We start from the raw sequence: 65,730 nt of genomic DNA on the forward strand, positions 1-65,730 counted from the left end.
CGATTAATGATATATGTAGTAACAAAATATGATTGCTTAATTTTTTATTAAGCCACAAAAATTAATCATATATCGTTACTATTTTTTATTGTGGTGATTCGAAAACCTTTGCTGTGATTTCTGCATGTTTTGAAGCTATTATTCTGATTTTTAAAAATTGCTGTTTTTATTCCGTTGCGGAACCTGTAAACTAAACTCCACTTTCGAAATTAGAAGTGGATCACAATTTCGTAACCTTTACACTTTTACTGTAAAATAGTGGAGTTTGCCTTCCGTTCAACAAAAGAAATGAGCTGAACTTTAAAAAAACTCAAAAGTCAAACGGCAAGAAATCAAATTGAGCGTGAGCAGATTTTCCTGAAAAACTTTTTCTTGAAAAAAAAAAACAAATCGCCAAGACCTACATAAGAGTATTCACTAATTCCATGACTCTTAAACATTCTCAATCCTCATACAAGATAGTGCAGAGAAAGAGATAAAGACAATTACTTGAAAAAATCAAAATTCCACACCTTTGTCTCAGAAAATATTCAAAAACAACAGTCGAAAAACAGAGGTGAAGCAAATCTTTGTGCCATTCGCGATACCGCATAAATACAGCACTGCAAACTCCCAGACAGAAAATGAACGGAAAGCAAAAGCCCGAAAAAAAGAATTGAAAAAATCCAAAAAAAAACAATGAAACCGAGAAAAAACGGATGGAAAAATTTTGAACATTTTTCAACTTTCGAAGCAAAAAAAAAGATCAGGTCGAAATATTTTGATTTTTAAGAACAGCTCGAAAGCCACGAATACGGAAAATGTTTTCTTTTTTTTCAATAACTTCATTTGAAAAAACTATTGAAGATCTACAATGAACTACAGGATAGCTTTATTTGAATTTTCAAGAAATTGAGCATGTCAGCGCAGCCTGCACTTGAAAGTAACTGTCAACGCAGCCTGCACTTGAAAGTAACTGTCAGCGCAGCCTGAAATTGGAAGTAACTGCAGCACCTTGTAAAAAAAATTATTTACAGGAAAAAAAATCTAGTTCCCGATTACAAGTAAACTTATGACAAAAATCGGAAAAAAATCGATTACAAGTGAAAAAAGTCAAAAAAAAACACCTACAAAAGTTTCATGTTTGTATTGGATGATATTATTAAATATCCTTTAAAAGCTTTTTGATTAATTTACCAAAAGTAAAAACTGTTTAAGATCAAAATAAAACCGAAGCTTTGCAAAGTGAGCCAAAAGCATCAAACCATATAAGGGGCACTTTAAAGAAACGGAAATGAACTGCAGAAAATTAGAGCGAAAAACACGAATCCACAAAAAATATTTAGCGAAGACATTAAATTGAAAAAATAAGTACGGCCTGAAACCAACTCTACCTCCTGATTACTACCTAAATATAAAGCTGTTAGTTTTTTGAAATTTCAAGAAAAAGCATGGTAGCAGTCTACATGTGAAACTTACCTTTCGTACACAATTGACCATTTTGTGAAAACAAAACTGTAAAGGGGTGAGGAAAATGTAGCACCCGGGTGCAACACCTTTGCTGATCGCAAAGGTATTGACGTTAAATTAATTTCAAGATTCTTTTATATAACCATTTTTTAATTACCGAATTTGAGGAAATAGGTAATTTTTCATTCAGCCTTTTAAAAAATCACTTTCGACACTTAGGACCCATTTTTACCGCCAGCTCCAGTTTTTTTAGTGGACAGCTTAACTTGCCTTACTTTTAGCAAATGAATTGGATTTGACTTTAAACAGAAATCAGTCGTTACACTTTAAAAAAACATTTGAGTGTGAAAAAATTTTAAGAATTTTCCCGATACAAACCAAATAGCTATAAAAGTAATTTCACTCCGTTCGTTTTTAGATCATTAAGTAGTTTTTCAATGCCACTGAGACCTCTTATATCCTTTTTTAAACAAAAACTCGCTTAGATTTTTTGCACATTTGCTTTTTTATTATTGGACAGCGTAATGTGCCTTCCTTTTAGCAAAAAAAAATTAAAATGAACTTAGAAAAAAGTCAAACTTCGAAAAATCAAATTTCAGCGTGAATAAATTTTCCGGTGAAAAACCAATATAATCTATATAGTCTTCACTACGTTCAATGACACTTACAAAATGGGTCATTTGGTATTTTTAAAACTGCTGGGAATTCTTCAAGATTACTTTTCAGTCACCGATCTCTAAAAGAGCTTATTGACTTGCAACGCATTTATTAAAGCCACCAGCTTCCTTTATTCTCATCGTAGATCAAATTTGCCTTTGTAAGAGGGAGTTTGTAACAACAACGCCCTTCGCCACCAAAGCAAAGATACAAAACAGCGTTGCAACTAGTTACTTGTGTTTATAAGTGAAAACCAGCTCGACCATTATACTTGTAAAAAAAGTTAAACAGACAAAGCTGCAAATTCGCAAACACAAAAGAGAAAGCTGCAAAGATTCGGGAGCTTTAAAATGCACAAAAATTCTCATTGATAATTTGTAATGTAATAAACTAAAGGCAACCAAAATAACATTGCAGTTGATAAACTAGAATGTATTAAACCAAATTGCAATTAAATTATGCATTTCAAACACCTCGCAAAGTATATGGAGTTGGAAAACTACTGAGGAGGGATTTTAATTATTATATTGTTGTAAGAATCAAATAAAGAATTTTTTTCGGTTCATTTAATAAACATCAACTGTGATAACTTATAACTAATCAAATGTCAAAGCACATGTGCCTATATTGCTAATGCAGCCTACCAATACAAATTGCTACCAAAGTAGCACTTATCGAAACTAAGATCTACATTACCCGAGCTGAGGTTTTGTGATTAGCAATGCGACAAAATTTTTGTGTTTCCTGACTGCCACCAAATTTGAAAAATTCCTGACCTTCGCGACCAAAATTCGGTTTTTCCAAATTTTGCAGATTCGGAGATCTATCAGCGACCGGTGCGACCTATGAAAAATTATACGCGACCAGCACGACAAAAACGTAACCGCTCAACCGAAGAAAAGTTGAACGCGACTAATTTTTAGACTATAGCGACTAATTTTCAGAATAACGCGACTACTTTCAGACTATAGCGACTAATTTTCAGAATAACGCGACTACTTTCAGACTATAGCGACTAATTTTCAGAATAAGATACTTTCACACTATGTCTTCGCAACCATTAAAAAGCTAAGAAAATTGCTTGGATTGCGCATTCTAGACTCTCGAACTCTATCTTGCTTGCCTTTTGTAGTTTTGGCAGTGTTTGGTTTTGAATAGCTGCTGCTGTTATCTCCACTTGCACTGCTGTTATCTGTGTTGAAGTGAGCAAGTTATACAATAGGTGGTGATTTCGACACAAAAAGGTAATAATTATGAGGAAAACTTCAACGAAAAAAAATATCAGATTGAGCTTTTTCTTTCATATACTGTGACAGAAAACCACTTCTTTGCCACATAGCTGTAAAGGATCTTTCGTTTTTCAATTTCAAACTATTTTCAACTGCTTCGTGAGATCATTCAAATAGTTTAAACTCAGAATACATGCAATAAAAACAAGTTGTCCTTTCTTGGTGATTTGCCTAATCGATTTTAATCAAAACACCAACCTAACGCGGTGACTAGCGCAAATTTTAGCATACAAATTTTAAAATTGAAAATCGTATCGACTAGCATTAAAATCGAAACAGGTACTGCTATGATAGAGTGGTCCCTCGAAAATACCCAGGTCCCTTGAGAATAAGACATCTAGAGCTCTGAAGTCGTTTAATAGTTATAACTTCGCCATTCAGAAAGATAACGCAGAATATTTTCAAACAAATTTTAAGTTTCTTTAATTCGTAAAAACTACCCTCTCACCATTTTAATTGAACTTCAAGTTGAAAGATGCATTTCTAGAAAAAAAACAATAATCCGTTGACTAGATTATTTTTTATTTCTGAGAAACAATTCTATGAAAATTGTGCTAGTCGATGCATTTTCATGTTTTCAAACTTCTATGCTAGTCGAGCGGTCATCCAAAATAAACATGAACTAACTTTAATTTTCAGCCTATAATATGACGAGTGCGCCCAAAAATTTTTGTCCGAATAAGAAAAAACATGTTTCTCTAAATTGTATGACTTCGCCTGTCTACTCGACATTACCTATAAATATGACAAAAAATTTAGTTTTCACATTATATAAAAAGTGTGCCACCTATTGTATCACTTCACCGATGTTGAACTTGGGGGCGAATGAGTCATTCTCGAGGAGGATAATCTGGTCTGAAGTGGTGGTCAAGTGGGTGCAACAGAGGAGACTGTTGTAACACTGCATCGGGTTCTCGCCCACAGACAGAGGAGCCACTACCACTGACACTATGTACCTAAAAACATTTCTAAATTAAGTTTCTAAATAGAGGTGGAGCTGCACTTCTCAACCTTCAGCTGAAAAAAAGTGTTAGCTGCTGATTGAGTGTCTTGAACAAACACCTGATATCAACTTAGGCACCAGAACAACAATAATAAAACGATACTTTGTTCTAAAATTTATTGTTCTTCGTGAAAATGATTGGATGCCAATTGAATTTCGGTCATTAAGTTAATCAGTTTCAATCGCTGTTCAAATTTTTTTCTCTTAAATCCAAATATTGATTTATTTTTTCCGCAGGAAAATCTACCTTTTACACTTAACTAAACACGTTTGTCTCAAATAAATTTCATTTTGAGGAAACATTTCGAGAATCACAAACAAAAGCGTTTATTCATCACAGAGGCGAAGCGGACCACTTGCGATACAAAAGAAAGTAAGAAATAACGTTACAAAAGTTAGGCAAACCTTAATTTTCGTATGTCTCAATAGAAGACAACTAGAGGCCCAGCTAAAGCTGAAGGCACGTATTTATTATTTTTTGAAACCAAAATCTCTGATTTGGCAGGACAGTTTTTGCGAAAACCTAAAATGAAGGCTTTTTCGAAAGCTGTAGACAGAGGGGGAAAATAAAAAAAGACTAAGAGAGTATGCAGGCACACCGGAAGGTGAGCGGTCTTTCCATTGGTACCTTTTTAAAAAAACCAGTTCAATAGTTTTGAGAAAAACTAAAAATTTCGCAAAAATTAAAAGAAAAATCCAAAACGACTAAAAAACTATCCCATACATTTTCAAAAAACCTGTTTCTATCAAACAGGAATTCCAGGTAAACATGCCGAGCAAAACACTTGAAATTTAAATAATTGCAAGCGTAATTACCAACGGGAAAAAATTACGAAGCGGAAATAAATCCGGAAAACTTTGAGCAGACACCAGTTGAGGCAGAAAAAAAAAGATTTCATGAAAAACTTTAAAAAGTTTCAAGTCCCTACAATGAAAGTACAAGGTCCCTGCATTGAAGCTTCAATGAACAACACTTGCATCTACCAAGATACTATGCTTGTAGCACAAAAAACAATCAGTGATTTGCCAACTAAGCCGACAAAATTTGAGCAGATAAACGATTATCCGACAAATCGATTTTTACCGAAAAATTTCAATTGCATACATGCTGAAAAAAAAAAGATCCGGCCAACATTCGAAGGCCAGAGATTAGGGTGCGAAGGCGACGGCGTTACTTCTAGGCCAAGGGTGAAGCAACCTGCAAGTTCATAAGATTGAATAATAAAGCATGTTGAAAATGTGCAAGAAAAGTTGTTTAAGGAAAAACAGTCTAGTTCCCGATTACACGACAGTTGCTCTCGCAAAAGTCATAAGGCAATTTCATCGAGCGCTACCTATGCAGACAAAGCTAGACGATTGTTAAACCGCAAACAAATTATCACAAAACATTTTCAGCTATGAAGTTTTAGAAATCGAAGTTTCCCCCTTCTGAAATACCCAAGAAGCCTTAAGTCTATTTTTGGCCTTAAAAAGACACAAGGAAGGCAAATCAGCCAATATTTTACAAAAAATAATTTAGCGAAAACATTTTGTTCGAAGAAACTCGCTGAACAGAAAAAAGTAAAACGGGAAAAATTATACAAACTTCCTAAAAAAACAGGAACGAACCAAACATAGCAAACGCACACATATCCAACAGACAGTAGGAAAAAAGTCATGAACTTTAGGAAACAGAAAATAAACATACTGACTTGTTTTTTGAAAAAAACTTCAACTTCCGAGTTTTAGAAAAAACATGGCCTTGAAGCTCTTTGAATTTCAAGAACAATTTGTGATCAACACTTTTGATAAAATTATCCAAATTTGAAAAAAAAATAGATAAATAGACAAAAATTTTATTCCGTTGGAAAATCTGATTTTTATCTTCCAATTTGCAATGTAGAAGACGATCATGTCTTTCGTGACATTTACTTTTTAGCAGTTCGATGGTAGACTTTGCCCTTATTTTCAACAAAGAAAATGAAGTGAAGCTAAAAAGAAATGAAAAGTCAAACCGCAAAAAAATCAAATTTTAGAGTGAATAAATAAACGGTCTTGAAGCTCATAGAAAATGATAAAAAATTTGTGATTGACATTTGTTTGATAAAATTAACCCAATTGGAGAAAACTGAATCAATAGGTATAATTTTTATTCTGTTGGGAAATCTAAAAATTAAATTCCATTTTCGAAGCTTGAAGTCAATCACGTTTTTCGTGACCTTTACACTTTTGCTGTTTGATAACACGGCTTGCCTTCCTTTGAACAAAGGGAATCAAGTAAAACTAAAATTAAATCCAAAGTCAAACCGCAAAAAAAAATAAAATAAATTTTAGCGCGATGAAATTTTAGACTTTTTCCTGAAAAAAAAACACAAAACAAAATCAACAAGACCTATATAAGAGAATTTACTAAGTTCATGACTTGATATAAAACTTAGATATTAAACCATGAGAACCTATAAAAACTTAATTGTATAATTATTGATGCTTTAAATTCGTTTTCAGAAACTCTATGGCTATCCTGCAACCAAAAGGTTCAGTTAGTGTCCCCATTGTCTCAATGCTGTTTTGTATATATGTTAAAATTAGATGCACCGTTTAAATCGGATCAAAGAAAATAGTTTTCGTTCTTTCTGTTTTTCTATGACACCATACTAGATTTGTTCTGCTCTACACAAAGATCAAAACAGTAAAGTGACAGACGAGCAAATAAGTAAATTTTTGCATTGCCAATTCTTTAGACAACACCCACGAGTGAAGGTCGTCTAAAACTTCAAAACTGCATGGAAATTTAGGCACGATTGGCCTTTTACGTTAAATTTCTCAGACCCCATCTGCGAACCCGACACGAAGTCAGAAGATACGAAATCTGAGTACAAAATTCATGATAGAATGACAAGAAGGCTCATAGGTAAGACTGTCTAGCTACGTACAACTTGGCTGTCGGTTGTATTGAAACCACTGAGTAATAAATCGAGTACCTGTTGGGAAACATGTCTCTTAATTCACGGCTCAGCCTAGATCCCACTCCACTTCCAGTGCCTCCGGCCATACTATGAACCATGGCAGTGGCCATGAAACAGTCACACCTTTCCGCCTCCAAACGAATCTGAAAAACGACGGACGATATAAGACAAAAAAAATAATGGCGTTGTCCTCATGGGGGCAGATGAAGTTTAAGCAGAATATACACGCCGTTCTCGAATAAATACTTTTTCAGAGATATTTCTTGACTACAATTCAACTACGCTTAACACCCTGCTAGTTCATGATATTAGATTGGTCGTTACCGTACCTTGTCCATACACTGATCCATGAAACTGTCCTCGCCCCTGAACCCGTATCGTTCTTCTAAATTGTACCCCATAGCCCAATTGGAACCCCTTCCAAAATGACCATTGATCACATTCCCTTGGCGGTATCTAGCCTGAAAATAAATAAAAGCTCTGTAAGTTAACCAACCAATTCACGCTTTTCGACACATTGCCAAATTGGAAGCGTTTTCTTGAAATTTGTTAGATGCCTGAATGTCTCCAGTATATAACAGTCAAAATATAAACCAGCTACAATATAAAGCGTCCAAAAGTACACAATTGTTATCTAACAATGATATAACAATTATGTAACAGTTTCAAAAAAAACTTTCGCTTGGTCTATATAGTGTGACGTGACTTTCAACATGTTTATATACCCTGCTCAATTTCGGCTGGCGCATACTTCGGCTGGTTCATTCACACTGATGCAAACTGAAAATTATTTGTTCGCTCAAAAAAAACGAGTACTCTGTCTGTTTTCTCGGAACGGAATAGCACTGTTAACTTGCTCAAAAAATCAAAACTGCGCCGAACTGATCAAAAAGCTAACGTTAACACAGAGCCGAATTTCGCTTCGCGTTGTTGTAAGTTGTCTGCAAAGCTGGAGCGTGGCCGAAGTCTTAAAATATTTTTTGACTTTGGCGGGCTATAACTACAGGTATTTTGGGTTAAGTTTGGTCCAGTTTATGAGGCGGTCATTAAAAAATGAAAGATAGTAGGGAGGGAAGTGCAGTTCGGGTTGGACATTTCTTTAAGATAGATAATTAAAAACGAGCTGTAACCCAATTTGAGCTGCGCTTGACTCAAATTTGAGCAACACTGACCTTAGTGAGACATCTGTTGAGTGTGGTGGCATTGGCTACTTTATCCTCGGTGTCCACGCAGACTGCACGACATACACCACTTCTATCTACCATTCCAGTCACACACTCCTCTGCCAGTCTGAAAATAACAAGTGTAGCTGGTGGATGGGAAGCTAATCAATTAAAGAGAGTGGGGCTAACCAATAACACGCCGCTTTTTTCAATTCCTCTCACGTTTTCCTCAATCATTTTCAAATTTCTCCAGGGACGGGCTAGGAATGTCTAATTTGCTTGTTGTCTAATTTCCTAAACCCCCATATGTAGTTATTGCAGCATTTACTTTATCCTGAATAAAAAATCAAAAAAATCACCAAGACCTATATAAGAGTCTTCAGTACGTTCACTACTCTTAAAACAAAGTTTGTTAACGAATCGACGTTTATCCAACTAATTAATTATTTTTTGATACATTGTTACAGAATTTGATGATACACTTCCCTTGTAACTGACCTGAATAACTGGGGTCCAATCTGGTTGCCACACTGTCCCACTTGAACCACAATTGAACCAGAGTTCACGCTATTAGACGATTTGGACATGGTGAAGAGAAGAGACAGTTTAAACTCCACGGAGATACTTTCTACATTAACATCAGCATCCGCTAAACCACATCACATCGCTGAAAAAAAACCAATTGTACTTTGGCTATCTCAGACAATCTTGTGGAAAAGTATCCAAAATAATTAAGCGTCCAAAATCAATTATTGAGCGGCATCTAAGCCGACAATACGTGGGTAGAGGAAAACAAAATAGTGAAGTTCAAAGGTTTTATGCCCCATGCCTTCCGAAACACACAAAATCAGAGCAACTCATTTTGTCCCTTCAAGATCAGGTAAATACGTCGATATAGTATGAGCAGAATCATTACAAGCAAAAAAAAAGGTTTTTGAGCAAAATCAGACTTGATCGATTTACAAATGTCAGAAAGACTCAATTATAGTTGAAATTGGTTGAAATCTGAAGAAAAAATACTCTTTAAAAAGTCCAAGCTTTGGAAAAAGCCAACAACAAATAAATGGACAGACGATAGTAGAAAAATTCAAGTTTTCTCAAAATAAAATAAATTTCCAAACACATCGAAGAAAAATAAGGTCCGACAGGGACTCGAAACCTACACCTTATCTTCAGAACGCACGAGCTTTCAACCTCTTAAACAAGTGCGACGGGTCTCATAGATATTCATGTTGCATAACAAAGCAAGAAAAAAATCGTACAGTTTTAAAGTCGTTTACAGGAAAAAAGTCTAACTCCCGATCACAAGTAATTACGCACAAGCCAAAAGAACATAAAAGAACAAGCTTTGAAAACAAATCTACTTTAAAATTACTAGAAAAATCCAAGTCCAAATAGACTATCGAATTTGAGGTCAGTAGCCTCCAGCAAAGAGTTACATGCTTTAAGCACTGTTTTGATCATTGTGGATCCATCCATACATGATCACTTATTTTAATAATTTTTTTGGTTTAAGTAACGCACAGTATTTGCTCTGATTTTGAAATTACATGTGCGAACTACGTTGTCAAAAAATTGAATTATCACATACAACGCTTGAAAGCTCGCTTGAGTAAGATCGATCAACTACGAGCCACCATGCTCGATCAACTACCAGCCACCTTTGAGGTTCTTGAAAAAACAGGTAGAACCCACCCTATTGTATAGTTCCCGCCCAAACCGCGAAACGCTTTGAAAAAATTTTTTCTCTATCATTCATGTAGAAAAGGTATGCAAGCATTCATACAATATTTTATCTGTTTCTTAAACAGACGCGAAGCAGAGCTTCGCACCACTTGCGATACAACACAAAACATTAAAAAAACAGTTGGAAAAATTGAAAAATGTTGAAAAAAACTAGGCGACCCTTAACTTTCGTTCAGACAATTAGTGGCCCAGCAAAAGCTGGAAGTACGTGTTACTATTTCTAAATTTTGTTATACTGATGCGGGATGAAAAACATAACTTCAAAAACTGGACTTTGCCCAATTTGTTTCTCCACTCAAATAAGTAGGAGTACCAATTTCTGAGAAATTAGAATTATCTCAAGGAGACAACATTTTTCTTGCAAAAAATTACCGAGTCGCAGCTTTTGCAAGAAAAACTCTCCCAACCCATTCTTTCGATTAAACCCTTCAACTCGGATTTGTTAGGGTAGTTTTTTTTAGAAAAGTCAAAAAGTGTATAGCAAAACGGTCGAAAGTTCGTGGCCACTTCAGCAGAGAAGATTCCAAAAACCTGGTTTCTTGGTTGTGAAAATTGGGAGGGTAGTTTCTAGAAAAAAAGTAAATATCCAAAATCGGCAAAAAATTTTAAATTGTGGCATTTTTGAAGAACATTACTTTTTTCTAAGCAAAGTTGGAGTAACTGCTTATACAGATAGGCTTTCAACAAGCTGTTGTTTCGATTGAAACCGTGATATCAGAAATGGCTAGATAGTTATTTAGAAAAATCAAAAAATTCAAAAAACGGTCAATAAATCAAAATCGACTTTCTTTGAATCATTTTCTGAAAAAAAATGTGTGTGACCGCATATGCAGAACATTTTAACGCAACCTGTAATTTCGATTAAACCCAAAAACTCAGATTTGGGAAGGTAGTTCTCGAGAAGTCAACACAAACATTTGCAAGAACACGACCAAGAAGCAGCTCTATTAAGTGAAATAAGAAAAAGTAGAAATAAGACTCGAATTAGCAAAAACTCGGCTATGTGTAGAATTCAAGTCTGCGACCTACTCCAATCAAAAGATTTTGAGTCTCACGCACAATCCACTCAGCCATGCAAGTTTAACAACCGACAAACACTAGTCACGTAATAATTTGAAATATAAGAAACTGGAGGCGTCCACACAAATTTTGCATGTAACAAATTGCAAGGCAGAAAATATTTGCGAAGGAGTTTGGAAAAAAAAGAAGGTTCGTACTAATACACTCGCTTCGCAAGTGTAAAAAGATTTTTTTTTAAAGTTAAAAGAATCAAAAACTTGACTATTTCCAAGGCTAAAACTTTGTGTATTAAAAAACTGGGCGTCGCGCTAATGCAAGGGAGCTTTCTAAATTTATTCTTATCATTTAAACCAAAACCACAGCTTTGAGAAGGTAGTTTTTGACGCAGAGGCGAAGCAGAGCTTCGCAACTCTCACGATACAACACAATCATAAAAAGCATGAGTCAATAAAAATGTAGAAAAAATTAAATGAACCAAAATTTTTGCATGTCTCGTTGAAGAACACTTAGGGCCCTGCTAAAGCTGGAGGCACGTGTTTGATTTTCTTTGAAATTTTTAAACCGATGCTGGACGAAATGCGTAATTTCAAAATTTGGATTTTGCCCAAAACCTTACGTATTTCTCTACTAAATTAAGTGAGAAGAGTGAAAACTTCTAAAATTTTTCGAAATTTCCCAAATAAAAACCTTTCTCTTACAAAAATAAATAAGCAGCTTCTGCAGGAAAAATTCGCGCAACGATAGTAGTTTGCTATAAAAACCAAAAATTCTAAATAAGTCAAACGTTCGAAGATCCAAAAGAATTTTCTGCAAGAGAAGAGCTACGCAGCTTCAGCGGAGAATATTTCCAAAATCGGTTTCACGATTGAACACTTAAGCTATAAGTTTCAAAAAACGGTACCAAAACCATGTATTAACTTTTTCGAGGCAAAAATCTTTTGTTGGAAAATTTTTCAAGGAAGAGCCTTTTATTCAGAAGATAAACACAGAAATTGTTGTTTCGATTGAAAGGAAGAACTTAACATATGTGAGGATAGTTTTCGAGAAAAGTCAACTAGTTTCAAAAAACGGTACAAAAACCAAGTATTAACTTTTTTGAGGGCTTAAACTTTTGTGTTTGAAAATTGGGCTTAGTCGATTATTTACGGCAGCTTCAAACAACCCATTGATTCGATAAAACCCAAAAATTAAGGCTTGGGTCGGTAGTTTTTGAGAAAAGACAAAAAAAATCAAATATACCCCACGAAGACTTTTTCGAAGGATGTAGAGAGTAGGGTCAAGTAAAAAAGAGACTAGAAGATTATGCAGGCACACATATGAGCAGGAGTTCTTTAAATTGATACCTTTTTTGGAAATCGAAACAGTAGTTTTCTTTTGAACAAAAAATTTTAAAAAGCGAAAGCGCCTGAAAAAAAACCAACCTGATTTTGTCGAACAGGAATTTCCCAGTATCCTCTGCCTCCTCAAGGTTGTTCCGGCCGCGAAAAAATGTACGACCCACCGTCTGCCCCACAGTTGACCTTGCATTGTTGACCGGGGGTTGAAAAAACTCAAATCTTAATTCTTGCTATTCAAACTTTTCTCTACTCTGCTCATTGTATTTATGGTTATATTTCAAAGAGCCGTTATACTTGTTCGAACACAGACGACTGTATTTTGGTGACAAATCTTTATGTCTGTATTCGTCTAATTTTGATTATATTATGTGCCAAACTATTTAAATGGGATTATCACATGGAATCGTTCCGATCACAATGATTCAATAAAATGAAAACAAATAAAATTTGTGTACATGTACAATATTCTTCAATTGCGTCTCGACTTACTGATTTCTTGTTTTAGTAAGGGTGACTGAATTAATTGACAAAACTGGGGTAGTGATGAATTGCAAGGTAGTAATAGCTTAGATATAAACTTAAACTTCAAGTAGAGAAAAACGGTGGCCAGCATATCATGAAAACTCCTCTAAATTAGTCTGAAAACGCATATTTAGACCAACTTTTCTCGACATGAGACAACTTTTTCCTGATTTTTTTTCGAATCTGAATCACGCCTAAAGGGCTGTTATGTGATAACATACTTGACCCTCCACGAATTTTGTTTGAGGTAGTAAGAATTGTGTGGAGAAAAACACTAGCTAATATATTATTTTTTCTGGCAAATTCAGAGACGCGGTTGATACAATAATTGGCAGCATGCTTGATAATTCAAATATACCTATCATACCAGTTCTTTACTTCATTTACTGTTTTTAAGTCAATATATGAAGTGCAAAATTAATTGGCAAATCTATTTGATTCAATTCATGCGATGAGATTTTTTGTAAGTCTGCTCCCTATGCAATGTGGCACCAAATTTTCAATTTTTACATATGTGAGCTAGCAGTACCTGTCTCAGGAGCCTCGCTTACAAGTTAAGGAACTGTAGGACTCTTAGTGACAAATTTGGTTCCAATGTTGACTATGTAGTTCTTTGTAACTCCAATCAAGCAAATCGAGTCTAAAAGGCCTAACTTTAAGGGGAGATTTGGAAACTGAGTTACAATGCAATTTTCACAATTAAAAATTTAGCAATTTTTGTCAACATAGCTTTCTTTTTAGAAGGGGTGGTCGGAATGAGTAGATCACTTTATTGTGCTATCAAAGTTAGTTTAAGAAAAACCGATATTTAATTACCCAAAAATGCTTTGAGGGGATTGTTAAGCTTAATTCTATTACGCGATTTCGTATTATCCGGTATTTCATCTTATTTTTATTACAATACCCTTGCTTATCGCAAAAGTAAACAGCAAAAAAGTTGCAATTTCAACACAGTAGCTTATCTTAGCTTCGCGCAACTTTCGATACGTCTGGAACATAATTACCTCAAGAATTAGCAAATATGATTTCGAACAATGAAATAAAGGAGCTATAAAATTTAAAAAATAATAACATTAAATAAAGACGTTTTTTTTACGTTTTTACTTACTTTTTATCTACTAAATTTATTTACGTTTATTACTATTTTCTACTAAATTAATGTACGTTTTTTACAGAGTTGCTAGAGGGGCTCATTCTAATCAGTCGAAAATAGGGGAGCAGATTCTTATTGATATTAGAGAAAATATTAGGTAGAAAAGCCGAGAGAAAAAAAGCCGTCGGCTACGCTGAAAATCAACCGAAGTTTTTCAAAAATCTTTTTAAAAAGAAGCATATACTGCCAACATAGTGTCCACGAACGCTATATATGAGAAGAATGCAAGATGGAAACACATTATTCAAAAACAAAGCGTAAGTCGACAACCATAAAGCAGAAAACTTGCAATATAACACACCATAGCACAAAACTTAAGACAAGTCGAAAAAAATCCAAAATTTCTACCAAAATTTTCATATCTTTCAATCAAATTGTGTGAAAAAAAAATCATTCAAAAAATGAACGAAACCAATAGACAGTTGGAAAAGAGTCAATGAACGTAAATTAAATGAAAACAATACTTTTTTTTGAAAAACTCAGCTTTCGGATTTTGAAAAAAAAATTAACTTTCTTTGAACTTCTAGAACATATATGAATAACAATTTTTTGATAAAAGTAACCCAAATTGAGAAAACTGGATCAATAGGTAACATTTTTATTACGTTGGGAAATCTGATAATTAATTTCCATTTTCGAAACTAGAAGTCGATCACGTTTTTCGAGACCTCTACAATTTTACTGTTCGATAGCGGAGTTTGTCTTCCTATGAACAAAGGAAATTAACTGAACTTTAAAAGAAATTAAAATTCATACCGCGAAAAAGTAAACTTGACTCTGAGCAAATTTAAGACTTTTCGTGGGAAAAAAAAAACAAAAAATATCATCACCACCTTAATAGAGTTTTCACCAGCTTCATTGACTCTTAACAAGGAATCAAAATCCAAATACAGTAAGTATTTCTAGACTTTTGCTTAAAAAATCATCACGAACTATAGAAGAATCCATCGACTCTTAATAATATGCCAAATGAGACTAAACTTTAAATTGGAATCAAAACAAACTTAAGTGGTAACAAGCCTAAAATACGTATTGCAAGGATAATGGCCGCATGTTTAATAATTCGGTTCATACTAAACGACGAAGCAAAAATTTCCGAAATAAATGCAACAAAACTTCCGCAAAAAGTTTTGTGACTCAATTATTTCGACAAGACAAATTCAGAAGTTTGAAGAAAGCTTAATCTAGAAAAAGAGCTCGTGATACGGGGTCTAAGATGACAAAAATAAACAGACGAACGATAGCTCGAAAACAAAAAGTTTCTAGTTTAGAAAAAAAAGGCCCCGGACACATTTCAACGCCAGGCCTTTGTCCTTTCAAGCATATGTGTTACCTCTACACCAAATGCGCTGAATGGCTGCTTCAATTTAAATTGTTCATAAAGCAGGTTGAAAAAGTGTAAAAAAAATAAACAGAAAAATAATTGAAAAAAAATTAAAACATCCGCCAAGTAAGCCGAACAAATTTGGGACGAAATCCATAAAGCCAACAAAAAAATCAATTTAATTCTGAATAAGTTCTCAGTAACAAATATTGCATTAGGACACATTTTTCCTCACAAAGTTTGTAATATTCCAAGCGCAATACTCTTTTCTCAAAGTGATCAATTCTAGCAAAAAAAAAGATTTAGAAAATCAATAAGCACAACAGCTGACTAGTTTTCTAGGGGTCGCATTTAAGATCAGTTTACGGTGTATAGAATTTTTCAAACTAATTTTTCATTCTCATTTTATGCAGGAAATACAAAATTAGCTTATTTTTTTTGGTTAAGTAGCAGCCCTTGATCAATTAATTGGAATGTAGCTGCTCTAACTGTTTCAAAACCATCTGCAGTGTCCAAACACTGCTTCCTTGATATAAAAGAAAACGAGAAAAATTTAAATTGGAAAACCAACAAAATTTGGCTTGCGCTACAAGATCAAGTTAATGTAGTCTAATGAATGAGATAATGTCGAAATAGAAAATTTGTCAAAAATGTAGGAAATAAATTCTGCATAATACATGCACAGACAACGTAGATCAGATCCATTTAAGTTATACTTTTGGCTCAACCAAAATACTAAACCAGTCGCAAAATTTTTAAAATAGAAAATGAACAACAGTACAAAAGTGAGACTGAGTAATTGTGATTCCATGAAGAGAAGAGGACTTAAACTTGTCCAATTGTAATCAAATCAGCACCTAGATCCTAATCAATTGTTAATTTACAACACTCAAATTAGATGCTACAAATCAGTGTCATTTAATGAACTAATCTAAATTTTGACTTCAGAAACAACAACAATGGTCATTCAAAAACAGCACCCAGTTCATCTTAATCATCCGGCATGTACAAAAAAAAATATTGATATTTTTCTCACTCTCCTATTGTTGTATGAAGAATGAAAACTCATCAACTTCGAGAACAAAATGAAAATAGAAACAACTATTTCTAGTACAAATTTCAGTTTGATTCCAGAAACTTTTCTTGGCGTTCTTATGGCCAGCGAAAACAAAAAGTACTAAAGAGACATCAAAAATATAATTATTTGTTCAAGTCACTTTGTCGGGGTCGATGGCTGGTATCGGTTAAATATCATCAGATACAATACTGTGGCGGTGAGGCTCGTTATTGAGGGTGAGGCGAGTTTCTAACTCGGGGTGAGAACCTTTGGTTATTGCTGTGCATTTGAGGGCTGTTGAGAAAGTCAGTTTGTTGGTTGTTTCTCAGCTCATTTTGAGAGTAGCTTGAGTGACTAGACGAAACCCTGCTGACATATTGGTGTTGAGGGTTTTGAGGCGGGTATCCTCCGCGTTGCTGACTGATTCTCAAATTGTTCACGTCGTAGGCTGAATTCAGAGAAGAGCTTGACAGATTCAGAGAAATGGGACTGCTGATGGTTTTGAACTGGTTATAATAAGTTAATATCGCACGACATACAAATGAAAACTGTTCCGATGTCTGTATCATGTAGGGTCGCTGGTCGCGCAAGACTCTCACTAGATCCAGAGGCAAAACAGGCATGCCGAGTTCAATTAGCCTACAGGCCGTCTCGACTATTATGAAAACTCCAGTTCGCCCAATGCCCGCTGAACAATGTACTAAAAGCGGTGAATTACCCAGAAAATCTGTTCTGTACTTTCTAACACGTCTTACAAATGCCAAAAAATCCTCCGAATTATCCGGACATTTCTTATCCGGCCATTTAGTGTAATGCAACAAGTGCACTTCTCTTGGGTTCTGGTCCTGGTATCTTGAGTCTATGAGGTAGATTTCACGCGTTGTCACGTAATTCTCCTCGATGGGCGGGCTTTGACACGTGACCATGAGGTGCCCACATTTGAGAACCGAGTTTGTGTCGTAGGGCCAATATGGATGACACTTGAGCATTTCTTGTTCTAGAACATTCGTCAACATAACCACAATAGCACAATTCTGCTCCCACACCATACGCCAGAAGTCTGTTATGGTCTCTTCCAGGGGTCCCTGAGCTGCTATGTAATTCAGCTTCGAACTGTCGGGAAGAATCATTAAGAGATGATTGGCGTTTATGTAATCCATCTCAACTTGCTGTTCTCTGTCGGTGTTTCCACCCACTCCTCCCGATGCCGCCGGCGACTTCAGAATAACTCGTGACCTGTCATAGGGCAAGATGTCCTGGTAGCGATTCTTGTCTCTGTTCCTCTGTAACACCGAGTTGAAAACTGTGAAATCTGTTCTCAACTGAGGCACATTCTGGAACTCATAATCTAGCTGATCCGGAGTCTGCAGTTGCGATTCCAGACAATGCATTGAGTAGTCCAGATCCAACATGTTGGGGTCAAAGCAAGTATTGCACTGGGAAGGGAGTTGTAGAGGGTCAGGGCGCTCTCCCACGAAGTAGGGACTGACGTCATCGTAATCATCGTTGTCGTCATCGTCTTCCTCGCCTGGACCCCAGGAGTCGTTTGAGGCTTCGCTTGGAGGCGAGAAACTCCATTCATTAGGGTTCCTCTCTGCATTTCGGAAGTCTTTATAAGGATACCCATTCAAACCAACTTCGTATTGCATCTGGTCGAAATGGGAACCATCAGTGATTTCGGTCCACTGTATGGAATCGAACGGGTTCTTAGACTGCGATCGCTTTGAGGGTCCAGGGGCAAAAGTGCTGGCATCATTATTTACTTGGGAGCTCTGAGAGCCAAAGTTTGAGCCGACGTTTAAATTGCTGGTGCGGATGTTCAACTGCTGCTGGATGTCAGATGGAGTCGAGATCGAGTTACGATTCGAGTTTGAGGAAGATGGTCCTAAAATAACACTTCAATCGATACCAGTTACAATTCCATCAATTCATTCGAAGCTAGGTTGCAGTAAAAAAAACTTTATATATCAGTTTATTATATATCAGGGATAACTTTTATAGTTGTGAGTCTTTTATCTAAAAAATACCTTCATTTTCTTACCAAAACTATCACCACTTGCGATACAACACAAACATGAAAAAACATAGGTCGAAAAAATTCCCATATTGAAAACTACGTGAACCAAAAACTTTGGTGCGTTTTGACGAAAAACAACTAGAAGCCCAGCTAAAGCTGGAGGTACGTGTTGGACATGAATGAATTAGCTTTAATGATGCTGCACGAAAAATTTGATTTCGAAAATTCGACTTTGCCCAAAACCTGTTGTTTCTCTACTAAAATACGCCAGAGAGTAAACAATTTTGAGTACATCAATTTGCCTAAGGAGATAACGCTTCTTACAAGAAATTCAGGAGTCTCCGCTTCTGTGGGAACAATTATCGCAACCGATTCTTTTAATTGAACTTTTATCTCAGATTGGATTGTGTAAATTTTAAGAAAATTCAAAAACTTTCTAAACACGATCGAAATAATTTTTCTTTAACCGTAGCAAATTATAAAGGTAGGCTTTCAAAAAACTGTTGTTTCGATTAAACCTATGATATCCGATTTGGCAGGATAGTTCGCGAGAAAAGTCTAAAAAACGGTCAATGAATCCAAAATTTGACATTTCCTAGAATCATAGCTTTTTGTATGAAAAAATAGGGCACAGCCGCTTTTACTTAAGGGATTCAAGCAACTTGTGATTTCAATTGAACCTTTAATCTCAGATTTGGGATCACAGTTCTCAAGTAAAGTCAAAACTCTCAAAAAATCGTCAAAAAATAGAAACTGGGACTTTTCCGAGGCCCATAACTTTTGATGTCAGAAAAAAATTTGGCGTAGTCGTATAATTAAATAAGCTTCCCGCTACCCGTTCTATGAAATGAACCCAAAACCTCAGATACAGCCAGGCAGTTTTCGAGAATATTCAAAAAGTTCAAAACTTGGTCAAAAATCAAAAAGTTTTTTCCAAGCGTCATAGCTTTTTATCTAAAAAAACTCTGTGAGTGGCCGCTAATGCAGCAGCGAAACTTCTCACTAACTGTTGTTACCTTTGAACGTACAATATAAAATTCGAGAGCTTAGTTTTCGAGAAAAGCCAAAAACATTCAAAAAACGGTGAAAGAATAAAAAGTTTGACTATTCCGAGGTCCATAACTTAGTGTAAAAAACTAGGGCGTAGCTCTTATGCAGGGAGTTTCAGAAAAACCATTCTGTTCATCGAAACCAAAAACTCGTATTTGAGGTGTACTTTTCGGAAGACGAAAAAAAATCAAAAATATAGGTCGAAAAACAAATAAAAAATAAGAAGGCTGTAGAAAGTGGGGTGTGGTAATAGAGACTAGATGAGTATGTAGGCCCACAGGGAGTCGGCGGTCTTTCCATTCGTAATAGTGTTTTGAAAACCAGGGGAAAACTAAAAATTTTCAAAAAATTGAAAAAAATCTAAAATGAAAAAAAAAAGGAAATTTCAACAAATCGATTGGTAAACATACAACCAATTGAAGTGTTGATGGGAGTGTTAAAAATGTGTTTTTCTTTCAACGACCCAAAATCAGGCCGAAAAAAAATTAAGCTGATTATAAATTTCTTTTGAGAATAACCAATTTCTTTTGAGAAAACTTAAACTTTTAGATCTTTCAAAACAATAGTTTCAAAAACAATTTACGACGTTTTTATGGAATTTCGATACCCTTTTTGATAAAAACCAACCCAATTTGAAAAAAGAAACATGAAAATTAGTAACCATTTTCGAAATTAGAAGTCGATTACGCTTTTCGGCGCCTTTACTCTTTCGCTGTTCTATAGTGGAGTTTGCCTTCCATGTAACAAAGGAAATGAGCTGAACTTAAAACGAAAAAAAGTTAAACCTCGAAACATCAAATGTGAGCGTGAATAAATTAGTTTTTCCTTAAGCAAAAAATCATCATGATTTTACAGAGTTTTCACTACCTTCATTGACCCCTGACAAGGGCTTAAAATCCGAATCCAGACTAAATACCCACCTGTTGATGTTCTGTTAGATGTCGTTTCTGAGAAGGAAGATCCTCCGAACATACTGTTAGTGGCCGTGGATGGCTCTTGAGACGTGTTGTTCTGTAGATACCTCTTCGGTCTGCGTGGCTTAGAGCGATTGGTGGTAGAAGAACCAATTTTCAGCCTCCCTTAAACAGGCAGAAGTGAACCAGAAGGAGAAAAGGAAAACTTAACTATTTTTAACTATGATAGAGATGCGCAATTTTGCTCAGCAGATAAAAAAAATCACAAAATCATTCTGAATTTTCGAATTTTCTTAAACGACATAACAAGAATAATAGGCTGCTGCGCATAAAGCAAAAGAAAAATTCGACCACACTGATTTAGCAAAAGAATTCAAAATGAGGATAAAAAATTTGAATCAATTTTTTTGGTCCAAAGTTTTTGTTATTTTTTTTCTCTGGAAAATTCATTGAATTAGGCGAAGTAATACATATATGAATGGTACCACACTTGACCCTCCTACAAGTTTCTCTAAAGGTAGTCAAAATTCGTCGCAAAAAGTGATCGGAACAAAAAAAAGCTGACTCGAATTCAAATTTGATAAACTATCATCAATGTTTTTCAGATAAAAAAATTACAAATCAGGGCTACTAGCAGTTAACAATGTTCCTATTTTGCCGTGAACTGATTTTAAGTGACTCTTAAGTGTGAGATCATCTTTTTACTTCTGATTGTAAGCGAACCACGCATTCAAAAATGGGAAACCACTTTGGGTAGTCGGAAAATGGGTAAAACATTGAAAAGAGCCAGCATGTTTCTTAGTAGCTATGAGACTTACCTTTGAGGATGGACGTGGTGGTGGATCTGCAGAGGAACTCAGTGTTGGTGTGTGCGTAAGCGGAGGAGGTGCTGGGCTCGATGGACAACTGACTCTGGAAGAACTGGTGGTGGGCTTGGCAGGACAGAAAACAGGCCTTGCAATTCTTACCTAAACACACAATCACTAAATTACACATTGCGAACACTACACTTGTCATTTCAATTGTTTGCTTTTCGCTGAATCTTGATGTGAGAACTGTAGAAAAAATTGACATTTTAACGCTGCTTGGCCATCAATACATCGTTACTTCTGCGGATAGTGGACAAATGTTTTTGTCCATAATAATTTTATTGAAAAATATGCCGTCAACTTCATCTAAAAAAACGGCAAATTTTTAATTAGTGCGGCACAAAATTACTTCTATTATTTATCTATTCTTGCACCTGAAAGCAACTTTAGATGGGTAGGATCTAATAAAAAGAAAATTGACAAAACTACGAGTTGTACTTGAATATAGCAGTGCTAACTTGAGCTGAAGGTGAAGTTGACCTTGAAGTATTCGTCTGGATTATTGTCTGCTTGTATGATGAGAATGAACTGTTTGCTATTGCACTGGATCTTGTCGATGTGTTTCCATGCCAGATCCTGGTCGTCTTTGATTCCATTCTTGAAAACGCAGATACCCTCGCTCGATACTCCTATCTCTACCAGGGTATCCGGACGTTCGAAAGTGTCCAAAACTGAAAAAGAAACAAAAATTAAACGAAACTTTCCGAAATTAAACGAAAAGTTTAATTCTCTACAAGTATGTTAAATATTATTATTATTACTTTGATATAGAATTATTAATTACAACTTAGATTTTATTTAATAATTGGAAATCTTGTATTAATAGTGATTATCCTCTTTCATTGTCGTAATGGTCTTTGATATACCCTTAATAATCTATATTTTACAGTTTTTCATAACGTACGAGTAACTTTCAAATTATATCAAAAATGGTAGGTTAAGTTCACTTTAAGAAAAATTCGAATGGAAGATTTCCAAGTAGATCCTTATTGAAATAGCTCCTCTCGAGAACCTTAGATCCAACAGTCTATCTCAACCGTAAGCATCTGAATAAATTATGCATGATTAACCTGAGGTGGGGTTGATTATGGACTTGGCACAGTGGATCTCGATCCCGTACCTCTCCACACGAGACACATTCTCCACCAACAGCCGAATCGCGGACTGCGTATGGTATCCTAAATATAAACGAGATATGACTTCAATAATTCACTACAATTTGCAAGGTAAGTTCTTGATGCTAAGTCATCTTCGAGTACTTAACTTTCAGGTTTGGCCTCAGCCCGCTCAAAGAACAAAACAATGCCTCTCTCTCACTGGGTTAAGCAACGATTTGATACTGTAGCGACTTGATAACATTCTAGTCTCAAGTGTCGTTTTTTAGTTTCCCAGAGATAAGACATGTTAATTTAATTTCTTTTTGAGCGTGTTATTATCGAGTCTGAGCAATCGTTTAAAAAAGTTCTCCTTAGTGCGTTGCACTTTCACGCTTCACTTTTTTTTCAAATAACGAGCATAGACGTTACCCATATAACATTTAGGAAGAAAATGAATGTTCAACTTTCTATTACTGCGACGAAGTTTATTAAATATTGGTTCAATAAATTGAAGTTCCAACCTTTGAGCTTCTTGTGTTCTTCAGATATTCTGTTTAGCAAGTCCGGTTTGCGTTCTTGCTCCGGGTAGATTATAATCTGATGAAGATACTCCGCGCCTTGTTCGTAATCATTGAAATACTCCTTATAATCCCCTATTTCGATCTGAGCTACCAGTGCTCCTATTACTGCCGCATCGTGAGTTCGAGGCTTCAACACTCCCTGCTGTAACATTGTTCTGAGCTGGAGAAAATACATCTTCAAGCTGCAGTCGTCTAGAGTCTCTATAAGTCCCGAGGACACAAAAAAGTGAACTCTGAATTCCAATATGGGTTCTGTATTGCCGCCTCCAAGTTGTTTTCTCAACTTGCAGTTCAAGTCTAACCATTTAGTCGCTTCGTCTGTGTCTTTGTATTGGAGTCCGAACAACTCCCGTTTGATTCTCAGAGGAGCATGTCTAGCTTCTAAGTGGTTGATCACTTTGTCGTAAAGAGCGGATCCCGGACTCTGAGCGTGGATCTCGAACATACACGAGGAGCTGTCAAGGAAGATGACCATGCATTCCATGTTGGCTGATTGTCCTCTAAGGTGGTAAGTCGACATCCTGTCAACTTCTGCAGCTCCTCAAGAGTTCCACCACAGACTTTCCCACGACGAGAGTTCCTTTTCACTTAGTTTGACTAGACGCAAAACTAGACTTCTTTTGAAGAAGAACACAGCATAGGTTAAATATAATTATTGATACAATTCATAAACCTGAAACATTCATACTTCAAAAATGTTATTTGAACAAAACGCCGACAAATTTTCCATTAGGACTACAGTCTTTTCAGCCGTGTTTTGGGCAACATTGAAAATTTCTTTTCGGCTTGGAAATTAGCTTTACCTTTTGAAGCTATTAATAAGAAACAAGGAGAAATTGATATCTGGCCAATAGTATTTTACCATGAAGGATGGAACATGTGATTTATAATATAACCAAGAAGGATTTGGTATTGATATAGATATCTGATCTGTGATCTTCAGTTGTGTATGCGAAAACTTGCTAACCATTGTGTTTCCAAACTTTTCAGATTCTCGGAGAATATTTCGGACCGGTATGCAAAAATGAGGCATTTTGAAAACAAAGGGTTAAATTTCTAATTTGAATTGTGTTAAGCTTGAAAACATTATAACGATTTGCATAGAAAATAACGTGGGATATAAAATCCAGGTGTGAAGCAACTATTGCAATGGAGGCGTTGTTTATATTCCCAATCGGATAAGATCATTTATGTTTCGCTAAAATCATGTTTCAAATTATAACTAACACTACTCGTATTTTAAACAATTACTCCTCAAAACCCACAGAAATCATTCAATCACCACAAAAAAAAACAGTTAATCACATTTGGGTTGTCACTCTTTTTGTCTTGCCTAACATAGGAGCTGAGACCTCCTCGTCCGCACTTTTTTGGTGCGGTTTGCTTTTATCAACTGATGACTTTTCCGACTTTGAACTTTGCTTTTTCCAGCTTTTTTTGCTTTTCTGATCTCCAGACCCATTTTCTGCTATTTTGCCGTTTGTGCTTTCGGCATTCGCAGAGGATCTCTTTTCGATGAAAGAAGTCCTAAATGCGGCTGATAGTCTAGAAGGTGAGCTGATTTTACGAGTATTTCCGTTGTTGTTAACTGAAAACTCTGTTTCTAATTTCTGCCCTCCTTGAAACACGTTTAGATATCTGTCATGCTGTGCTTCCGAGAACCGACTGATATTTGGTGGCAAATCTTGACTCTTACGATTCATACTTACTCGTGCTCTTCCTCTTTCGCTCTGAGTCGTAGCCGGTTTGTAATTTATATCCGAACCCCAACTGTTACGATTCGACATGGTTCGATTCCGGGGTACGTCCAGTTTCTCCGCCACGCCTTGAGTGTACAAAAAAGACCGTCCGATATTATTCATTGGGGACTGAAAGTTCGTATTCCGTGGATCGCGGCGAGTTGAATATCTACCCGAGGAACCTACAGATCCCGTCATGCTAGAGTTATAATATCCCTCGGCGTAAAAATTAGGGTTCCTGATGCTGTACCTGTTGCTAAGTGAAGTCGTATCTGGTAACGCTATGGGAGATAGAGAACTCCGGTTCGGCCCTCTTGCCGACCTTGCTGAGTTCTTGGTGCCATAGAGAAAACCCCTTCTGGGAGGTGAGATATACTGTTGGGAGGCTTCACCAGCGACCAGCTCAGCCGAACTGTTCGGTGAATTGGAGTTAGTTGCCACACCCACACCCGAGTTATTTGAGAGGTATCCAGTACTGCTTGCGTTGCGTTTGGACATGTGATTGTACTGGTTTCTTCCCGATGGAGGCAGTGTTCCGCCCTCTATGCTCGAGGGACTGATGGGTGATTCGGGGTGGAGGGAGGAAGGACTGAGAGGTGAATGTCGTGTACTGGAGTCGAACGTGAGACTTCCTCCTCCTAAGGATTCATCATTGCTGGTCAGTCCACCGTCTAATTCGTCACGCCCTCGCTCCGAATCTAAGCATGGCCAAACAGGCAAATGGAAAAGTGTCATTTGACTGAAGGAGCACAAAAAAAGAATGTTTTTCAAGCAAATTTTCAACTTTGAATAAAAAAAAATTATGACCTTGAAGCTCTCGAATTTCAACTTTTTTTACTTATACTTTTGCTGTAAACGTAAACTCAGGTTGCAAAAACTAGATCATTAAGTCACTTCTATATTCCGCCTGAAATTCGGAAATTGAATTCGCCTTTTGAAATTAGGTCAAAATTTCGTGACTTCATACGAACTTGCGTGTACCGCACCTCCGGTGCTTCGAATTTTTAACAACTCATAAAAAACCGTAAATATTGGAAAAACATCAGCATCCTTTGAGTGTACTCTGACAGCACCGAATTACAAGGTTGGTTATTTCAAATTTTGAAAAAAAATTCTATTTAAGTTTTTTCGATTCAAATTTTTAAAACCCATTAAGTTTTTTATATCCAAGTTCTTTGAAAAACTTTAAAATCTTTGAAAAATTAAGAAAAATCACTTATAGGAATCTAAAACTAATTAGGCAGTCGTTTTTGGACTCAAGATTTGCATCTCCTGAGAGATCTCTTACAGTACCAAACTACAGCGTTGGAAATTTCAATTTGGGAAACTTAAAATTAAGTTTTCTAAGAACTTTTTTGAAAAAAAAAAAACCAGAAAAAAAAACGTCGTATCTCGAAAACAACTCAAGGCAAGATTTGAGCCGCCACAATTGGAAGCAAGATCTCTCGCAATCCATGAGAGTCCTCTGACAGCCCCTAACTACAGGGGGTTATGAATTTCAAAATTTGAAGAAAAAAATAAATTTAAACTTCTGAAAATTTTTTGAAAAAATAACAAAAAACGTCATTTCTGGAAAACTACAAAGACTTGAGCAGTCACAGTTGGAAGCAAGATTCGCAACACCTGAGACCTTGAGACCACTCTGACAGCCCCAAACTAAACGGTTGGGAAATTCAAATTTAGAAGAAATTAAATTAAATTTAAGTTTTCTGAAAACTTTCTGAAAAAAAATCACAAAAAACTTCATATCTCAAAAACTACAAGTATTTGAGCAGTCATAACTGAAGACAAATATCACTACTCTAGGGAGTACCCTGAAAGAGCCTCTCTATAGGGGTGGCATCTTCAAATTTTGTGAAATTATTTATATGTAAGTTCTTTTTTAAATCTTGAAAAAATCCTAAAAAACATCAAATCTCGAAAACTACAAGGATTTGAGCAGTCATATTCAGGGGCAAAATTCACAACTCCGGAGAGTACTTTCGCCGTTTCCAACTACAGGATTGAGATTTATTTTACATCTTAAGTTTTTTTGAAAAAATCAGTAAAAAAAACGTCATATCTCGAAAACTACAAGGATTTGAGAAGTAAGATTTGGAGGCAAGATTCGCAACCGTTGAGACTACCCTGAAGACTACAGGGTTGCGAATTTCGAAAATTGCTGTATCTCGTACCCTAAAAGAATTGCTTATTGATATATGGAGGCCGAGATCGCAACATGCGGGGAAACCCTGACATCATCTCACTATTGGGCTGCAACTTTCAACTTTGGTGAAGTTTTCAAACAGGAAAATTGAAAAAAATCTTAACCATTGCAATATACCATATAGCTTAAACGTGAAAAAAATTCTTTTGTTAAACATGCAAAAATAAAACGTTGAAAAAGCTTAAACATGGCGAGATAGTGACGCCCGCATTTAAATGTATAATAGATTTAGGACAGCAATTTGCAACCCTTAGAATTTGTTATATGCCCTCTCTTTGTTCGTGATTTATTATCTAAACACGAGTAACAACGAGAAAAAATTTTTTCTTCTTTTCTTCTAGTTTGCAGCCCGCATTTAGAAAAAAAAACGAAGACAAGTCAGCCAAACCGAGTTAAACAGTTTAAATAAGTGCGAAATATATTAAGCGGCGAGCACTAACTCACGCCAATGCCGCGTTAGAAACATTGATTTTATATTTTCATTATTTTTTACTCAGCGGCGAAGTTGAGCTTCGCACCACTTGCGATACAAAACAAGAAAGCCGCTAAGTCAGAAAAAAAAACAAAAAAATTCGAAAATGTCCAAAAAAAAAACTACATTTATCAAAAAAAAAGAGGGCTAATTTTCATATGAAAAAAAAACATGCCAAGATAATGGAATGCGAAAAAAGCATCAAAAGAAAATTTACCAAACGGTAACGAAGCCGAAAAATACCTTGGCAGAAACCCTTTAAGCCGAAAAAAAATTTACAAGACTTAAGTTAATAAGTCCGCTTCACCCTCAAAACACAGACACGCACACGCAATTTTTTACTACTCGTCAGAAGACGCAACATGACCATTAAACCGATATGATATAGGTCAAAACCTATCAAGCGGAAAAAAGGAAAAGAAAAAACCAAAAAGCCAAAAAAAATTGTTGTCATGAAAAACTTGACCTAGAATTTCTATTAAGATTTTCAGAAATTTGAGCGATCCAGAAGTGAGCATAAAAATTTTGTTTTCCTTGAAACGAATCGAAACTAGGTCATTAAGCCGAAAAATAAATAGGCCGAAACCAGTAGGAAAAAACCGGTTCTGTCAGATTCGAACCCAGGACCTTTGTCGTCCCAGGCGTATTCGTTACGTTACCTCCAGACCAAGTGTGTCGGAGACACAAAGAAATTAGAATTAATTAAGAACTGAACCTAAATTTACCATTTTTAATTTTGACAGTTCTGTTCCTAAAGTTATAACGGGTAAAAAGTCTCGCACACGATTGTAATACCCTTGCTATCGCAAGGCTAATTAATATTATTAATTATTATATTCTATATAGATTATTGTAGATGTACAGTAACGGCCTTCTCTTGTTTAAGCATGAACTTACATTTTGAGTTCTGAGAGCTGTTTCTGGAGCCTTGTTTTAAGGAAGCGCTAGGCGATCGTCTGTCTTTGTTCAAAAGCGAAGGAAGTTGTGCAATTGCGCCTCGGGTCGCCGAAGGTGAATTCTGACTGAACAATCTACCCGACTTGATTCGTCTCTCAGAAGCGGCGTCCCCTGCGCCTGAACTTCTTCGGTCTGATGCAACTCGCTTCGGTTTCGTAGCTGAATCAGTATGCAATTTAGACGTTTCTGAATGACTTGTGCTATCAAGTATCGTTTTCTGTTCTTGATCAGGACTTTCAGTTGTTTTCTGTTCTCGATTAGCAAACTCGCTTATTGTTACATTAAATTCTGTTTCCTTTATAACAACTTCTTTTTCAGCAGGTGCATCGGTAACAGTTTTACTATCCGTACAGTCACTTGCTGGCACAGGACTGGTGCCAATCCTACCACTGAAAACATTGTTTTCACCGATATTAGGACTATTTGGAATTGCCGAATCACTTCCGAAACTAGACTTTTCCTCATTTCTCAGCTCCGTTAACGGGATTCGATTCCTGGCAGTTGGAGAAACTTGGACACCTGGTCTCACAGGCGGTGTCGATTCCGGCGAGTATGGCACAAAACTAAGTCTTTGATTTGCATTTCTTTCGAAACCTGTGGCCATTGAGGCTCTCATGATGAGTTCTTCGTTCTCTTTTTTCTTAGTCTCTTCGGTTATCGCGACTTCTTCGTCGTCAAATCCGTTCGATTTCAGATCTTGTCTGTTCAATTGAGTTCCGAACTCTTTAGGCACTTCGCCTTCCGGTGATTCTGCATTCAGAGGATGTTTGGAGGAGTGCAGCATTGATCTGAATAGACTAGTGTTTATTGCATCCCCTACATCAATTAATTTGAAATAGGAAAATAATTCCCACGTAGCTGCTCAATTTGCAGTTATTTGTTGATAGCTCAATCAAATTGAAATCAAATATTACTTTTTCAAGGTATTCAACCACAAGATTTCACCAAGCTAGCCAGTTATCGAAATTTTGAAGAACTTTTTTCGTCAACATTTTACCAAAAACAATGTATTCTCGGACTAGTATATCTGAGGTTTTGAAACATCGTTTGACTAAAATTCGCAACAAGAAAATGCTTATTAGAAAAATACAATAACTTTTGTAACACAGTACCAAAAGACGGAGATTTTTAGGCTTAAATATAAAACTAACATACCATACTTTTTCATCTTATTTTACCAAATTACATCTATACTCCGCAAATAGTCATTTCTTACACCGATAAACTCCCTCAACTAATTAATTCACAAGTTCATGACTGACCTGAAGTTCCGTTTGAACACTTCTATGATGCTCGTTTCCTCATATTGCAACGTGTGTTTGAAGTTGGTTATATACAATTTAGGGCACTCCTCTTTTTTCAGCTCTTTTTCCTTATACGTGATGAGAGTGTAGGCCATGGGTAGGAATATGATGTCTCCCTCTAGGAGGAAGATGTCCCATATTCGAAGGGACAAAGAGAGGGGGAAGTCTGCCTGGAACACTGTGAAGTACCACAACATCAGGTATGTGTCAGTCACCGTTTGGCACTCCATGAGGTGGTTGTAGAGACTTTTGTTCTGAAACAAAAACCAATCAATGAAATTATCGATTAAATTTGGCGTATCGGCAGTAATGAAAACATGGGTATAGTGGTTTCAGCCAACCAAGGGCCATGCTGATTGATTGAACTTTTCACCATCCAAAAACACAGCCAGCAGACAGTAGGAAAAGTGCCAATTAACGCAAGTAAACAGAAAAAATACAGACTAGTTTTTTGCAAACATCTCAATTATCGAATTTCTAAGAAAAAAATAAGTGCTTTTTGAATTATTAGAACAAATTCTGATTGGCATTTGATAAAATTAGCCCAATTTGAGAAAACTGGATCAAAAATAAAAGCATCTATTTCGCTGGAAAATCTTAAAAACAAATTCCACTATCGAAAACACAAGTCGATCATGTTTTTCATGACCTTTAAGCTTTTGCTGTTCGATAGTGAAGTTTGCCTTCGATTGATGTCGAGCTTGGTCAATCAACATCTCAAGATTTCAGAGCTTTAATTTTCAACTTGGTCTGGCTGAGTCAAAGTCAATAGTAAATCACGCATTTCAAAGTAGGCTTAAATAGCCCATTTTTGGTGGGAATTCAATTGAAGTAGTAGTTTAATCTCCTTTTTTGGATACGAGGGCAAAATTCACCGCTGAACTTGTAAAGCCCCCAAGTAGCCACACGTCATCTTTTTCGAGTGACTTCACGGCTTCCGTCAATTTTGCCCCATTTTAATGACTTTTGGGACGTACTCTTTAAGTAGACGCCTCCAGAAACTGTCAGTTTTTTTGTTGCTGGCTTCCATTTGGACTTTTTGTTGCTGGCTTCCATTTGGCTACAGCTGCTGGAGCGTAGCCAAATGGACGTCCCATTGGGAAGTGGTTGGTTGTCGGTCGAAGCTCGTTGTCAATGTCAATGCTGACATGCGCAAGCGGACGAGAGTTGGTAATTGTCTCAGTCTTTGCTACAATAGTAGCAAATAGATCTCCTGATAGTCGATCAGAACCGAGATTTAGAAAGAACGCTCGTTTTTATCATTGAAACGAGTCGCTGCCACACGCCGCCAAAGTGAAGAGCAGACAGTGGTTTTAGGCACCATTCAAAATTATGGACTTGTAGCGTTTCACTTAGCGTGGTTTCAATGAATTTGATTGGTTTTGAGCGTAGTTGTTCACAGGAGCCGACGAAGTAGCCTCTACAGAAGAAGTTAACAGTGGCGTTGTCGGAGTTAAATAGCTTAGGTGCGCCTCTTCTAGCAATGAAGCGTCGAAGTGCCGTTTTGCAGTCATTTTTAGAGAGACTCGCTGTCGATTCCAGGTGCACCGGGCGAGTAAAGTGCCAGGCAAAGAGGCAAAAATAGCTCTTTTCTGTTGCATCTTTTGTAGCAATGTAAAAAAACCCAGTTATCAATCTCTGTGTTTTTGAACGGAAATGCATTATCAGTTGGATCGTCGTTACAAGTTGGAGGCAAATCAGCCATGAGTGGATATAACCCTCTGCCTTGGAACCTCTGGCAAAGGCAATTATGTCTTATCTGTCAGAGTATCTTTCTGTCAGAGTAGCGCCAAATGTTGACAAAGCTTTGTGCCACGAAGTTGCGAACGTACTCAGTAGGGTGATGCATGCAACGGCAATGGGGGCTCTCGATCATCAAGCGCACAGCATTTTCCTTTGCGTTCAGGATTATTGGATGTTTGTTCCGTCTGGTAATGTAGCAACATAGTCATCCTCGCGCGCGAAAAATAACGTTGTCGAGAAAAGGAAAGAATTTTCGTTGTCTGCCTTTGTTGTCAGCTTCCTGTTTGATGTTGATATTGGTCAATCAATATATCAAAATTTCAGAGCTTCAAATTTCATCTTGGTCAGGCTGAGTCGAAGTCAATAGTAAATCAGGCATAACAAATATTTGGGATAATAATTTTACCGTGTTTATGTTGAAATCATACTAGAAATCATACTGGCGGCAGAAGTTGATGATCATCAACACCTTCCTTTTACACATAGGCGAATCTAGCGAGGACACGACAAAGAGCAGCTCTAGAAAGTGCAATAAAAAATAATAAGCCTTGAATTAGTAAAAATTCGGCTACGTCTCGGATTCAATTTCTAACCTATTGCGAGATAATCACTCTCACGCACTAGCCAATCAGCCAAAAACGCTTAATACATCACAAACGTTTAGTAGCCGCAAATAAAGCAGAGAACAGATGAGATGCTATGAAAAATCAAATGCTACAGATCGTGATTTGGCAAAGTTCCACCAAATAAGTGAGGATTTTTAATGAACACTTTCATTTGTGAGTTAGATTAGAAAAACAGAATGTTCAAACTAATACACTAAGCTGCTCGCTAGTGGAAACAACGGAAAAGTAACGAACTTTCAAAAGTCAAACCGGGAAAAAAATAAAAACATGAATAAGTTATAACACTTTTGAAAACTACCAAAAATCATGAGGCTGAATCATGATTGCTCCTTGATTCTTAAATTACTCCTTCTTACGGCCTTTGCAGGTGTTAAATATTTAAAATCAAAACTTCAACATAGCCAGAGGTACACGCACAAGCAAACCGAGACAAAGTCAAATTTGAGCGTGGTTAAATTTTGACTTTTTGCAAAAAAAAACAAATAAAAAGTCAACAAAACTAGATCTACCAAACTTTTCACATTTGTCTCGAACTATTGTCTTTACAGTTTATTTTGTGAAACATATGTCTAGTTAAAAGATGGATAGTTGAATGAGCATCGTAAAATATCACGAACTATATAGGAGTCTTCTCTACGTTCATCGACTCCTTATGACAGCTACACAATATTTGATTTCATAAAAAGCACCAAATACTAAGCACTCGTAAAATAACTTTGTTTTCCTATCAAACGACGCAATATTTGGCCATTAAGCCGATATAAAATATATCAAAACCTTTTAAATCGAAAAAGATAACACAGCCAACAAACCGTAGAAAAGGGTCAATGAAACCAAAAAAAATGACTGCCTCACTTTCAAACGTTTTGAAAAATTCGAATTTGGGAGAAAAATAACATATCACGGTAAACTTGATCTTTTTATTTCTCTAAGACACCAATCAAATAAAAATCCTTTTGCAACAAGAAGTAATTGATATTTCTGGCAATATCTGCACATTCGCAAATGGAGAGCGTAATTTGTGTTACTTTTGGCAAACAAGTTTGAGTTAACCGAAATAAAAAAACATCAAACCTCGAAAAACCAAATTTAATCAAATTAAAAACTTTTTTCTGGAAAAATAGCCAGAATTCAACAGGACCTTAAAAGTGTCTTCGCAATGTTCATAGAAACTTGAAATGTCTACATTCATTAACTTAATTTTCATGCAAATAGTCTTATATTTGATTCACTGACAATTCATAAAACTCCAGTCACCTAGATTCTTCGCCAGTTTCATAAGAACAGCGAAGACAGAAAAATAAACTAAATTCGACCAAAAACTTTTATTCGACCAAAATAATAGTTTTCAAATATAATGCGTATTCAAAATGGAGAAGTGCTCAAAATATGCCTGTCGGCTGACAAAAAAAACAGATTTGAGATAACTTTTGAGTGAATATGTTCGACAAATCGTTTCAATGGAGAAGACGCCGGTCCCCTACTAGCAACCCAACCCAAAATGAGACAAACACAAAAAAAAATAAGTTAAACTTGTTGCGCGAAGCATTGCTTTTTCATTTCATACAATGGTTACCTATGTTGGCATCCATGAGAACATTTCATATCCGCTCGAAAAAATTCCGTTAGTTAACGAAAAAAAAAACAGAAGTGACGACAGTTGACGTAACAATTCAGTGATTATGTCAGACGAAGTTAAAACTTGTAACATAGCCAACAGACAGTTGAAGATTCAAAAACACACTATTACAGTTTGGGCAGTTTTTTTTCGATGTTTTTGTCCAATATCAACAGATAGCTATTAAATTGCATGCTATATCCACAGCGGAGTTGAGCAACCAAACATCGTGAACTTCTGGGAAAAAAACTGCCCAAACTGTAACGCTAGTCCGCATGCCATACATCACCTCTTTCACTGTCCATCGAAGCCAACATCTCTAAGACTTGACGACCCGTGGGACAACCTTGTTGCGGTCGCAAATGGCTCAACTTACCAACATAACGAGCACATTAGGAGTTTTTCTCTTTTCTCCGCACTAAGTAAAACTTCCCGCTGAAACCTGACACGTGAGCTTTAATCGGTTCCATGTACCAAAAACTGTCCCTAGACAGGGGTTTTACTCAGTACTGTCAGAAGGGGGCCTTCCCGCTCTTAGCGAACCCTGGGAAAGCCAGAGTTACAGCTTGACGGACGAGAAAAAAACAATTAATCAATCTCCACAATCTTCGATTGTGGCGTACTGAAAATAAACGACAATAAGACACGATGTGGACGACCCCTCCTTTTGCAGCTACAAACAACAACATGAACACTATGTTTAAGGCCATTCACAGGATACTGACGAGCATCAAACCTAAATCGCTTAAATAAGATCAATATCTTAAAGGAACACAGGGCTGGTAGATCCAAGCAATAATGCAAGACAAATCAGCTCACATCAAATCCCACGAGAGAAAAACTCCTTATATTTTTGACAGATTTTAAAATAGAAAATTTCAGAAAACTGAAATTCACACTAGATTTTTCAAAAGTTGCCAACAAACAAATTTTTGAAAGCAAATGCAATTAATAAAAACTTGAAGTCTATATTCCTTGGAATGTTATTGGTTCCAACTCAATAACTGTTTTTAAACTACAGAAAAGTCTGTCATGAGAAGAATCATTTTGGTTTTTCACAATAATTACCGATATTTCACTAGTCCGAATTTGAGGTCAATATCTACATTGATTAACTTAATTTGCATGCAAATAGTCTTAGATTTGATTCACTGACAATTCATGAAACTGCGGCCAACTAAATTCTTCACCAGTTTCAGAATAAACAATTATGAATTTACGTTCACAATAAACAGTTGCTATTGTACTTATATTTTAAGCGATTGTCGTGTTTGTTTGTATGACACGAACATTCTGAAATGAGGCTGCATCAAACAGGATAAGTTGGAATGGATGTAGCTATCAATTGTATCATTACTTGCTTCTGCTTCTAACTACTAAGAATGGGCCAATTAACTGAATATTATGAGTACAGGAAAAAACAAAATGGGAGTCCGCGATTTCTATAGTGGGTGTTATCAATTGGTTTTGAATGAACACAAACTTCTTCGTTGACGAAAACTTCTTTCACGATCTAAGCCCAGAAAAAGAGTAGAAATATCATCTTGGGCACCGAAACTTCTTCAATTGCTTGACTTAAATTGCATGGTTCTGTATTGACAAGCATTTAAGTTGCACTCTGCTTTATCAATTAGTTTTTAAAACTAATCTCTATATATTGACAATGATGTGGTAGGTTAATTTTCGGCAGAAAAAAGCTGGTTGAAAATTATGGCCAGTGATTTTCATCCGTTGATAAGGAAAAAAGACAGGATTCGATAGTTCAAACATCAAAAAACTGGAGTGGAGCAAATAACGTGGAATAAATATTGAGGAAAACCGTAAAAAATTTAAATCCAAGACCTAATTCAAATTTTTCAATAAGTTTGAAACCAACCACAAAGCCCAAAATTGCCAAATAATGATAATTGAAGGTTATCCGATAAAATCAACGACTATATGAAAAACATGCGAAAAATTTCAATCGGAACTTCGAAACAAGATTTTCTAAAATAACATTAAAACTTTTTTTTAAAAAAGTACTTCAAAAATTGGTTGTGAGCGCAAAATACAGCCCGTACTATATTTGGAGAAAAAAATCGTCAAGACGCTGACAGCCAAAAACAAATCGAAAATGGTTACAAAAAATACAGGTCTGATCATTTCATATACGAAGGGGAAGCCTTTGAAAAAACATCAGCCAAAGCTTTATACAGAGGCGAAGTTGCACTTCGCATACACAAGCAAAAATATGACCGATAACGCTACTGGAAAAAAATGGTTGAGTAAAACTTTGAGTCTACAAAATTTCTTAAGTGACGCACGCCAATTATGAGTCTACATAATTGCTAAGTGACGCAAGCCAATTATGATGCATTAGCAGTACCAGTCAATTTGAAAAAAAATAACGGCTCTTTTCCAGTCCCCCCCCCCCCTTTCAAATTCAATTATGAAAAGCTTATTTAACTTTGTCATATTGCAATGAAATTTGGCGTCGTGAACAAATCGACCATTGTGAACAAATTTCTTCTTCATATTTTACAGCCTAACATCACGCATTTAGCCGTAATAACACGTAAAACAAACATAAAACTCGGTATTTTGAAAGGGGGGAACTGAAAAAGAGCCCAAATTACAAACTAACATGCCTCAATTTCTAAAGCTGACGAATTTTAACTAGTATACGAAAAAGTTCATTAAAACATCCGACCCTGCCCAGATTTGAACCCTCTTATTTTGCTGCTGGTCTCCTTCACTACCTCTACGCTACAGAACCATGATACCTTGAAGCTAAAGTGCTATTTGTAATATAATAGTCTGTGGTAATATCCATAGCATTCGCTGTACCTAATAGCTGGATCAAAATGAACAACTTCAAAATGAACTCATTTTGTCGCACCCATTGCATCGCAACAATATTTGCGACTTAGGTTGGAAAAAAAGAAAGTTCATACTATAACACAAGCTATGCTTGTGTTAAAACGAGCTTTAAAACCGTAAGGCATAAAAATTGACATGCTTTGCCAAAAAAAGTACACAAAAGATTCGAAGCAGAGACCTTTCTTGGACAAAGTGGAAACGTTCCTCCGCCACAATACTTCAAATGAAATGGCTTTCAGGTGCATTACTTACAAGAAAAATGATTCAGCCCGAAGTCATAAAACATTGTCAAAGCTCCAAAAATAAAGTCTTAGTATAAAGTTTAAGTATCAGCTATTTGGAATAATACCGCATCAATCTGAGCAATTCTCTTTAACAACTTTGATCAGCTTGTGTTACTGCAACCAGATCGATTGAAAAATATAGCAGCTATTTCGTCGTGAAACTCGTGAATTTATTTTCGAGAACTTATGGAGATATATTTTCAGCGAGCATTTTTTTGCGTTAATGCAACCAAAAAAATTAGACTGAAACTTATAGCAGCTAATTCAACTCCTCCGAGAATCCATTTTTGCCAATAAATTATCAGGATATACATGCATTGAGAATTTGTTGTGTTTATACAACAAAAAATTAGACTGCAACTTATAGTGGCTATTTCAACTCCGCCGAGAATTTACTTTCGCCAATAAATTATAAAATATATTCACCGAGAATTTGTGTTAAAACAGCCAATAAATAGACTGAACCCTATAATAGCTTTCCAATTCCGCGAGAATTAACTTTCACAAAAGAAAAGATTGCAGCAATAGAAGCAATCTACATAGCTCAACAGAAAATATGTTGGACACATCATTATGCAGCAACATCCTGGTCAGTTTTCAAGAACGTTGATCAACTTGCGTTAATGAAACTGAAAAAAATGACAGATGCCTATAGCAGCTGTTTCAACTCCACTGAGAATTCATTTTCGCCCAACAATCATGAGAATATATTTTCACCAAGAAGTTGTGTTATTCAACCAATAAAATTAGACTTTAACCTATAACAGCTATTTCAATTCCACCGAAAATTCATTTAGTTCAGCTAATTGTTTATGCAGCACATGCTGACATAAGTGATCGGCTGAAGAGTTTGTTTCTGTAATGTTTGAAACTGTAAAAAAATATTTGAGTTCCGGAGACTCAGATCTTATGGAAGCCAAATCTAGACCTACAAACAGCCACGTTGACAAATTAATTTAGACAACTTGCTTAGAAATTTCTGTAAGCCATAATTACTATGCCGATTACAAAAAGATAAACGATCAAAAAACAATTACAGCTGATTTCTCGACTATCACGGTAAAATTCAACCAAAGTTATGATAATTAACTTAAACAAAAAAAATCAAAAATTATCTTTCAAAAAAAATTTTCTATTACTTTTAAAAGAAATAATGGCCGTTGAAAACTTGCCAGCTAGACATGCATTGATCCTAGTTCTATTAAGACATAGCCAACAGATAGTTGATTTGACACAAAACCGAAGAAAAAGATGACTAATTTTCAGAGCATTTTTCGCCCTCTGATTTTAAAAATATAAAACATCAGCCGAAACCAACTCACCCGAAAAACCTTAAAGCTAAAAATAAATGAGCAAAAAAGATCTTAAAAAAATTGAGCTTATTGGTTTTTTTTACTTCAACAACAAATAATCGAATCGAACGGCGAATGAAGATACAGATATCCTCAAGAAAATTTCGATGACCAGGCATGTCATCACAACAGATTTGGTGCAGTCCCGATGGAACTGGTTCCAACAGAACTGCTTCCCCGGAAATGACTTTCTAAACTCCGGCTTGATATAAAAAGACCACGAGACCTAACTTGCGATTGATAAAAGATCAAAATGATCTACGTCCTTTTTGTTGCACCGAATTTCGCGCGGAAAAAAACAAGCTCGAAAAAAACAAGCTCCCAGTTTTATGTAAACTGAATTCGTGTCAAGTTCATTTTAATTTGTGAATTTTGTTCCGATCATTTGAAAAATGGGGAGGAACTTTGTATTCGGTTGTTCTATTTTTTTTTGTTTTCCACAGAAAATCAGCTACCACAAATAATCATCAGAGAGAGTTGAGTGATATATCACATAAAAGCCCTTTATTTGTAATATGTCGTATTTAAAAATTTGCAAAGCTGGGCAAACACTAGTGAGAACACAAAAAGCAGCTCTATAAAGTGCAATAAGCCTCGAACTAATAAATTGGAGAAAACATGCTAAATATAAACTGCCAATACTAATCAACAAAATGCCACCAAATGAGCACTTTTACTAGCGAGATGGGTTAGAAAAAAAGCAGTGTTCGTTTTTTTACGAATTTATGCTTGGCGTCCGAATAAGAACAAAAACTTTAAGCAGGGGTGGATTTAGAGGAAGCGGACAGACTGACGAGCGTCTCATCGGTAATACGACATTTGTTTTTAGCCGAGCCGACCAAGCCTATATCTTTTCTTGGGCGCCAATAAAGACTAATTTTGAGCGGTAATCGCTCGCTTAAAAAGCACTTGTTGGGTAACCCCTCCGCAAAAAGTGTCCCAAAAAACTAATTTTCACCAGTTTTAGACCTTTAAAACAAATTTGACCTTTCAAACAAATTCAATCATCATTTTTGGGGGTGCAAAAACTTAAGCAAAATTGTCATAATTTTCTTGCCCGCCAAAAATGAGGAGTTAAGGCTCTTATTGAAAGGTCAAAATGACGTTTTATGGCCCTTTTGCAGAGCAGCTCGAAAAATAGATCAACAAAATTTTCAAATTTTCCATTTTATGAAAATTCATAATATCGAATCCAAAGTATCGATCTTACTTTCTTTCGAAGAATCCGTTCGAAATCGTCTCGCAGTCTGATGTACTTCGGGAAGCAGTCAAGAAACATTCCATGTAGAGCATATCGCGGGTTGGTCATAAGTCGATGAAGACCCCAAAAGGCACTTTTTTCGTCCGGTACGTAAAGCAGCAGTAGTCCAGCACATTGATGCATTCCCTGGCAGTAGCCTAACGTTTCATTGTAGAAAGAGTAAGCCATAAGAACATTGAAAAGCATACATTGTCTCTGTGAAAAATCTTTTTTGAATTCCGCGCGATCTCGGAAAGTTCTTTGGACATCCTTATCAATTTGAAAAACATCTTCAAGTCTAGCATAACGTTTGCTTCCCTCTTTTATATTTTCATAGTCAGAAGCGTCTTTACTAGTGAGATCGTTGATTCCAAGCAAACAGACCCAAAATTTGATTCGAAAAGGTTCTGGAATCCCATGGTAAACTAGATCAATGAATCGTCTTTTCTGGCGAATTCGTGAGAAACTGTCTTTCAATCTAGGTTCGTACTTTTGTAAGAATTCAGCCCATTTAAAGTTAGATTCTCTATGGTCTTTTTCTCGCTGCAAAATTTTCTCCCTACTAATAGTGTGGTGGGGTTCTGACACTTTCTCATTGACATATAAGGTTGGTTCTTGGTTAGGATTGCTGTAGTTTTTTATTATTTCTCTCAACTTTCGTCTGTTTGACCAGTAAAGCGGGTCAGTAATGACATCTCCCGCCATTTGTTAATACATTCAACCCATTTCCTGAAAACGAAGGAGTCAAAAATAAAATTTGACGCAGAGGCGGAGCTTTGCATCACCTGCGATACAGTGCAAGCACAGCTAAAAACATTTTGAGCAATTAAGTTATAATACTTTGAAATCTTGCAACTGAACTACGAAGCTTTAAAATCAGGCCTTTTTTAAAATTAGGTGACATAAATTAGGTAACTAAGCCGATAAAACATAAGTAGATATACAAAAATCTGACGGTTCAATTTTCCCGTCGAAAAAATTTCAATTTCTTACATGCTGCAAAAGAGTTAACATTCGCCCGGAAGTACATATCGACGGAAAATAAAGCTAAGCTATAAAACGACTGGCCAGCGTCTAAACAAAGCTCTACATGCTTTTCATCGTCTCTACCAAAGCCAGTTCTTTTGGTGGTCTTTTCAATATCGGGTCGACAAAAACGTTACTGTTCTCCGGCTTCGACCAGAACGCTCAAATTAACTTACTTACATGCAAAATAGTGAGCTCATGGCTGGGTCTCAGTATCCCCAGACCACGAGGTCACTCCTAAAAACAGGGCCATTACTATTTCTTATATTACTAATGTTTTACTTATAACACCCTTATTTCCTCTCCGGAAGGCTGGTTTCCACCCTTCACCGTTAGTGTGAATAGCCTTGCAACGATTGTAGCGACACAATCGTTGCAACTCGGAGCGGTCTCTGCTAATACTCTGTTGTATTCTTCTATCTCTTATCGTCATTTTTCTCACAACTATTGGCGTTGTTGTTTTCGCAACTTCTATCGTTGTTCTGTTTTATTTTAGATTTTTTTTCCAAAATGGCCGTTTCTGACGTTTCTCAGAAAATCTGACGTCATCATTCGAAATTTTAAACATTTAAAATACCAGAATCTTCTAGTCTTCACGATTCGTCTAATCGTCTGAATAATGCTGTTAATCCTCTAAAACTGCCAATTCTCCAGGCTAGCGGCCAACCCTCCGAGACTGTCTTTTTGTCAATAATGGTCGAATGTCACATACTCCCTGTGTGCCATTCTGCCAGATGGCACAGCGCAACCTTCCGACGAAGTACGAATCAGAGAGAAAAGGTCTTAACAGCAAGAAAGTGCTTGAGAGGAGGGTCGAAGTATTCTGAAATTTTCTGTTTTTAAAATTTCGATTTGCCAGTTGATATTTCTCAGAAATACGAAAAACGGCCATTTTGACCAGAAAAGCTGAGAAAATCAGAACAACGACAGATATTGTGAAAGACAGTCGTACAAGAGACGGAAAATACGAAGCCTCTTATCGTGGCAACAACGCACGATAAGACACTTGTCAGCGGATACTAGTAGAGAAGGAAGCTTCAGTGGGGAAGGAGTATTCCACGGAACCCTCCCGGCACGCAAATTAGAAGAGATAAGAGCGTTATCGCTGGAATAACACGGGAGCGGAGGCTTGGTCCCCCAGAGACTGTTTATGTGAAGGGACTGTATAAAACTAACTATATAGCTACTTGGATGTCGTGAAACTTTAAATTAACACCGGTATTATTTGATATTTTAGAATATGAGTAGCTAGAAAGAGGAAAGGGTCAATCCATCTCCAATGGATTTAATATAGAACTGTCACACAAAAACATATTAAAATAGTTTGTTCGAGCCGTGTTTTTAATGACAATCACGTAGTCTGAGGATCCGAGACTCAGCTATGTGGTTGTGTTCGCATGTAAACGAAAGCTGATCAAAAGTCGTTTGACTGATGGCCTAAAAATGGTAACTTTTTACTTTGCCCTAGACAGACCAGAAAATCAACTGGCAAGGTCGAGACGGTGAAAAGCGAGTAGGATTAAGGTAACTGACGCCTGCCAGTCGTTAATAGGTACTTTTTCTACGTTCCGTCGCTGTGTAGTATTTGGGCGAATGTTACATAGACGTTTTTATGGCGCTCCTGGGTGGGCCTGTCAAAGGCATAAGACCATCATGATCAGCAAGCGTTTCAACGACGAACCCTCCGCTCCGGGCGTATGCCCAAGTTAGAGGCCTTAATGACCGTTATTGTACTGGGGGGAAGGTGCGTACCCTCCGTCCAGTACTATTTAGCTTTTTAACTTAGTTAACACCGAAAATTCCGGGGGCCGGAGGGTTAGGTGGGAAATCTAGAGCCCGCTTGTCCTGAGGTCCCAGGACCAAAAACAATTAAAGAGAAAGCGTAAAACCAAACAAAAATAGGGTATAACCAACAAAAAACCAAAAATAAATTTATTTGAAAACAAAAAAGTACAAAAAACAGTAAAAAACCGAAAAAAGACCAAAAACAGTAAAAAACATAAAGTGACAGTTTGTATGTTATTTCCGGACGAGATGTGATCTGACCTTCCTATTTGTTGTTGTTTCAGATTGATTTATATCGTTTCTGATAGAAAGATTGTTTGTTTTGGTGAAGGGTTGGATACCCTCCCTCGAGTGTAATTTGAGTGTTTAAGCACGTTAATGGTGATTTTGCCGGTGACCGGAGGGTAGAGTGGCAAGCTGATCAACGTGTTACACACTCAACAGGGACATCAGGGACAACATCCACAACGACTGTTGGGTATCGTTGAAACAATTTTAGTATCATTCGGGTACTATTTCATTAAAATTTAAGTGGTGGGGGGCACGATTGGCGCGGTCCGATTGTACCCTCCATCGATTACAAATTTCCGAGTTAAGGGTCTTAATTCGGGTATTTTGGTGCAAAGGAGGGTATAGTACTGTTTATTAACGACTACTAATAGGTTATTATCCTTATTACATATTACTTATCTCCTAATTAGACCCAAGAAACACCCAATTTTGTCGAAAATTATCGATTTTCGACCAAACTGTAGACCCCCAAATTTTTGGATATCCGAGCTTTTCCGAACAGCAAAAAGCTGTTATATAGGGAGTAGCTACGTAGTTCGATCCCCCTAACTAAAGAAACCGCGTGAGAAAAGACTCAGTGAAAGTTGGATAAAACCAAAATTTTTCGGTCAAAATTTCGATAATTTTCTGAATTTTGTCAATCTGTTTTGGGGATTGAGTTTTTGAGTTTTTAGAGTTAGAGCAATAAAATTTTTGCGTTAAGAGCGTGCTAGCATAACGTGCTCGGCTGCCAGAAAAATTCTTGAGTAGCCCTCCGATCAGCTCCGTAGATAGAGCTAACGACTTAAGGATCGGAAAAGGAAGGAATCGGAGGGTCCAAATTTGATAGTTATTGGCCAAATTTTTGCCTCCAAACCAAGTTTGATCCGGTTTTTTCCTATTCCAGTGCCGTACAGGGCTACTACGCTCGTTTCAGTTATTTTTAGGCACTTTCGATAGGAATTGCGGAAAAAGTTTCTCAGAACCTATATAGGTGGTAAAAAAGGGCCATTTGGACAAACACGTTTTTGGCAATTTCTCAAAGACTAGTCATCCGATTGGGATAATTTTGGTACCATAAGTCGACGTTTTGGACCACTTTTCCGGACCGCAACCGTTTTTGGGTTGTCAATCTCGGAAAAGAAATTTTTTTTAGAATTTGTTGGTTCGGAGGGTCCAAATTACAGGTAACCCTCCGAGCGGCAGAAATTTTTTTTATCAAAACACCTTTTTATCCAACTGGGAAGGTTGACCGTGTCAGCCAACCTAGTTTTAAGTCAGGTAGACCACTTTTGGAGACTTTATTGCGGTAACATAACCTTTTTCTTGATTTTTGGGGAACCCTCCGAGGTAACCCTCTGGAGTCAGCTAAGGCCCTTAGCAACCCTCCTCAGTGGAAAATTTCCACGAGGTTATCCAAAGAAGTTAAGACAGCCCCCCCATAGAGAATTTAGCTTGTTTTGACGCTTCCTGAAGTTAATTGAAGGCCCTTCTGAGTGAGGCTCAGAAATTTGAAAATTTTGGAGGTAACCCTCCGAATTAACCCTCCGGAGCATATTAAGCATCTTATTGACCCTCCTTAGTAAAGATAGGGGGACCCTCCGAAGTGACTTGGGTGATTAAGGTTCCCTCCGAAGTAGGCTAAGTGTCTTAACAACCCTCCGAAGTAACCCTCCGGAGTGTCTTAAAACTTCCAAACAACCTTCCTTGTCAGAAACTTGAGGAAATCTTCTGTGGCAATTTGGGAAACGGAAAATATCCATTTAATTAAGATCATATTAGGATATTAGGCGTGCTTATTAGGATCATAAGAGCCCATTTTGACCCGGAAATTCGTGATCAACGTTGGATTCTAGATCGGGTGTATCAGAAGTACCCGAACAAAAAATTTTTTTTTTTTTTATTGTGATTTTGGTTGTGTGGTTGCCTTGAGCTACTTAATAGGAAAGTTCGGGCAATCCGGGAACAAATAAAAGAATACCTCTGTGAGTGTATCAGGCAAATACACACTCACTTGAGAAGAAAAGTTGTTCCCTAAAAGTTGTTTCTCGTGCACTTGGAGCAGTCCGGGTGTGGGAGAACTTTTTCATAGACTTTAGAAATTTTCGATCAGAGGTTGCCTTGAGCCACTTAATAGGACAGCTCGGGCAATTGCAGGGCACCTAAAAGAAGACCTCGGTGGGTTTATTAGGCAAATACACACCCACTTGAGAAGACTGTGTCCTGGGCTTTGTTCTTTCGGATCGTTCCGATAGGGGGAAGTCTTTTTCTTTAAGACTAAGCTTTATTGATCTATTTCTGAGTCATCACTGCTTTTTATCAAAGATTGTTTAATTTTAACAAAGCAGTGACTTGATAAATTGTGTGGCGATAAATTGATACTGACAAAAGGTCGCTGCCACCTGTAGGATATTCTTATCTGATTATCTATTGTGTTTGGTGTGTTGATTATCTCTTGTGAAAATTTTGTGATACTGCTATAATATACGACAGGGTTGAGCTAGCATTAATATCAATACTGAGCAGGCCCTGTGTGTGTGTGTAACTCTAGCTGAGTCACTAAGATTGTCATTGAGAAACCTAAGAGGCACTCTTGATACTTACGAGATCAAGGAGGCAGCGTTAAGTAATTTAACTTGAGTTTGTTTGCGGTATGTGTGCGTCGTCATTAAATCATACGAAAATTGTTTTTGTAACAAAGGATGCAGCGCATGGACTCGTTAGGATTGACTACTAAGATTCCCAGGCTGAGTAAGGGCAGCACGCGAAAATTTAAAACTAGGCGTAGCCAGTCCTCGTTTAGCAGCGCCTCCGACGTGTTTGCCGAAAATGAATCGACTAAAGGTCAACCAGTGAGCGAAATGAGATTGAGGAGCGAGAAAAACCTCGATGGCGATCAAAGGCGGAGCGCCGAAAGCGGAACCGCGAGCGAAACGCTTGTGGACCCCTTTGACGAGGAAGAACAGACGCTCATTCGACCCGACTTTGAGCCGGGCGAGGACCTCGAGCGGGAGGAAGTCGAGAGGACGGAGGAGACCTCGGAGCGTTCCGAGGTCGAGCCGCGAGAGGAAGTCTTATTCAAGGGAATGTCCAAATCGGAGACCAAGAGTCACAGGTGGAGGGGAGAATACTCACATTCGGCTAGTACCCACTCATCTCTGGCCAAGCAGAGCAACAACGCGATGATGTCAAGTATAAGCCCGAGTGAAGAACAACCGGGTTCGAAGGCCAAGAAGAGTTGGAAGTCTTTGTACGACGAGCGCATGGCGTCACTACCAACTGTAGGTTTAACTTCCAGTTATGACTACCCGGAGATAGCCCATCCGGATGTGAACTTCACACCGTGCCCAAGGAACGATATGAGCAGGAAGGCGTCGTCAGCCTCGCCGACCAGGCCCATGTCAGATGGGATAACGATGGGAGCGTCATCAACCTTCGACAGATTAATGACGTCGATGAGCAAGCAAAAAGGCGATGCGTCATCAAGCACCAGGCTGCAGCCGCAGTTGACCTCATCTTCTCTGGGACTAACCCCGGCATTTGGGGCCACTGGCGACATAAGTGACATGTTCGCTGGCGTAATGAATGGTCTGGATGAACTGAGACGGGACATGACTAAAAGAATAGATCAGGTTGATGAGAGAGCTCACAAGGGTCAAGAGAATCTAAGAGATGAACTAACGCACGTGAAGTCGCAGGCGAGGGTTGATCAAGCTCAGTTGATTCGCAACACCGATCAATGCCTGGCGGAGAGCCTGGCACAGGCAAGCAAGGAGTCATACGAAAGAGAGGCTAGGATGACCAGGGAGATCGAACGATTGTTGAACGATCATGATAGTACCTATGCCCACACGATGACTAGCCTGGAGAAGAGGTTAGATGCAAAGTCTGATTTAATAATGCGGAAGCTTGACGCGATCCTGAATGGGAGTAGTTGGCAGGAGCATTCCAACCCGAGGGAGCGCTCACGCCATGCGAATGATGGAGATGGTACAGGCAGCAATGCCAGAGCCCAGCAAGGCTCGAGAACGAACTACGAACCAAGAAACAAGGAGCGGCCGAGGGCAGCCCCGCAGAGGCCTGGCTGGACGAATCCAGTCCCGCCGGAGGCAGATGCCACCCCGGAGACAAGGTTGCCAACCGTGCCACAAGTCAGTTCATGTATGCCTCGGTGTTTGAGCCTCTGAACAGATCTCTCGAAACATTCATCACCAAGCTCTTGAAGTCAACCGAGAGAGGAGAGAGGTCAAGAAGGACACTGAAAAAGCCGAAGTCATATAAAGACGAGTCAGACGGCTGCATTGATACTTGGATAGAGGTGATGAAGTTACACTTTGAGGAAGAGAATCTCTCCAAGAAACAAGAGTGCAGCGCGCTGACGAGCAACCTGGAGGGTACTGCATTAAATTGTGTAATGGCGAAAAGAGCCAATGAGAGAGACAGCGCTCGCAAGATATTCGACATCCTGCTGAATCGTTTTGGCTCTGGAGTACAAGGGCACCAGGCTATGGTGAAGTTCGAGAAGAGGCGTCAGAGAGATGAAGAATCAATAGATAATTTCTTGGACGACCTTGAATTGCTCAGGAGGAGAAGCAACCCGGAGGAGAGAATATCCGAGCGAAACTTGGCGATTGCTTCGAAGTTCATGGATGGAGTAAGGAGTGAGGAGTTGAAGACGATGTTGGCCACTCACTTCACCCTGTCGCTTGACCAGGTACCCACGCCTGACGACTTGCGTATGAAGTCACGCGAGTATTTACTCATAAAACCGAGGGCGCAAAATCGTTACAGCAATTATGGCAACTATAGCGGGACAAACCGATGACATGGATAAGAGGAGGTCGTGTGCGAATTGTGGTTCGATGGACCATCACGTTTCCGCGTGTTCTGCATACAAACAGAACATGAAGGCCATAGTCTACTTTCTCGAGGACGCCGACGCGACCGACGAGGATCATGAAGAGTACGTCAGAGGGCTCATCATGAAATATGGTCCGAGGTGTTTCTTCTGTAATTTGGAGGGACACTTCAAGTCGGATTGTACTCAATTTTGGGATGCAGTAGCGGACGCGAAACATCCCCGCCACGAAGAGGCGCTTTCGGGTGTCAAGGCCAGTCGAGCACGTCTGATGAACGAGGCTGAATCTCGGAGAAAGGAGACGACACTGAGCACCTTCACGACCAAAAAGGTTAAGACGTGGCCTGACGAGGTGGTAGCCTCGAACCTCGAAGCAGAGTCGTCTAGCCCACTCAAGGTGGATTACGGCCTGGCGGCAAGGACAGCGCTGCAGAATGTCAAACAGGACCTAGCCACGAAAGAAGTGCAGCAATGGGTAAGGTCGGAGCTGGAGAGCACAGATCTTCGGGAAAGTTTAAATGTTCTGGGTAAAACGATAAAAGTAGAAGACAAAGAGGAACCCAGGAAACAGGGACTAAAACTGAACGTTATATCTGGTAAGACTTTCGGCATGACGAAGGAGGGGACCAAAATAATGTCCATCATCTCAGTCGCAGGGCACTAGGTGGTCAAGAACTTGAGTGAACCATCCGAGATTACACTAGTCCACCTGGACATCTATGCCGACTACCTGAAGGAGAAAGATCCCAAACTGGACTCCAGGGCAGTGCGAGCGCTGCTCACAACGGGAGGTCCGAGGCTGATGAAAGTGGACGGACATTATATCGATGTCCATGGCCCTTACCCGATCCTGATGAATGTGGATGGCATCAACATCTACACGAAAGCTCACATAACTGATGCAAACGATCAGATTGGCCGGATATACATTGGTCAAGAGGAGCTGAAGGTTAGACGAATCGGACACAACGCGATGCTCGAACAAGATGCGGTGCATATAGGTTGCGAGGCCGATCTGGCTGCGCACGTGCTGGACGTGCAAGGCAGGCAACTTTCCGTAAAGGGATTGCTAGACACGGGAGCAGTGGTTAGTGTCATGCCAGTTTAAACTTGGACCGACATGGGTTTCGAGAGGTCGGATCTCATACCGACAAACATCAGGTTGGCAGCGGCCAATCAGGGAGCGATCTATGTCACTGGACAAACCCCGATCATTTCACTGCAGCTCGGAGGAAGACATCTTTGGATGAGCTTCCTAGTAGTGGAGAATTTGGACGAATCCGATCAGTTCATCTTAGGAAGGGATTTCGTTCGCAACTTTGACGTCACGATCGATCTCAATGACGGGTTGATTAGGATCAAGGATCCTGAGAGAAAGTATGAAAAGAGACCCCTTAATAAGATCTTAATTAATCAGGCCAAGGTGCCAATTTTTCTGGATCGAAAAGTTAGATTAACACCAAACCAAGCCGTAGTAGCGACGTTTAGGATGAGGAACTTGAATGAACTCAGCAATGACAGACAGGTGTGTCTGGTACCAAATCCAAACAGTAAAAGCTCGGCTATTTTAGCAAGAAGCTTCTCACTCACTCAGAGCGGACTGTGTGTGAATGTGTTATTGAACACAGAAGCAACAACAGTGACAATACAGAGGGGAAAGAAACTTGGCTACGCTTTGCCTCTGAACACAGACTTTCATAGTGTGGAGAACTTGAAAAGTTTGATGTAACTAAATGTCCATTACATGCGAACCAAGAATGTATAATGAAAAGAGTGAATGAATTGAAATCTTCTAGGAAATTGTTTTCAATGAAGTCGGAAACAGATGATGGGCTGTCTAGTTGTTCCAACTTTCCTGAGAGGCCGACGGAAGCAGAGTTAGCAGCGAATAAGCCTGTCCTACCTGAGATAGAACATCTGAAGGGTAAAATATCAGACAAGGAATTAGATTCGCTCAGAGCGGTGCTAAATCGGAACGCAGAAGTTTTTTCAAAGCATAAGGCCGACATAGGTTGTTGTAATTTTGTAGAGCACGAGATTGAGATAGAAGAGGGCTCGGTACCTCATAGGGAAGGGGCGAGAAGAATGACCCCAAACAAGTCAGAAGCGTGTAGGAAGGAAATCGAGATGTTAATGGAGTACGACATGATCGAGCCGTCGAAGTCCCCATGGGCTTGTGGCGTGGTCATGGCGAAAAAGAAAGGGGGACAACTCAGATTTTGTTGTGACTTCCGTTATCTGAACGCAGTGACTATAAAGGACGCATACCCGATTCCCCGCATCGATGAGAGCCTATCCAAGCTGGGGGACGCGAAGTTCTTCACGACGTTGGATTTGGGCTCTGCGTTCTGGCAAGTGCCACTCAGAAAGCAAGATCGAGAGAAAACAGGCTTCGCGTGTGAGCGCGGACTGTTCCAGTGGAAGAGGATGCCATTCGGATTGTGCAACGCGACGGCCACATTCCAGCGACTGATGGCCCAGGCACTCACGAGCGTCACTAAGAAATACGGGAATCTCATCATGTGTTATGTCGATGATGTCGTGATTGCAACAACAACCTTAGAAGACCACATAGAGAGGTTGGAGGAGGTGTTTTCTTGCATGAAGCAGGCGGGTCTGAAATGTAAGCCCTCTAAGTGTGAAATCCTCAGGGATTCCATAAAGTATCTGGGCCGCGCCTGGTTGACAAACATGGAGTGAGACCAGATCCCGAAGCGGTTGAAGCGGTGCTGACCTGGAAGGCACCTAAAACAGATACACAGCTGATGAGTTTTCTGGGATTCGCAAATTATTATCCAGAGTTCATCAAGGGGTATGCTGACAAAATATACCCCATGCAGAGGTTGATGGGAAACAAGGGCAAAAAGTTCACCTGGACTGATGAGGCACAAGTTTCATTTGAAAACATCAAAGGTGAACTTTGCGAGGCACCGGTCCTCGGCATGCCAACAGAGAAGGGGATGTTCGTGCTGGATACGGATGCATCAGTGGTTGCGATATCGGGCATACTTCACCAGGAGCAGGAGTGGAACGGGAGAACGGTTCTTCGTCCGATAGCCTACGGGAGTAAAGTCCTGAGTGATACTGAAATGAAGTACGGCGCACCAAAAGCGGAGATGTTTGCGGTGATCACTTTCGTGGAAAAATACAGGGCCTACTTGGGGAGTGCTCCCTTCAAGTTACTTGTGGATAATCGTGCCCTGGCCTGGCTGAAAACCTATTCGATGGACCAAAGTTATATTGGTCGTTGGATTGTGCGCCTGGATGGATACCACATGATCATAGAGCACCGTACCCGTGACAAGCACCAGAACGCAGATAGCCTCAGCAAAAAGACAGAATTTTATGAGCGCCCCGAGGAGAAACAGGCTAACCAATCAGAGATCAAAGACGGGTTTTCCTTTCTGGACAAAGAAACCTACGACAAGCTGGCACTTACTAGGTGGTTAGACAAGTCAGGATATCCTATACCCGGACACCCTGACCTTCCAGTGGAGACGATCGCGGAGATAAAGCTTTTAGACAGAGGCGAGCCCGTTCCGTTGGATCTGCTAGTCCGATCCAACTTGGTACAGCAAGAACTTACCAGGCTGGGCATAAACAGCTTGGCTCTATTGAACAGGACGGTGGAAGTGGCGCCGGACGTCATGGGAAAGCTCCGTGACTTGTTGGACAGGGAAATGGATAGGCATGATCGTGAATGGATGGAGACCATGCAGCGGTTGACTGTCACCGAGAGAACAGAGAAGAGGCCAGTGTCCATTCGCAGCCGAGGCGTTGAACGGGATTGCAGGTCGATTGTCAACCAGCTGGTGAGCTCGATGCCGAAGGAAGTCTTGTTGAGAACTTCGTTCAGTGAATATGGAACACTGAATCAGAATCAAACTACTGAGGAAGTCAGGATCAGGTCGAAATCTAGCTTCACGAGGAGAGTGCACTTCACGGATGCAAAAGAGGAATACGAGCCGAGCCCAGATTGTTCGTCCGTGGACGAGACAATGTCCGGGGAGTCTGATATCTTCGAGCCAGTCAAGGACGACTCGTCTGAGGAGTCGGACACCTTTGAGCCCGTGCAGGACGACTTGTCCGGGGAGAGGTTGACTAGACCACCTAGGGGCAAAATTTTGTCCGGGGAGTCGGGTTCAAAGCAACCGATGGACAGAGTTTTGTCCGGGGAGTCGAGAAACATCTCAAACAACTTGGAGTATGATGTTGGAGAATCAGTCGACTCAAGTGTTGACTCGGGACCCCAGTCCTGGGACAACACGTCTGAAACAACTTCCAATTCCGATATGTCAGAAATCGCAATCCACTCCTTATTGGTAGACTGGAAGCAGCGTGGGCTGGACCGGGAAACACATCAGGATCCAGACAGGGACAGATACACCTCAGATGAAGAGGGCACTGTGGTAGATAATGCCGCGGACGAGCTCGAGCTGATAGCAGTTTCGAAACGCCCAACCAGATTGCTGCCACATGGTACGGTCGTCCGTACCAATCTGGAACCATCTGTGCAGGAAGCGACGCCTTTGAAAAAGATATGGTGTGTCAAGTTGATGGACGATGCTCATGCTCCGGAGATAATGAGTGGGCAAATGAACGTGGTAAAGACGTTTTTGAAAGCCAGGTACAGGCTGTCGGATCTCCTAAGGGCTCAACGAAATGATAGAATGACGAGCAGTCTGAAGAGATGGATCGAGAATGGAGCACCTGACAAGGGAGACTTGGAAGAAGACAGCTACAAGATCTTGAAGCAATTCTACCTGAAGCGAAACGACTTGTTGTACCTGAATAAGGACGGAATCGTTGCCTGCAAGCGAAAAGAGGAGGACAAGGTCCTCTATAAATACAATTCAATAGTGTTACCACAGTTGTACCAGACCGAATTGCTCTTTCGCTCACATGATCAGATGGGCCATCAAGGCGTGGACAAAGTGTATAACAGGATACAGAAACGATTCGAATGGCCGGGATTGAAAAAGGCTTGTGAGAAGTGGATCGCCGCATGCCTGTCATGTCAACAGGCGAAGGATCCCAGGAAACTAAGGTTCCCCCTACAGTCAATAGAGTCGTCAGGTTTCAACGAAGTGGTGCAAATTGATCATCAGAAAATCTGCATGACAGCAACGGGCTATAATCAGGTGCTGGTAATGATCGACCATTTTACGAAGGATGCGGAAGCAGCACCCTGCATGACAGCATCGGCGGAAGAAACATGTGATCATTTGATAAATGTGTGGATAGCGAGGCATGGCTGCCCCATCACGTTCCAATCGGACAATGGCAAAGCATTCGTGGGTGATCTCACGAAGGAGTTGATGAAAAGGTCGCAGGTAGCGCAGGACCACTCGACCACTTATCACCCGCAAACGAATGGCCTAGTCGAGAGGCAAAACCGCACACTGGTATCCATGCTGAGAGTCTACTGCTCGCGTTACATGGATGACTGGGACAAGCACTTGCCGCAAGTGATGGGTGCTTACAACAGCACGGAGCATTCCACGACGGGAATAAGTCCGCACATGATGTTAACGGGTCATGAAAAAGCGCTCCCGTTGACGTTTTTCTACCCTGAATATGAGGGGAAGAGGACAGCACCGCAGACGTACGTGCGGGATGTTATTAGAAGACAGCAGAACCTCAATGACTTATGCAGGAGGAATACGCAACAGGCACAAATTAGACAAAAAAGGAGGTTTGATAAAAGGACAGCTGATGCGGAAGCCTACTCAGTTGGCGACTACGTCTGGGTGTTCCAGGAAGTGGTTCCACCAAAAGGAACCAAGAAATTATTAAAGAAATGGCGTGGTCCATTTCAGATAACAGAAGTGCACCAAAGAGGTAGTTTTTATCGATTGAGCACTGGAAGAGCAGCTCATTATGAAAACATCAAACCACACAATGCCTCGTCAGAGGATTGGCGCATCCCAGCGGACATGCAAGAGGGAGACTATTTGATAGTGGATCCTGCTTGTGAAGTGAATGAAAGGGGTACTCGCGACAAAAACGACGGGAATGAGGTGGTGGATGACTGCGACCTACCACTGGATCTCGAGTTGACCGAGCGAGTAGAGGTGGACGATGAAACTCTACCCTATGCCGAGGAAGACTGGGACTGCCCGGAACAAATCGAAATTGACAAGGGAATACAGCCTGACTTTCCTCTCACTATGGAAACACGCTAAAGCAGGAGAGGAAAAAACCAGAAGAAATACAATCCGTACGGCGAGGACTTCGTTGTAGACAGGATAGTTGTAAGTGATGTCATAGACTCGCTGGTGGGACTGGACGAAGTGGCGATGCTAGAAGAAATCGACCTGGTGAACGATATGGATCAAGATTGGATCGACGATCGATCAGAACCGGAAGTGGAGTTCGAACCAGAAGCGGAACAGACTCATGAGCAAGAACTAACAAACTTGCGCGTGCTCGAATGGCTCCATGATCTGCCGACAGATCCAAAAAAGACGATCCTGCTGATTCAGGACGTCGATAGAGACGGCGTCAAATACATCAGTCATGACAATACCGAGTCCAACTGGGTCGCCCCGGATGGTCCTCTACGTGTTCCACAATCCAACCTCGATCTCCTAGACTTTGGGCAATCGACGGGAACGTCGATGGATATTTTTTTCCGGGGAGTGGGGGAAAATCTGATAATAAAAAAAATGAAATCGGCAAGAGAAACCGGAGAACTAGAGACAGAGGGCGAGAATGCTAAAAAACCACCTTTTGGACGAATCTTTGAATCGTATTTTGATCTACGGAACCAATATCGTCATAACGGACAGCGATTTCATACTCACGGAACGCACGTGCGCCATAGCGATAACCGCGGACGTAAGCTTCAAAACAGCACTAGCGGCTGACTTCAAAAGAGAGTATAAAAATATCGCGTTTTTGTGGAAACAGAGGCCTGGTGTGGGAGGGATGATAGCGCTGCCCCCTGTTGCATCACAGATACCAGGGAAATATTTGTGTTTCCTGGTTACCAAGGCCACTGATAGGCAACACGTAGATCCAAAGAGCTTGGTATTGGCTTTGACTCGACTTAGCGATTTTTTGGTTGAGAGAGTAGTGACCTCTCTCTCGTTGCCAGTATACGATCCTAATGGGGGAAAGCTACATCCGAGAGAGTTGTATGCACTTATGCATATGATATTTTCAGAGACTGACATAGAAGTTTACTTACACAAAAAATACTATCTGAGCATATGCTAAGAATTGCGCTCGGCGATAAAGGGTTTTTATTAAGTTACTCGATAAGAATTAGAGTCAAGTTTTAGATTAGGTTAGGTTTTAGGTACAGTATTAGGGATTATGTTTTTATGTGATAGTACAGGTGTGTGACGTTTATGTGTTTATGTGTTATGTTATTGTTATGATATGTTTTATGTTTTGTGCCATAAAAGACCTGGAGTACTCCAGGTCATCAAGGTGACAGCGCTCATTCGGGCTACTCTGACAAAGATAAAGGTGGACGATCCACCTTGGTGCTAAATTTTTAAATCAGAATTAAGAAGAGAATTTCAATGGAGAGTTTTAAAGAGTTGAATGATGTTGTATCCAAAAATGATGGTTTTAAGTCGCGACTTGTTTTTTAGATCTTGATCGGAAATTGTTTACTGAATAAACTGAATCAGACGAAACAGAAAGAAATTACACGACACGACAACAAGAATCAAAACGAGAACAAATGGGTGACACGAACGAACTCATGGAAATCCTTGCAGCGACTCTAGGAGCGACTCTAGACGAGATCTATCAGCGGCTGATCGATTGTGATTTTACACGAGAAGACCCGGGGTTGGCGATGTTTGTGGTCGCGCTCCTTAATGCACTAGGACGAGAGGGTCGAGGGAATCGCCCTACGGAAGTCGTGTTGATGTTGGCCTTTGGTGAGTCCGGGACCGCCGAGAGAGGTCGAAATCGACTGATGAGATGGAGGCGTGGAGAAATGTCTGGCCACGACCTGGCTCGTGAGCCAGGACTAGGTGAGCAGAGTGACCACCGGCTAGGTGAGTTGCCCTTACCAGTCCAACCGGCGCAGCCCCTCATCGGAGCGAAGAGACAACGTGATGGGCCAGGCCCGTCACATTCGGTCGACTCCCCTACAGCTGCTCCTCCTTCGAAGAAAGTGAGGGTGAGTGAAATAGAGATCCAGACGTCGGAGACGATCGAGACGCTGGAGAAGAAGGAGAAAGATCAAAGCGAGCTGTGTGCCAAACTCCAGGAGTATAGGGCAATAGCTCGAGAAAGAGACGAATGGAAGAAGAAATACGAAGATCTACAGGTGGCTTATAAGGAGGATGAAATAAAGCACCTGAAGGAGCTGTATATGGCGAAGGTGAGCCAAGTGTCACCGGAGGTTCTGGCGAGCATGAGATCCTCGGAGGGATCCAACGACACACGCCCCGGGACAACAGCCCAGGAGCTGTGTGTATCGAGAGGGCCCAAGGTTCTGGATTTACGTGCATCGAGAGAGCCCGAGGCTCCTCAGCAGACAACACTGTCTGCTTCTAATCAAAGGTTCACGATACCAGACCCTTCTGACACTTACCTTGCTCCTCGGTTCCAAGAATCGTTCAACCAAGTGGCCAGAGCAACAATGGATGAGATCAACCGAACCACTGGACGGACATTGGGTAGGATCGTTCCTTCCCAGCGTCGTGATCAGTCATCTAATAGCTCGGAGCGAGCACCCCACACGATAGTGCCCTCGGGGACTGCGCATGGCAGAACCTATCAAAAGTCCCGCGTGGTAGATATTAGGAAGAATCTGATGACACGGCACCAGTTCACGCAAGTAGCTGCGGAGCATCCTCGAGCCTGCCTGAATGACATGAGCTGGAACCCCGCTACGAGCGACCAGGTAATTCCCCCAGGGAGTCGCCACCTGATCATAGGAGACATTTTGGTGAGGGATCTGAATGAGATCTTCGTCTATGGTCAGACAACCACTTTGTCCTTTGGAGGAGCGTCAGTGGCTCAGGTCATCAAGATGATGGAATTCCAAAGCGAGGATCACCTGGATACGCTGGTGATAATGCTAGAGACTAACGACGTCTCGAGAGCCCCAGTGACTCCCGAGTGCAAGTGGGAGCCTTTGCTGGTATGCCTCCTGAATGAACTGAAGGAGAAGTACAGGCCCAGGTTTGTGGTGCTGTGCACGATACCACAAAACCCGCTGATGGGCACCACAGTGGCAGATTTCATGAATGGCAACGTGACACGGTGGAACGAAATGATCCGTAATCTGGTGAGAAGCAACCCTGGCGAGTTGCGACTTCTGGATCTCGAAAACACGCTGCGCATGATTGATCACATTGCGCTTACCAGAGATGGGATACATTTCAACACCCAACGAGGGAGACACTGGATGAATGATGTATTTCAGATTTCAGACGCAATTGAGGGAAATGGAGCAGGAATTGAGGGCGACCAGTTCTCTGGCTCGGACCAGCTCAACGACCAGAGGAAGTAGAATAAGGGCAATGGAGACGGCTGTAGCCGCACCCACCGCTCCGAGCTCAAACGTGAGAGAGAGGCTAGGGACTGCTCCTCCTCCCAGAACACAACCGCTTGAAAGCCGACTCGGCAGATCAGTTGTTCAGAACAGAAATAACTCCCAGACCGTGTCTAGGAGGAACAATCCGCCCGCCACGGCAAACCCTGCTCCAGCGGCAGGACCGTCTACGAGCGCCGTGCCTGCGGAGGGAGTTGAACCAGGCAGCCTGCTGCTTTGGAACCGATCAGACCCGAGTCATTGGGGACAGTATAAGACGGACATGTCCACGAAATTGAACATGAATACCCTGACGTGTCGGGAGGACGCGATGAGAATGATTGGCGGAGAAAGCCCCACGGTGTCGCGATTGTATCGGATACCAGGCGTGGATTGGCTGCTAGCAGAGCAGGAGCAGTTCAGCTCTACGACTACGCTCCGACATGCAGACTTGAATTGGTTGCCTCAGGACAACACCTTTGGACCCTTGAACACGCGATCCCTTACGGACGTCCGACAGAGAGCCCGGGAATTGACGCCACCTGCTCGAAGGGGCAAGTTTCAGGCAGAGAACAAGCCCAATAACAAGCATCATAAGATGTACAGGCAGTTCGCTAAACCACCCGGTCAGACGCCTGGCGAGTATTCAAGGGACTACCCCCGAACGACCACGGTAGATGGAGATGACCAGAGATATTGGAAATTGAAGGCCCCAATAGGCGATGGCCTGTTCGCAGCTTACGATCCCTTAGAGATGAAAGCTGCAAAGTATCTGATCGTAGCCAGTTCCGATTATCTCTATACGCCCCGGTCTCTCTTTTGGCCCGACGTGATTTTCTTGACGGCACCTAAATTGGACTGGGGACAGGCAGTCGGCATGATGATAAGTGTACGAAGGGTGGTCAGCATGGAGCCGCAGGTGATAGTGGTTGCAGGCTCAAATGATCATCTGCAAAGCAGGGGCTTATTGTCACGTCTGACGGATGGGTCGATCCCGAGCAACGAGGTCATAGGGGAGGCGATAATGACACTGCTCTCGGCGATGGCTGAGGTAGAAGCAGCAGCAAAACAACGCTTCACCCAAAATGTGGTGAAGGTGATCTTTGTATTGTCCCCAGGGTACGCTGCCTTGCCAGAACCCCTTCAATTTGTGTACACAATGGTCACAACGATAGCAGAGGGGAGGAGGGGAGGTTCAACGTGATAATTCCTGCCCCGAACAGAGTAGTAGACCCAGACAATTACTACCCGTCCCGATCTGAGCTTCCCGCCGTTTGGGCTGACATTTCGAATGCCATACAAGGGCTCAGAGATTGTAGCACAACTCGGTTGGTGCTAGATGAAGTTCTGGGTTTGGAGCTGTCCAACTTTGCCAGATTGCTGAAACTAAGACCAGGGGTGGATGACGATCATCTGTTAGTACAACAGGTGGCTGATGATCTCTGGTTCAGACAGATGGATCATGCCGAAAATGAACAGGGCAGGACAGTCAGGAAGAACATGACATCAGCGGAAGAAGATCTCATGGCAATGGCTTTGCGCACGAAGCCGCACAACAACGTATGGTTGTACTTGTCACCAAGGCTGTGCACCTTGGGTAAGGACGCGTTCGAGCATGCGCCGGCAGTGATAAAAGACATACACGTGTATCTGAAAAACTTGTTTGATGCCCGGGAGTTAACTGGGGGCATGATGTTGAAGTTGATGCAAGACGTAAACACGATGTCACTGGACAAGTTCCAAGCTGACGTGCTAGCCACGAGGGCACAGTACGAACGATCGGATGCTATCTTGGGTGGAATGGGAGTGGGATGGACGCCATCCTTCCTGTCGACGTGCTATCCTAGGGCATCCGGGAACTTGATCGCGAGTTTTGTCAGAGACATCAGGAAGTTATCGATTGGCCTGGTATTAGCCTTATACGTGACATTTGGTCATGAAAACTTTGTGAAAGGACCGGCAAACCTCTTTACCCAAGCGTTGGCAGATTTGAGATTGGATGGACTCCTGACCCTGATTGCCATGACCTACGGTCGACTGGGTGATTTGCTTGTGCTGTTACGTTACCCTGAACAACTACAGGGACCCAGTCGTGAGTTCAATGCACAGTTGGAAACCGCCTCGCTCAAGAAGATGAAAGACTGGAGGACTCTCCTGCTCCAATATCTCTTACAACAGAATAGAAGCGTCACGGGAGAAGATAAGGTGGCGACTGATGCGAGTGAGTGCAAGCAATATTAATATTGTGGCATGCCCTTGCTGACAGATTTGGCAGTCATGAATCGGATCGATCCGTTGGCTCTGATTCACGGACTGCGGGAATTCGTCACGGTGGTGTATGAACCGGTGATGTCTTTCGTGTTCCCGGACGTGCAAGTCAAGGCATACAGGAATTCGGTGTTATACGTCAACCTGGTCTCAGTCGTGGACTGTTCCGTGCTGAACTGGGTAGAACAGAGGGAGTTGAGAGGGCTGGCCAGTGACGATAGGCTGTTTGGAAGAATAGCGGAGCCAGGTTGGATGTTGATGGATTTCAACAACCACTTCAAGTGCCGAATGGGCCGTGAGGAACTTTCTCACATCCAGTTCAACCCGAAACTTTGGAACTTGAGACCAGTAGTGAAGGATACGGGAGCGGCTATGGGAGTGCAACTCTTACCAGAGGCCTATGCACACGCTAAGGAGAACCAGCAAGCGTGGCTTTCTGGGTCCAGGCCGCTGCCGGACCAATGCCCTCGGTATCCACCAATAAGGAGGATGTTGTTGGGAGTCACATCTCCCATCATTGCCCCTCGCATCGGAGCAGCTCGCGACGCAGAGAAGAGAATGTTGAAGTGGAGTGAAGGGATGGAGCCGCGCTTCATCGGCTGGAATGTTGCAGCCGCGCACACGTTTGACTTCTCATTTCCTGATGCTTGGAGTAGGAAGAAGATCAAGGCACTACCTTCCAGGAGACCAGAGGTCTCGGCCGAAATGTGGAACGAAGTGTATTCTCCCACGGATGACTTATCAAGACTGAAGTGGTCAGGAGAAGTGAAAGTAGTGATGATGGAAGTAGCAAAGGAGAGCAGAGGAGGCTCGTATATAACAATAGAGGACCTGGCACCACATGGCGAGGAGTCCGTAGAATTCCTGGTGAATGATGAGTTGTTTTATCATGCAGGAGACATGACCGTACCGGATCGGCCGGACTCGGGTATAGACTCACGACAAGGACCTTCAGGACCCAGGCCGAAACCTGATGCAGGTGATGATGAATTGATGGATCAGGACGAGGACGATAACGACACCGAGGGAAAGACGGGAAAACCGGGTGAGACAGATCTGGGAGCGTTAGAGAGAGACTTGCTAGAATACCGGTTTAGTGAAGACGACGATGGGGAATTCGATGGGAGTCTATTGCTAATGACGCCATCGTCTTTCATGTCCCCTACAAAGGAGATATCGGCCGACTTATCCCCGATAGACCCAATAAGCCAGGCGAGAGAATGTCGAAGCAGGGATCCGCAGAGATTGCTCCACGAGTCACCAAGGAGGAGAAAAATCGAAGAATCAATGAGGGTATCCTACCTGAGCACGCTGCCGGAAGAGGAATGGGAGAGATATCAAAGTGAGTTAGAAGGCAAGACAGGGGCAACCTGGAGTCGAGTGAATTTCATGGAAAGATCATGGGACGTGATAAGGCGATATGGGACGCAGTCCATAATGAAGGTGGGAATGAACCAACCCATCATGCGTGAGGTCCTGGAGAAATTAGTGAACTCCATGGAGTCGGATGTTCTGACCGAGTCAGTAACAGAAGACAGTGCCGATGATCAGCAGGTTACAAAGAAATTACCTGTTAGACGAGCCAGGAAGGGGCTGAAGCGACTAAAAGGGAAAACAGGAAGTCGAGCCATGAACCCGAGAGTGGTGAAGTCGAGAGCCAGCGCAGTGGTGACCTCTTTAACGAGCGCAGGTCGTTCACGCGAAAGCGGGCAAGGAGATAGTGCAACGCTGACAGGGGGAGAAAAAGAGAATCTGATACCCCCTATGCTCTTGGCAGGTCTGACCACGACTGCCGTAAGATCAAAGAAAACAGCACGAACCCTGGCAGACACTAAATTAGAGATGGAGATCATCAGTCAATGTGGATCTGGAGGACTTGAAGATTACAGGCCCTCGCGGACCAACATAGCCAAATTGAAGCTGGAAGGACAACTCGACGTGGTAGAGTACAGTCGAGTTATGTGCCGGAATCAGTCCACATGGGAGATCCAGCAGGAGGGTATGTGGAGATGTTGAAAGCGAGAAACTCCGCGAGAGGGCACCTGATGGCTTGGAGCGAGAAGCGAGCCATGCAGGAATATCTGAAAGAGCTTACGGAGAATTCAAACTTGAATCGGAAAGAATACGGCACGGTTACGTCCTCTGAAGCGAACAAAATCGGATTTGAAAAACTACTAAAAATCTCCTAGAGGGCGGCCCTCCAGAGATATTTCGACGAGGCGATGCATGCACTTGCTACGGTGGCAGCATACCTGGCTCATCCTTGCGTGAGAACTGATCTGCAAGTACGGTTGGCTTGGTGCTTGATGGGCATCAAGAGGGCGGAGTATGAAGCCAGTAATGATTCGAAATCACGGGAGCAGGAGCTGGAGTTGATGGAAGCTCTGCGAGCGTTGATTTCAAAAGACGATTCTGCGATAGCATGGGCTAAGCGTAAGGATGCCCTTTCCTTTGTCAGGTTCGTGGTGGATCGTATCCCCACTCCTGTTTTGGGAGAATGTATAAAGATCATTCGGCAAAAGGGAGTTGATTGCGAAAGGAACTTCCTTAGGGCACTCCTGGAACTATATATGGACATGCCGTTGACTGTACCAAATAAGGAGTCGAATGACATGGAGAGCTATCGCAAGTTGGAAGAAGTGAGAAGATATTCCAACAAAGAATTGAAAGTGAGCCGGGAGTTGATCGAAGCAGTCAAACGACAACACTAGGGAAACTGAAGTCGTTCCAATATGTGTCTGGCATACCGGGGATGGCGTACAATCCCTTCATGAATGAAGAAGCCAGGGAAGCGTACTTCGACTATGAGCAAGTCATAGTACTCAATTTCTGGGTTGAACGTATTAAAGAAACTGGAATGCTGATGATGGAACAACCCAAGCTGGGAATTATTTTGGAAGAACGAGTGGTCGAACCCTCGGTTCCCGAGCTAAAAGGGGCAAGTGAGTTTTGATTGTGGTTCTTGGGACGGTCCCTTGAAAACCAGTCTAGTGACGATGTGGGAACTCATGAAGCCTTCTTGGTGCCCTCATCCTAACGCCGGTTTAATCTGGGACATGACGGCGGATATCACGTTAGACCTAGATGATGACACGAGTTTGCATGATCTGGCCATGATACATCATCTGCTGGCCATGAGATTGACGAAGCGGAAGAGCAACCCATCCACGGAGCTGTCCGAGGAAGGTCCATCGAGTAATTGGTTGAAGCAAGGCACATGCTTGGCTCAACATAGTGGGATGGAAGGACATGTTTGTACCCTGGGACACTGCCCTGGTTACGCTGAGCGAGCAGCATCGGCAACTGGCACGATTGTATGGAAGACTGAGCATGTCGGATAAGAGTGGCATGGAGTTGGTCGCGGACTGTCATGGGGTGATGGATGTAAATTTGATCACAGCCTTGGGATTTTGTAGCATGACGAGTTCGATAGAATCGCTTGAGCGCCTGGAGCGTGCCCATGAGCTAGTGACGTCCCTCAGCGTGGAAGTATTCCCTGGAGCATTGCAAACGGAACAGAAGATCGGAGGCTGGAGAGAAGCCCTGGAGAACGAAATGAATCTGACGGATAGTGAGGGCCTATCATAAACCGACTGGTTCAAAGTATCTGGTGGGTTCAAGCTCCGCACCATATTGCAGTAGTAGATATCCTACACACATGGTGGTGATGGATGCAAGGACACAGCAGGTGTTGATTGACCAACTTTTCTCTGTGCCAAAGTGCGTAAGGTTGGCCAGAATGTCGGAAAGGTCATATGATTTGTTGGCAAAGATCTTTCGGGCAGTCCCGAAGAGATCTGAAGGCGAGTTGCAAGACGTAGTGGGCGAAGAGTTTCTGAGATTAAACGAAGGCAATGTGAGTGAGTTCCAGAAACAGAAAGCGAGTGGAGCGTTACCCACTGAACTCCCCACCATAGAAGAGAAAGACGACTTACACAGACTGATGGAGGTGGAACCGTTGCTGGGAGCCTCAGGGTATCGGACCCGAAGGAACATAGTGAGAACCCATGGGGAGTATCCTTGCCACTGCTTGGCGCAGACGTTGTAGTACCCCAAACGCGGGAATCTGATGCTAGTATGGACGTGGAGGAGTTATACTCTACGGGGTTGCCCGATCAGAATCAACAGGTGTCAATCGTGGTGGTTAGTGCCATGCTGGCAGTGAGATGGCTGGAGGCTAACGCGGACACAAAGTGAGCAGGAGACGGCCGTGCCGACTCCTGAGCAGCTGAGCAACGTGAAGATGAGTCGTGAATTGGATCTTTTCAGAACCACCTGCAAGGTTCTGAGAATACCTAAAGCCCATTGAAAGAATATGGTCAAGGCAAAGATTGATGCCTTGGTTCCGTGCAGTGATGACATCATGGATGTATGAACGCGCGAAGCGTCACATGTCGAGGAACACGGAAGCCTATCAATCTTTCCAGCTAGATATAGGGACCAGGAGCATATAAAAGAGAGCATTATTGACGCACAGAAACGCGGTCACCACAGCGGTGAAGCGGGTAGCTGGAGCGCCTTGTGTAACCGAAGAGGAGAAGAAAGAGGTCTTAAGAGCTGACCTAGAACGAAACGTGAGTCTATGTCTTCACAACAGCTTTTGCAGGAACCGGGAGCAAAAGTTAATGTTGACTTGCTACCTTGTTGCAAACCGAGGCTGTTGGAACAGGAGAGTTGGGGCACGGCCCGCAACTCCAGGGACATGCTGGAGAAAGTATTGGAAGACAGCGAAGCTGAAGATCAAGATGGAGAAGTGATGGAATGAAGATGAACAAAGAAGAGGAGAGAAGGAGAAAAAACTTGATTGTCTTTGTGTGCTAAAACTTAAACCAATCAACCAAGTTTTGATTATTGAACTTGTGAAACTTTTTGTTTTGATTTAGTTTGGTCAAAACCAAACTTTGAAAGTTGTTGAATTGTTGAAAAAGAAATTTTAGTTATGACTATTTATGTATGTATATAAAGAACATAGGTGAGTATATTTACCTATTTAAACACGATTGAAGTTTTTAACCTGTGTAAGACACAATTTCACTGTGTGGCGACATGGTAAGTTCGGGTAAACTCGCTCGAGAAGGATGGGTAACTCAATAACTTTCCTAGCCACAGAGTTCCTTAGTTTTAATATTGAAAGGACCGCATGAATAACTGATTATACTTGGTGAGTGACGTTAAGTTAATTTTAACGGGTGCGTGGCCGCGCCACGTCCCACTTTTTAATCACAAAGAGTGAAAAGAAATTTTATGGCAAGATGACGTAAGTATTCAGAAAAGAAATTTTATCTAAGGACACTCCTCATGGTGCAAATTTTGTAAAAATGTTGAAAGGCAGTGAGATGTAGTACGATGCCATTTGTGAACACGTAGTGAGTTGAGGTGGGGTAGATAAATTTCTTTTTCTTATGCGATTTGTAAGATTGATTACAGAAAACTGGATAACTACTTGACGATAACCCGGTGTTATGCGATCAATAGGGACATTGATGGGGACTGTCCGGGGAGTATGTGCCATTCTGCCAGATGGCACAGCGCAACCTTCCGACGAAGCACGAATCAGAGAGAAAAGGCCTTAACAGCAAGAAAGTGCTTGAGAGGAGGGTCGAAGTATTCTGAAATTTTCTGTTTTTAAAATTTCGATTTGCCAGTTGATATTTCTCAGAAATACGAAAAACGGCCATTTTGACCAGAAAAGCTGAGAAAATCAGAACAACGACAGATATTGTGAAAGACAGTCGTGCAAGAGACGGAAAATACGAAGCCCCTTATCGTGGCAACAACGCACGATAAGACACTTGTCAGCGGATACTAGTGGAGAAGGAAGCTTCAGTGGGGAAGGAGTATTCCACAGAACCCTCCCGGGACGCAAATTAGAAGAGATAAGAGCGTTATCGCTGGAATATCACGGGAGCGGAGGCTTGGTCCCCCAGAGACTGTTTATGTGAAGGCAACTGTATAAAACTAACTATATAGCTACTTGGATGTCGTGAAACTTTAAAATAACACCGGTATGATTTGATATTTTAGAATATGAGTAGCTAGAAAGAGGAAAGGGTCAATCCATCTCCAATGGATTTAATATAGAACTGTCACACAAAAACATATTAAAATAGGTTGTTCGAGCCGTGTTTTTAATGACAATCACGTAGTCTGAGGATCCGAGACTCAGCTATGTGGTTGTGTTCGCATGTAAACGAAAGCTGATCAAAAGTCGTTTGACTGATGGCCTAAAAATGGTAACTTTTTACTTTGCCCTAGACAGACCAGAAAATCAACTGGCAAGGTCGAGACGGCGAAAAGCGAGTAGGATTAAGGTAACTGACGCCTGTCAGTCGTTAATAGGTACTTTTTCTACGTTCCGTCGTTGTGTAGTATTTGGGCGAATGTTACATTTCTTCAAAAAATGGCCGTTTCGTCTATCTCGGAAA

At 40.5% G+C, this 65,730-nt stretch overlaps 3 protein-coding genes across 3 annotated transcripts in view; all 3 read right to left on the reverse strand.

Moving 5' to 3' along the window:
* The window catches only part of LOC134853871 (tubulin delta chain-like), a 12,329-nt gene extending 3,160 nt beyond the window's left edge, over window positions 1–9,169 (reverse strand). The window contains exons 1-6 of the mRNA XM_063869823.1: window positions 9,005–9,169; window positions 8,516–8,633; window positions 7,673–7,804; window positions 7,359–7,486; window positions 4,200–4,351; window positions 3,230–3,298 (exon numbers count right to left, since the gene is read on the reverse strand). Coding sequence (XP_063725893.1) covers window positions 3,230–3,298; window positions 4,200–4,351; window positions 7,359–7,486; window positions 7,673–7,804; window positions 8,516–8,633; window positions 9,005–9,093 — 688 coding nt within the window. The 5' untranslated portion in view covers window positions 9,094–9,169. The remainder of the gene's footprint in view (window positions 1–3,229; window positions 3,299–4,199; window positions 4,352–7,358; window positions 7,487–7,672; window positions 7,805–8,515; window positions 8,634–9,004) is intronic.
* Window positions 9,170–16,146: 6,977 nt separating this feature from the next.
* LOC134853872 (tyrosine-protein phosphatase non-receptor type 4-like) lies at window positions 16,147–23,862 on the reverse strand. The gene is made up of 6 exons (XM_063869824.1): window positions 23,134–23,862; window positions 22,586–22,693; window positions 21,974–22,186; window positions 21,465–21,614; window positions 20,653–20,811; window positions 16,147–18,550 (listed from the first exon to the last, which is right to left on the reverse strand). Exons 1-6 carry the CDS (start codon window positions 23,711–23,713, stop codon window positions 16,893–16,895), a joined length of 2,868 nt encoding a protein of 955 aa, XP_063725894.1. The 5' UTR covers window positions 23,714–23,862; the 3' UTR covers window positions 16,147–16,892.
* Window positions 23,863–24,380: 518 nt separating this feature from the next.
* Window positions 24,381–40,318, reverse strand: LOC134854057 (ecotropic viral integration site 5 ortholog-like). Its single transcript, XM_063870128.1, has 4 exons — window positions 39,564–40,318; window positions 29,830–30,125; window positions 28,508–29,355; window positions 24,381–25,630 (listed from the first exon to the last, which is right to left on the reverse strand). The coding sequence occupies exons 1-4, from the start codon at window positions 40,296–40,298 to the stop codon at window positions 24,495–24,497; spliced, it is 3,015 nt and encodes a 1,004-aa protein (XP_063726198.1). The 5' UTR covers window positions 40,299–40,318; the 3' UTR covers window positions 24,381–24,494.
* Window positions 40,319–65,730: the final 25,412 nt, after the last annotated feature.

This window comes from Symsagittifera roscoffensis, chromosome 9 (assembly GCF_963678635.1).
Source record: "Symsagittifera roscoffensis chromosome 9, txSymRosc1.1, whole genome shotgun sequence".
NCBI lineage: Eukaryota > Metazoa > Xenacoelomorpha > Acoela > Convolutidae > Symsagittifera > Symsagittifera roscoffensis.

What these genes read in the sequence shown, in the direction of transcription:
- LOC134853872 (XM_063869824.1), bottom strand. Translation starts at nt 23,713, where the DNA reads ATGTCGACTTACCACCTTAGAGGACAATCAGCCAACATGGAATGCATG. An exon ending in AGAACACAAGAAGCTCAAAG is followed by an intron (nt 22,694 to 23,133) that starts GTTGGAACTTCA and finishes GTTTATATTTAG; the next exon opens with GATACCATACGCAGTCCGCG. An exon ending in CACCACGTCCATCCTCAAAG is followed by an intron (nt 20,812 to 21,464) that starts GTAAGTCTCATA and finishes TGCCTGTTTAAG; the next exon opens with GGAGGCTGAAAATTGGTTCT.
- LOC134854057 (XM_063870128.1), bottom strand. Translation starts at nt 40,298, where the DNA reads ATGGCGGGAGATGTCATTACTGACCCGCTTTACTGGTCAAACAGACGA. An exon ending in AACGGATTCTTCGAAAGAAA is followed by an intron (nt 30,126 to 39,563) that starts GTAAGATCGATA and finishes TTTTTGTTTCAG; the next exon opens with AACAAAAGTCTCTACAACCA. An exon ending in CAGCTCTCAGAACTCAAAAT is followed by an intron (nt 25,631 to 28,507) that starts GTAAGTTCATGC and finishes GGCCATGCTTAG; the next exon opens with ATTCGGAGCGAGGGCGTGAC.